A 64,580-nucleotide genomic window follows, 5' to 3' on the forward strand; every position below is an offset into this window, starting at 1 on the left:
ACCCCAACCCCAACCCCAACCCCAACCCCAACCCCAACCCCAACCCCAACCCCAACCCCAACCCCAACCCCAACCCCAACCCCAAACCCCAAACCCATACCTATATATATATTTAAATAAAAATATTTATATTTGTATTAATATTCTTTTAATATTTTAAAAATAGTAAAATATATTAGTTTACCAAAATAAAAATATTTTTATATATAAATATAAATATCTATACTCTTATATAAATAAATAATTTTGTTTCATATATAAATTAAAATTTTTTTTTATGTATAAATTATTACTTTTTATAAATATTTAAATATAAATAAAATTATTAAAGATTTTATAAATAATTTATTTTTATAATAAATACAAATATATATTTTTAAATAATTAATAATTTTATTTATTAAATAATAAATTTATTAATCAAATAATTATTAATTTATAAAATAAAATTAATAAGTTTATAAATATTTAATCAATTATTTATAAATTTTTAGAATTTTAGAATTATGAACTTCTTAAAATATAGTTTATGAAAATAAATATTCTTTTCTTCAATTATTATAAAAAATTATTAAATAAATAAATTATAATGTGTTTTTATATATAAATTTTTAAAGTTATATCAAAATTTATGAGTAATTAAGATATTAAAATATAAGACTAATAATTTTTATAAAAAATTGATTTAATGAAAAATAAATTAACAAATCTTGTTTAAATTAAATTTTTTATTAATTATGTAATAATATCAACTAAAAATTAGTGAAAGTAAAAGTTAAAAATTTAGAAAAATAAACAAAAAATCATAATGACTATATTAAAATACGATTAAAATTATAAAAAATATTCGTATTTTTATAAAGTTACTGTAGTTTTGCAAAATTATTTTATTTAGTTATTTCTATAATTTTTCTTTTCAAATTAATTTTGTTAGGAAAAAATTGAAAATGAAAAGAATTGCTTGATGAAATATGCAAATGTGTTTTTAGGATATCATGAATAAAAATTTTTTGTTCCTAATGCAAAGAAAATTATTTAATTATCAAATAAAAATAAAATTAACAAAATTAATAAGTATTAAATTAATAAATAAACATTAAAAATGTTTATATTATATTATTTTATTAATTTTATATTAATATATATTTTTTTAAAATTATAAAAATATATTATTTAGTTTTTATATTTATTTGTTTTTTTAATTTGTATTTATTAATATATATTTTAGATATTTTATTAAATAATTTTTTTAAAAAATTATGATTAATACTGTTATTTGGATATTTTTATATTTTACTATTATTTCTTGCTAAAATTTTAGATTATTAAAATTAGATATATTTGAATATTTGACTGAATAAAAATGTTATTGTTGTGGAATATAAATTAATTTTTAATTAGCTAAAAATATAAATTATACATTAAATAATGATAATTATGAAAAAAATAAAAACTTTACAAATTTTAATGTTTATAAAACGTAAATAATATATTTTAATATATCAGCTAAATAATATATACTATTTATTAAAATTTTCTAATCTTAAAAGGAATTAAGATAAATATTTAGTCGGAAAAAAATTAGGTCAAGGTAAATTTTCCGATGTATATTTAGGATACGATTAAACTAAAAGCAATTAAGCAGTTGTTATAAAAATTCTTAAGCCAACTACAGAAAATAAGCTTTTTAAGGAAATAAATATATTAAAACATATAAATTAAGTTAAGAATATTGCACATTTATTAGATGTTACAGAAGACCCTTAACTCAAAGTACCTTGCTTAGTACTTTTTTTATTTTTAATTTAATAAAAAGAAATTAATTTAAAAAGATATTTGAATATATAAAAGGAGTTAATTTAAATTAAGTATTAAACAAATTAAATTATGATTTAGTTAAATATTATTCATATTTGTTATTAGAAGTATCAATAATTAATAAATAAATAAATATACTTTTAAAATTTAATAAAGGCTGTTTCCGAATCTCATAATGTAGGTATTTTTCATAGGGACATAAAAGGATTAAATATAATTGTAAATATTAAATAAAGAAAATTTAATTTAATTGACTGGGGAGTTTCAGATTTTTATTATTCGTTTGAAAAGATCTTAAATAAAGTAATGTTTTTTATCAAAATATTTTGTAAAAAATTATTTTTAGGTTGGAACTATTCATACAAAGTCTCCTGAAATGGTATTAAGAGAATCTTTTAAATATTTTTTTACGCCTGCTATTGATGTATGGTCTGCAGGTGCAGTTATATACAGTATGGTATTGAAATAAATAATTAAAAAAAATATTTTTATATTATTTTAGTTATTTAATGTAAGATTAATTGTACCTAAATAAAAAGGAAAGTTATAAAATTTAGATGTATTATAATAAATGCTGGAATTTTTTGGATACAAATAAATATTTTAACTATCCAATTTAATGAATATAAATATTGATTCTTCAATATATAATTTCTTAAAAGAAAATAAAATTAAAAAATAAAATGACGGATTAAAAAAATAATTTAAATTATATAATTCAAATAATCCCAACAAAACTATAGAAATATCTGCTTTAAATCTTCTTAGATAACTTTTAAAAATAAATCCCGTAAAATTATAAATAATTATCTAAAAAAAAAATATTTATAAATTTTAAAAAATGAATAAGGCTGAAAGAATAAGTGCAAATGAAGCTCTTCAACATAATTTTTTTGATGATATAAGGAATCAAATAATTAAAAAAGATATATAAGAATGAATATAATTTAATAATAGATGATAAAATAAAAATATAAAATAATTATTTTATATTAATCACTTTTTATAGATATGTTTATTTATATATATATATATACTATAATTATATTAAAACAAACACAAAGAATTTTTATATATATTATTTATTTATAAAAAATAAAAAAAAATTATATCAGCTTTTTTTATTTTTTTTAATATATATTAAAAAACTATAACATCATCATTCAGTAGAGCATAATAAAGCAACACCTCTTAATTTCCAGTGTTAAGGATTATTTTATCCTTCACAAGGTAATCCGACTCTAAAGATTAAATACTTATCGGTTCTCTTCGGATATTTATATACAGGGCACATATAAGTATTAGAAATCCTATCTTATTCTGTAGGCTTTTTCTTATTAATAGCCGATACATGTAAAGTTGGTAAAGGAGCGAATATTTATTTAGGATCACTATCTTCTAATCCATTTCTGCTCCATTTACATCCTTCAAGATACAAACCATGTACATAAACACCTTCTGCAGGTTATTAGTCAGTATCTTTTTCTTTTACAGTTGTAGAGTAAACAACATCATCCAAAGACCATGCTTCTCCTCCTTTGCCATCTCCTTTCTTGTGATTTCTAGTTACTTCTTATTTCATTGCTGTAAGAAAACCTTAAGGATTAAAGAATCCTGTAAGCCAATAACTATTAGGTCTATCATTAATTAACCAGTCATTAAGTTATTTGTTTCTGTCAACTAAAGAAGCAGACCACGAACCCAAAGTGGGCAAAATCCAAGAAATTTCAGCTCCTGAAGGATCATAAAGCCATGTATTAGGTACTTTAGCATCAAAAATAGAATTAATAGCATCTAAAATATCAGGAGTCATAATAATAGTACCATCAATAGCAAATATAGTATCTTATAATGTCTTTCTTACAAGAGCTATGACCCTTTAAATACGTGCAAGTTCTTAATAAAGGAAAATATTTAAAGGAATAGTCATTCCTCTTTCTGCTGTATTTTTACGATTAGGACCTGCTAGTTTTCCTACTTTTTCTCTAACCTCACCATCAATATAGTCAGGTGGAAGTTTATTTAACATTTCTTTAGCTTTATCTTGTACTATTTCTTCACGTGTTTTTCCTCCACCACCCATGGAATCTTTGGGTTGAGTTTCCATTACTGTGGCAATCATTTCATTGCTTTCTTTTAATCTGAAAGTTAAATCAGCGTTTGGATGTAAACCAAAAACTTCAGGATTATCAACTGTGGGGACTTTTTAAATATAATCAGTATATTTTGAAAGCTCTGCAGATTAGTTTTAAGGAATTCTGTATTTGAATTTCTATCCAGCACCATCAACTAAAATATCATAAAAGAAATAGTCATTTCCGAATATTCCTTCTTTTAAATAGGCTTCTCCGTATGTATTAAAAAGCTCACGATCGAGATCGTCTGTAATTCTTCCTCCGTATTAAACTTCACAAATCATATATCTGATGACGTTCATGGAAATAGGAAGTGCGTAGTTGTTGTTAGTTTGAGGAGTACTCATGAGATTCGTTAAATATTTTTCAATATAAAGCAGAGATGCTTCTAAATCTGAATAATTATATTCATAAGGAATACACCATCCTAAAGGACCAAATTTCTTTCTTTCAATAACAATCGAATGTAAGAAGCAAACAGTAAATATTAAAGATCTCCAGTTATTATGATCTACTTTATCTATGAACTCTTAAGTTATTATTGTTGTGAATGTTTTATATAAACCAGCTTTTAGACCTTTAGGGGGTTCATTTGTTACTTTTAAGGTTTTTTAGAGCAAACCTAGAGGGAATTTAGGATGTTGCTCACAAGTAATCCATAAACGGAAATCGGGATGAATATTGTTTGAAGGAACAACTAAAGTTTCTATTTCTTCCATAAATTTTAAACCTAAATGACAGTTTTATAAAATAATCCATCCACCAGTTTCGAAACCTTTTTGCATAGAAATTCTTGCTACCTTTTCTTGTCCTTCTCCCATAGATACTTTTTCGCAAGGGAATTTCTTTTTCTTTTTGGCAAGTTCATCAATTGAACTTGTAGGATCAGCACCTGCTGATAATAAGAACAAAACAGGATCTAAATTAGAAGATTCTGCCCAAATAGTTTCTATAGGATAAGAAATAGGATCAGTAAATTCTTTGCCTAAAGTTGATCCAATAAATTATTAAGTTCCGACTAAAGTTCTATCATCTCTAAGAGATCTAACCAAACACAAAGTAATGAAAGGTCCAAGTTCCTTTTCTTAAGAAATACTTTCGGCAAAGTCAGGTATAGCGAAGTTTTCAGGATCATTTTTTTCAATCCATTATCTCCATTATTATTCACTTCTAGTTATCAAATCAGGAAGTTCTCTAAAGAAAGGAACTGTTTATCCCGAAAAAGTATGTTTAGAAAGAGCTAAAATATTCAACCATTATTTATCTTTTAAATAAGCAAGTGGTTTTTATCGTTCAGTTTTAATATCGAGTGCATCTCCTGATTTTAAGAAAAGAGAAACATCATTTCCGCTTATAGTTCCTGAAGTGGTCATTATTTTAAAGGTCATCATTAAAATAAATGTGATTTTGTCCTTTTCAAAAAGTCCTCTATTGATGTATTTATAGACATGGAAAGTTAAAAAAGTAATAATATTTTTAACTCTATTAGAAGGAAGTTATGCTTTTTCAGATAAATCGATAGATTCAATAAAAAGTTTAAGAAATTATTCAAGAGAAGAATTATACATCCAATTTACCAAAGATACTTCTATAATGGTGAAATAAATAGAAGAGCCTCTAATAGCTACAGGTCTATATTATTCTCTTTTTTCATTAATTTCTTTTGTTTTATTTCAGCATCTATTAGTTTTGCGGCAACTTCTTTAGCTTGGGTTTTTGTGTTATTCAACACATCCATCAATTCAGTATCATCTAATAAGTTACCTTGAGAATTGATAAGACGTTCGAGTAAATTTTTATCTAGTCTTTATAAATCCTTTTAGTTTTGGTTGACATCAGCGAGAAGTTAATTAAGGGAATCTTCAAGTGCTTTTTATTCTTTAGAAATAACTTTTCCTAATAATTGTTGTTCTAAACCAGAACGAGTGACTGTGAAGTCAATAATAGTGGTTTTGGCAGATAATTCGGGAGAGAAAGAAGGATTTGCAAGCCTGCAAGTCATGAAAAGTCTGAACTCTTTATGGAATTCAATTTCTGTTCCTCCTACATTGATAATTTATGTTTTCCCTTTTACAATTACTTGCTTTTCTAAAACAGGATCTAACATAGGATCAACTTCATTTTCGATATTTTCAATAATAAGAGTTTTACCATCTTCCATACAATATTTCAAGAACATATCTTTAAATTTAGGATGGTTAAGAGTTGTAATACATCTAGCAGGTTCAATAGATTTTGTAAATTTATTTTTTATCCAAAATTGACCTTATCCTTAAGGATCAATAAACAAAGGATACCTAGTAGAATTAGTAACCATAATACCGTTTTAAATAGATAAATCATCTTTTGGTAAACCTTACAAATTCCATTCTCCAATAGTTGCAGAGTCAATAAGGAAAGAAGTCAATTCTAAACCTTAAGTAACTGGGACTTCTTTTTTCTTCATATCCCCAACAAATTTAATTTAGGCTAATTTGTGTCGGAATTCGGCATTGAAAGGTCCACAATAGGAAATAAAGGCAGTAGCAAGAGATACATTTCCGACTAATTTGAATTTTTAGTCAGCGATTTCTTATTGTCCTTTGCTCCATCTTTCCTTTTCTCCTGAAAGAGATGTAATTAAAGTTCTAGCAGTGTTAATTTTTTTCTTTGTTTTGGAAGCTTTCATTTCTAATTCATTTTTTTCTTCCATTTATTTACCGAATTTTTCCTTCAAAGCTGTAATTTCAGCATTTATTTAAGCTACATCAGCTTAAGCTTTTTCCAATTCTTTAACAGCAATAGCTAGTCTTCCTTCTGCAATTTACACTTATTCTCTTTTTGGTTTTACGATTTTAGATTTTAAATGATATTCATTAATAGCCAAAGCCCATTTTAATATACCATTAGCGGCTTTAGAAGCTTTAGAAGCAGTTGCTTCATTAAACCAATCATCACAACAATTGGTATAGGGTTCTAAGAGTTCCATAGTTTCTTCGTTGATTTAATCTTTTTCAAATTCTTTTAATGATTTCATAAAATTCATATCATAAAGAGTTTATTTTCCAGATAATTCCCAAGATTCTTTTAAGAATGGAACAATTTTTCCTTCTTTTTTATTAAAGATTCTATCTTCAATAGTGATAGGAAGTAATTTGGCTTTGAAAAAGACTAAAACACTGTCCATAATATATTTAATAATTTCTAAAGGATTTTTATTCGATTTAATTTCTACAATATCAGAACTTGAAATACTATCGACAGCATCTTAAGCTCTTCTTAAAGCAGGCATAGCAGCTTCGAGTTCTTTTTCTGCTTCAGCTTTCTCGATTTGGATTTTTTCTTTTTGACCTTAACACTATTTAGACGTAGCTTCGACTTCTTCTTGCTTTTGATTAGCTTTCTTTTATTCTTTTTCTAAGTTTGCAATAAGTATATTTGTCTTTTCAGTAGATTCCATAAGTTAAACTTCTTCATCTTTCAAGGCGATTTCCATAATGTTAATAGAAGTAGTAGCTTCTTAGATTTTCTTAAGACCAATTTTGAAAGACTCTTCTTATTAATCTAATTCATCGTATTTTTGAATATATAAAGTTTTATAAGAATTCAAATAGGAAAGGAAAGACTTGGGTGTGACATACACTTATCTTCTCATTTTTTAATAATATTCATCGCAAATTTCATTAACCATTAAGTGCACATTACCCATATGTTTCATAAGTTAAAGCTTAGTTTCATCTTTAGTTTCGAGTTTTTTGAAATTTTTAATGAAAGTTTCAGCTACAGAAACAAGAGCCTCTTCAGGCCAAGGCAAAAACCAGTCGATAGTGCATTCATTGAAAAGAGCAGGGAATTTACGAGCTCTATCTCTGAATTTCTAACCTACAGGTGAGAAACACAACATAATATGGAAGTTATCTCTTACACGGTCTACGAAATAGTTCCATAAGTCACTTGCTGGAACATCTACGTTCCCAAGATTTTTTTCTTTTGTATATTCTTAAGTTATGTCTCCTAACCACACTTCTCTCTCGTCTTTTTGAAGTAAATTGGGAATTTCACCAGTACTTAAGACCATATTAATATATTCAAGGAATTCCTCTTTTTTTACTTCAGAATCAGTCATTAAGAAAGTAACTTATTTTCCTAAATGTCCTGCTTGATCAAAACCTAATTTAATGTCTTCTTTCAAATCTTTTTCAGCATAAGTTTTTGTCACAATAATTTATTGGATTAAGTTTTTGCCAATAAATGCTGCTAATCTTGTCAAAGACTACTTTCCGGAACCTCCTACACCTACAAGCAAACCGTTTGAACGAGGCTATCTTATAATACGAGAAACTCTTAGTAAATGTCTAAGTGCATCATCAAAAAGCACAAGTTACATTTTTTTAGAGGGATTTTTCTCATTATAGTAATCAAGTAAGAAATTACATCTTTTTTTCAATTCTGGTAAATTATCCTACGCTTCATAAATTTTAGGCGCTTCTTCTTCTACAATACCGTCTTCATTTATAATATCAGCACGTAAGAAATCACAGAAAAGAAATATTTTTTCCGAACTAAATTTGTCCTAAATTTCATTTTCCAATTAAGAGAAGTTTTCTAAAGAAACTTCTTGAATAAAGCCAAGTACAATGTCTTTATCTTTTTAATTTACTAATTTATCTGAAAGCACTCTTTCGGCTTCATGCCTCCATAAACCTACAACGAATAATTCAGGTTTCATTTTAATTTATTTTTAAGATTCATTAATTGTATCTTTTTTACATGTAAGAATTCCTTTGAAAATTCTGGATAGCTCTCTCATGTTGAATACATAATGAAATTTAGCTGGGGTAGGTAACATTGTTTATTTAACTTTATTCCATAAAGAAATGGTGGCCGCAGTTAAAGATTCAATAATTTTAAAAGTTTATTCAGTGAAATATTTTTGTTTGAACATATGCTTAATAATAGGTCCATAAATAGTTTCAATAGAAAGGGGCAAAATCATATTAAAAATAAAAAATTATCTTTTTAATCTATTAGGGATGTCATTTCTACCACCTCCAGGATGATTCATAGCACCAATATATTGTAAATTCTTAATATTCTTAAAGTTACCTCTTTGAGTTTTATCTAACATGTAGAAACCTCCCTATTCGACTAATTATCTAACAATTTCTAAGGTAATTTAATCACCCCATTTATTTACATAAGGCATACTCATGTCATCAATAAAAATAGTCATCATTTTGTTCATTGGAGGAGCAAAATCTTTACCAACTTTGAAGTCGCATTCTCCTTCGATAGTCGATTAAAACATAAACGGAGAAGTAGCAGATGAAAAGTTAGTTCTTTTGAAAAGCATTTTTTCCTTATTAAATTTCGCACAATATAATAAGACAGATGATGTTTTAGCTGTGCCAGAACCTCCAATAAGTAAACAAGAGTTACTACATAAAGAACTCTTGGGTTATTTCAAAACCAAGTCAAGTAAAAGTTCTGCTCTAAAAGAATCTAATGTAGGTAACAAAAGTTGAGAAAATTAAAGACCTCTCTCTGGAGGAACCCATTCTTCAGGTGTACATAATTTCCAATCGCAATAATCTTAATTAACGAAATAATCAAATACAGTTTCTTTATCTTTACCTTTTTAAGGAACAGGTGCATTCTTTTATAATAATAATTAATGGAAAAGAATTCTGTCTCCAGCTTCATAAATACCTCCTACAGCCCAAGCAATAGCGAAAACAAGGAATCTCTCATATTCAACTTCTGTAAGAGTTTTGGATTATTAAACGTAAGGTTATAGAGCACCAGTTATTAAATTCAAAATATTTCCAACTTAGATAACAGATGATAAAGGCATGGTTTACTCTTTACAAATTTTGGCTTAGTTTTCAATAAATCTTTATTAAATCAAATATTTTTTGAGCAAATTACCTAAAATATTAGACTCAGCTTCTCTGGTTTTGGATCTATTCTTTATCCATCCTTCAATAACAGCATCATAGCCTAAATCAGTAGGAGAAACATAAACCTAACCACACCTAGATACTGTAGCAGGTGAAGCATTATTTAAATTTTCGACTTCAAAAACTAATTTACAATTTTCAGTCATAGCAATACGTTCACCATTAGCTAAAGTTAAAATTTTGTTATCATCAAGTACTGTATTTAAATTTTCAATCCAAATAGCATCGACGGGACCATCACAAGTAAGCCATGTATGATGTTTTAAAGCTCTATTATTTGATTTAGACCATAAAGTAGAAAACACACCAGGAATCCAATCATCTGAAATTTCAGATTTAACACCATACATCTGTTCAGCAGTAATGGCTTTAGGATTCATCTTTACAATTCTATGTTGTGCAATAATTTATGACAGTACTTCTGTTAAAATATACATAATTGTTGTTTTACCTGATCCAGTAGGCCCTACAAGCATATAACCGTGTCTGACAACACATGTTTCGTAAAGTTGAATAATCTTAAGTTAGAAAGAAGGAGTATTTATTAAATCACTCCTTTAAGCAATTATTTCGGGAATCTTCTTTTCCACTTCAGGATATGTTTTTTTAGGTACTTCCTTTAATTTAGGGAAAATATCTGCCAAAAGTCCATTAAATAATGGAATATCATCAGCTACAAGTTTAGATAAATTCATATCTCTTAAAGATCTCATAAGAAGCATATCTTCTTCTGATTTGAGTTCTTCTCTTTTAGTATTACCAGCAGTTCTTAGTACTGATAGAATATTTCTTAAACCAAAATCATAATGTCTTTGTTTAGATAATTATTCTTCACATAATCTATACAAGACATTAAATTTCTTAGATAATGTATCAATTGTATTATAACCTACAGAAGCCAACTTAACCTTAATAATAATTTCTCTATCGGGAACCATCATAGATACACCTCTAAAAAGTACTTTCAAATTTTCAGGCAATTCTTGTCTTCCAGCATAACCAGGGTTCATAGTAATGAAATAAGAAACACTTTTAATAAGCAAAATAGGATGTTCTTCTTCTGGGAACATAAAATGATTCAAATGCTATTTTCTAGCAGTTGTAATTGACTCGACTTGCATTGCCACGACAGAAAGTACTTCCAAATCAATTCTATTAAACTCATCAAAACAACCCCAAAGGCCACTTTATACTAATCCTTTAAAAATCTTAGCCATGTCTCTGTATCTGTGTTAATCTGAACAGTTAGTAACAACGACATACACACCATAGTTCTTCCCAAATCTTTCACTGTTTCAGTTTTTCCTGTTCCTGCAGGTCCTGCGGGAGCACCTCCATAATACATAGACATAGCTTAGGCCAATGTAATGTAACATCTATCTGTTAGGGGAGTTACACAAAGTCTTTCTTTCGCTCCTAAAATTCATATGAGTATGAAGTATCCCAATTTGTTATGGAAATAACACAATCATCAACATCGTTTTTCCATGCAATTCTTGTTTACTTTTACCATTCAAAATCGTTTATGTCTTTACATTTTAGTTCTACGGCAATATCTTTTTAATGTACCTATATTGTTACAAGCGTTTCAATTTTCATTCTTTCAACACTTGATTTAATGTCTTCTAAACACATAGAAGATAACAAAGTCATGTGTTCTTTAATTTCATTTCTTTTAGCTTCCATTGCATTTCTTTCGTTCCTAGAAAGTCTTTCCAAACCTTCATTCACCTTAGAAGTCCATAAAATTTATAAACCAAGTAAAGAAATTTAAGAAGGCCATGCTTTTACATAATTCTTTAATTCAGTCTAGAATACTTATTAAGCTGAAGTTCTGGTAATGTCTCTTAATTATTATTACATACTAGATTCCAATTTAAGCAGCCAATCTTCAATATTTCCTTCACATTTAACCGCATAATTAGTTAAAGCAATTGTTTCCTCTGAAGATCCCATAACCTAAGTAATTGCAGTGATACATTTAAGAGATGCATTTTTCTTATCTTGTGATTTTTCAAAGGTGACCTTAGTAATCGCATCGAAAAGCTTTTCAAAATCCTCCTAAATGGAAGTAGGTTCAGAACCTTGGGAAAGGATTTTTAATAAAGTAGGGTTAGATACAAAATAAAATCTAGGGAATTTCTTTCTTTTTCCTTCAAGATAATCTTCTAACATTTTTTAATACTCTTCCAATTTTCTATTCAAGTCCGGAAGGAAATCTTTCAACATATCATTTTAACAGCAAGCTACTACTTTTTTAGTTTCGTAAGCCTTTTCCATAATCTTCATCCAGTTTTTATCTATACCTTAAAATTATTTAGCTTGTAAAGGCATTTATCTTGCAATATCACCACCAGTAAACACGGGTTCCAAAGAAGTCCACAATTTTTATACTTTAATCCACATATCTAAAGTATCATTAACATCCGAAAATTACCTAATATAATCTTCTACTTCTTTCTTGAAAGGAGTTACGTGTCTTTAAGCATTCAATGTAGCCAAAGTCATTTAATCTTCATCTAATCTTTCCAAAATATTACCTACAATAATTCCATTTAATATACATGGTTATTCTCTTTTTGCCCAATGTCCGAATTCGAAGACTGCATCGTTCCAAAAAATTTATATTTCATCTAAATTGGATCTAATTTTCATTTGTTTATCAGCAGATTCTGTGATATCTTGGACATCTTCTTAATGTTACAATAAATTAGCATTCAAGATATCATCAATATAGAATTATTCAGGATTTTCATAATTTAACTTAGTACGGGTTATTTCACATACTTTTTCCCAATGTCTAGCCATAATAGAAGGTTTTTTCAAATCAATAATTAAGGGCAATTATTCTTTTAAATTATCAATATATGTCTTTAAGTCTTTATACGCTTACCATTCTCTCAAATCTTTGGGTAAACGAATACATGAATCGGCATATTTAACACTATTTTCCTCCATTGCAACTAGTTCTTCCTTAGTGATTTCTAACCAAGTTTTTTCTTTAAAAGTTTAAATGTTTTTAATAACAGTATCATATAAGCTATAGAGTTTATTTAAATTTTTAATTTCGGCATCAGTCTTTTCCAATTCAGGATATTTTTAGTTTTACAAACCGAATAAGTTTTCACCTCTAGCATTAATTTTAAAAATTTCGTTCTTTACACTGTATTCTTCCTAAAATCTTCTTAATCTTTCCATAGCTTCTGCAGGAGTAATTCCTTCAACCATAGGTCCATTTTTCTCATAATCCTTTCTGAACTAAACTACTTATTAGATGAATTCTTTAATAGATTATTTCAAATCTTTTAAATAAATAGCTTATTTTTATTAATATTCCTTTCCTTTAATTTCAGCTTAACTTATCAATAAATCCCAATTGGATCTTAACATTGAACGAGCATCCATTTCATCTTTATCAGTAATACCACCTGGTAAATAATTATCAAGTAAAGAGTACATTTCTTAAACCGGATTAAATTTCATTTCTATTTCAGCTTATTCTTTTCTTATTTATTCTAAGGTTTCCATTACGTAACCTAAAGAATCAATATCTTTTACCTATTTAGATAATTTAGTTTAAAGCATTTTTGTTTGTTCAGTTAATTAATCGAGCTATGTACGAGCTTTTTTATGTAAGTCTTAAGAATATTATAATTTCCATTCTTTGGCTTATGTATTTAGTGAAGTTTTAATATTGTTTGTTTTCAATTCCATGGCTCCTATTTTATAAGTCGGAACTATTTTTTCTATATCTTCTTCTATTTAAGAAAACTTTTTTAATTAATCTTCATAATTTTGAAGGGTAGGCCCATTTTTAGAGAATTTTTTAATTGATTCTTGAATATTTTCCTTACACAACCATTCAAATTTTGTGAATTCTGACAAAAATTCATTTACTTTGTTTTTAGTTCCCTAAATAGAACCAGTAAGTAGCAAGATAACTTTCACAATTTCTTTATCTTAAGCAATCATATCATAAAAAGTTTACTTATCGTTTTATTCCTTACTTTATTAGTCCCAATTATATAGTTATTTGGAACATTTAAGCACTGCAGTGGCTGCTTTATTAATACTTTTTTAAATTTCAGAAAGAGAAGGATTCAAAGTAACTTTTTCTCCTTACAATTAGACATCGACTTCAAAGAAAGGTTTCAAGTTTTGTAAAGTATTAGCACCTGGGATTTTCTTTCCACATACTCTATATTTCATAGCATTAAGAGAGTTTTAAGTAGAATTCAAAAGTGCCTAATAGAAATACCAAAAGTAATATCTTTTAATTTTTTTAGTTTCTTCTGGTAAAACAGGATCTACATGAGGATCTAAAGGATATAACATTATAGTCTAAAGGAGATCATCTACAGCTCTTTCTACTTCTACGTTTTTCGAAATCAAAAAATTAGTTTATTCATTAATATATTCTTCTTACATTGTGACGAAATAATCTAAGGAAAGGGGTTTTGTGTCTTAAGGAAGTTTCACTAAAACTACTTTGGAAACAGTTTTGAGGTTATTTTCAATTCTATTTTCGATAATATCATTTACATTAATAATTAATTATTCCAATTTATTCAAACCTTAGTGTACATGATATAAATAACTCTCAATGTTCATTGAAGTCCAAGTAAGTGTAACCATACCGGGTCTTAATTTCAAATCCAAATCCTCAATATGAGGAAGTAATAAATTTTTGCAAATAGGTTTTATTTTTGAGTTGATTCTTTCGTATTCTTTTAAAGCATAAAATAATTCATTGTAATAAGTTTTGAATTTTTCTTCTTATAAAAGAATGATTCTCGCACTTTCAGGAATTTCTATTCCTTATCTGTCCAAGCATTTCGCTTCTCTAATCAATTGCATGATTTCTAAATCAAAATTTACATATAACTTTTTGTTTTCGTCATGCCTTACAATTAAAGTTGCTTATAAAGCGGCTTTTGAAGATTCGATTTTGTTAACCCAATCTTGGTAAAACCACATTTCATAGATAGTTAATTATTTTCCCAAAGTATTATATGAACCATAATATTTTTTTATTTCAGGAGATGACATAACAGTATCAGGAAAAATATTAATAGGACCTGTTATTTTCTAGAATAAGTGTCTTACCCAAATAATCTTACCAGCCTCAGGAGGCATATTTCTTACCAAAGGAGGATTAGTTTTTTAATCTTAGAAAATTCTTTAAATTTCGTCTAATTCAGTAGCATAAGTATGCAAAATAGCATTGTAACGGGTCTACAAATTATGTTTAAGGGAATCTCTTTTAATAGTAGTTTAGAATTTATGCAAAAGTCTTAAAGAATATTCTATTTTCTTAATTCTATTGAAATTACTATCAATAAAATTCTATAATTTAGTATCTAAATGAGAAATATCAACATTGAATTCTACCCAATCCCTATCGAATTTATTACTATTAGTATCTAACAAATCATGTCTATTTTTTTGAAATTTTCTATTATTTAATTAAACTCGTTTGTAAGTTCATCCATTCCTTCCAAATTGTGTTTCGCAAGAGCTTAGAATTATTAAATATTTGAAAAAATGTCAATTAATTTTTATAATCTTCTCACAAAAGCATCAAATTTCCCAAAAATCTAAGTTTCTGAAAAATCAAAGGCCTTTCCTTTAGGCATATCAGCAATTTTATCTTTAGTTTCAATATAGCAAGTCTTATATTCTCTATAAAGTTTAATACATGATCCCAAAACTTCTATTAATTCAGCAGGGTCTTAATCCCAAATCTTCTAAGGATTAAATCTTCCACCTTCGCCTGGGTTATTGACCTTAAGGATTCTATCTTTACAATTTTTGATCATTTAGTTGGTAATTTTGATGAATAATCCAGTCATTTTATCAGAAGTGTTATAAAAACGAGCAATAGTATGTATCATTTTAATCGCATTCATAAGAGCAGGGAGAGTATCAATAATCTATTAAGGAGTTCCTTTATATAGAGGTTCAATAAATTTTTCCAAAGTCGTCAAATACTTGACATTATCTTTAGCTTCATTTAACTTGTCAGTTAAAAGTAAATCCAATCTGTTGTAATCCATCATCAATTTAGAGATAGTCTCATCGCCTCTTGGTCTTTAACTATCATGCTATTTAAGTCTTTATAAATTAACTTTGACAATTTGGAAATCTTTACTTTTTAGTTATTCTGACCAATTAGTTATTTTTTACATTCTATTCCTCCAATATTCTAATTCAGTTGAAGGGCCAGCATCTGGGCTTTCATTTCTGACAACTTAGTCGTCATTTAGTAGAGAATTAATGTGAGAAATCCATGAAGTGAACTTTTGTTCATAATATTACATTTTTTCTGCTTCGGAAGACGATGAGTTGAAATTAGCCATTTCTTCAGGGTCCAATTTAAATAATTCAGTACCTGGGCTCATTAATTTTATAGATTCACGGACTTCATTTCCGAATTTATTAGAGTGATTGCAGAATTCTGAGATAGCTTCTTCTTCAGAAACACCCCAAAATTATGTTTTTTCGCTTCTTAGGAATTCTACTTGGGGATTGTATACTCCTTCCATTAATGCATTTAACATAGGAATAGTATTGGGAGTTATTTCTCCGAATATTATATCGTTGTCATTAGATACTTCATTATTTTGCGTTTTCTTTTTGTCATCAGCAGGAGAAAATACACGCAAAAACCAGACTGCTTTTTCAAGGATTTTCTCTTAGTCTCCTGTTGTTAAGAATAATACAGGATCTTGCTGACCATTATCTTTTATATCGTCGTTTTGGGTTTATTCTTGAATTTAATAGTATGCAAATATCTTATCTGAACCTTCTCCGGTTAAAAACCCTTCTAATAAAAGTCTATTTCTATCATGAGATAAACAATCCTATTTTTTAAAAAAAAATATTTAATTTTTATTTTATTTTATATTGGTTAAAATAAATTTATATTTATTTATGTTTACTTCGATTATCACATCCTTTATTTGAAGACAGTCACATATTACTTATTTCATCCATCCTATTCTTTTTGAGAATTTTGAAGAAATCATTTTTTTTAGTCTTTCTTCTTTTTTTTTATTTTAATATATAATTTATTTTATTTATTATTTAAGTTTTTTTTTCTTCTTTTATTTATATAACAATAAAATATAACAAAATTTAAAATTATATTTCTTTTGTTAATACTATAAAATTTCTTTTAAAAAAATATAACTTTTTTTATTTTTTGAAAAGATAACAATAATTTAATAAATAAAATAAAATTGCAAATAAATAAAAATATTGAAATTTAATTATCTTTGCTATAAAAAAAATCATATTTCTAAATAAATAATTTAAATGAGAAATATTTTATATTAATTAATAAAAAAATATAATAATTTGATGTGTTAAATATAATAATATATTATTCTAATTTCAAAAAAAAAATTGTAATAATAAATAAAATATTGATTATATATATTTAATATATTATTTGTAAATATAATAATTTATAAATGATTTTTAGATTTTTAGATTTTGATAATTATTATAAAATGTATATTAACTTTTGGAAAATTATAATATAAAATTTTTTTTAATATAAATATTTTTTATTATTAGATTTATTTTTTCATTTTTTTTATATTAATTTTTTTCTCATTTATATACTCTTATATAATTTTATAGATTAATTAAACCATATATATATGTTTTTAAAAAAATTGATATTACTTTTTATTTAAAAAAAAATATATTTTAATTAATAATAGTATTTAGAAATATTAAAAATATTTAATTTAATTTAAAATAAATAAAAAAATAATTAATATAAAAGAAATTATAATACATGTAATTTTATAATTTATAAATTTTATATTAATTTTTTATTATGCGATAAAATATTTTTTATTTTTAGTTATTTAAATAAGATAATTATTCTAGATATTAATATATTATAAATGATTTTCGAATAAATCAATTTTATAAACTTAATAAAATCAATTAAAGAATAATATATAAATTTATAAAAAAAAAATGAAATATTTAAATAATTTTTATATTTTAATAAAAAATTTTATATAAATAAAATTTTTAAAAATAAAAATAATTCATTTATAACTATCACATTATCATTTTTTAGCGGCAGCAGCAGCTCCTTCGATTAAGTCTTTTCTACCAGCGTGCCAGTTAGGACTCTTTCTTTTCTTGGGATCAACTGCTAAAATGTGTGGAGCATATCTTCTTGAATATATAATTCTTTTTTAAGCTCTTCCTTTTGGAATTTTTTTGGCTCTTTACTTTTTATCAACTTTTGGAGTTTATTTTCTAACCTTTATTCAATTTACAAAAAATATTTTTTTATGTATTCAATTAAATTGCTTTTTTTTTTCATATATAATTTCATACTTTACCAGCCTTAGCTAAAGTACCGTGCATACGACCTTTTTTTGTAAAATATAATTTTATAGATGTATGAAAACATATATTATTATAAAAAATTTACCCATTATATATAGAATTTTTTTTATATTTAATTTATCTTTTTTTTTTTATAAAAAAGTATTAATAATTAAAATATTTTTTTATATAATTAATTTTAACTTAATATTTTTTCGGCTTTTATAAATAAAAAATAATTATAATGAATAAAACTATATGATTTATATAATTTTTTAATTATAAATATAAATAATATAAAACATATATTTTCAGATAATGTTAGTTATTTAGTTCTAACTTTCTAATTCTATAATTTTATTTTAAATTTAAAATTATAGTAATCTAAATTCTTATTAATCACTATCAAAATTATTTTCTGAATTTTCTTTTAGCAAAACATACAAATCCTTTTTAAAATAAAATAATTTTTTAATTTTAAATCAATTTAATTTTTTTTACTTAAATCTAAATTTTAATCTAAGCAATTCCTTTATAATGTATATAAGAATCAACTTAAATAGCATCGTTTAAAAAATGTAAATCATTCAAAATAAATTATCTTATTTTTTATAAAGATTATAAGCATTAAACTTTCATAGGAATAAAATGATCAAAACAGGATTTTTAATGAATTTAGAAGTTCAAGCTATGCACATATTTAAACTGAAGACTATTTTTTTTAACTAAATCTCCTATAGATTCAGAAACGAAATATTAAATAAGTTTTGTAGGAAAACTTATCCAATAAATATTCTAAAAATAATAATAATATATATTTATTAATTAAAAAATGATTACTATATTATAATTTGTTTCTATATTCCATTCTTTTTAAAACTAAATTATGAAAAAATCTAAAGGATTAATAGTATCTTCATTAGCAAAGCATTCTGAAGAAATTAATATTTCCTAAAAAATATTTTATTCTTTTTAATTATCTTTTTAAGTTTCAACTTTATTTTCTTATATTTATTATTACTGAATTAAACCAAGCTAAGGATTATATTTTATTTATACTTGATTTTCATTATAATATTTATTTTTCTTTAAAGTTTCAATTAATTTACTACTAAACATTTCTATAAATTTTTCGAAATTCTATTTTATTTTTTCACTAGTACCTTAAATATGTTTTTAGTTATAATCTTAAGCGGTTATTGAAATCATTATATTTTTTGGATTTTCTTTTCTAATCTAATCAATTGTTATATTTTCCTAAACTCCCATTAATAAATCATAACTTTTAAGTTTTTCTTATATGCTTTCTATATAAAGAAACTTTGTTTTTCTTATAGCTACACCAAACCTATCATCTAAGACTAAATATTTGTACATAATCTTTTTAATTTTAATAAAAAAACTATTTATTTTAAAGTATATATTTTAATGATTTACAGCTGGTATATCGTAATTATTTTCATTTACTTTTTAAGATAAATCAATTTTTTTATTGCCCTTTGGTTATTTTTGATGATCAATAACGCTTATGTTTAATGAATCGCTTAATAATTATATTGTTTGATAGAACTTTCCTCTTATTAATGTATACACATTTTATTTATTTTTAATTTCATCTTTTTCTTTACCATCTTTGTAATCACTTTAAGATTTTTACTAACTTAAAACAATTTGGAAATTCTTTTTTATTTTATTAAATAATTTTTTTTTTATATATAAATACATTAGCAAGTCTAAAGCCAATTAAAGATTCTAAAAAATGTAAAGGTAGTCTATGATATTTTGTTTAAGGTGTTTATTTAATATAATTATTAAGAGAAAGTGAAGTATATATAGGAGGTAACAAGGGAATTACTAAACTTTTCCAAAAAAATTCACTGTAAAAAAGGAATCTATTTAAAATAAATATATATATATATTTTTTAAAAACTAAAAATTATACTAATTTTTGTTATTAATATTATTTTTGCTTTAGTACAAATAATTATGCGAAAAGATTTTTTACTATTAAGAAAAATCAAAAGCATCTACTTTAGGGAAAAATTGTTCGAATTCTTTTTTCATTTTTTCATCAAAAAGGTTTGAATAAAAATGTATTTTATTTTATAAATAAACTAATTCTAACCTACATTTATAATTAGATTTATTTTAGTCTTTTTTTAAATCGCAATTTTCTGATATTCCCTCATTTTCAAGCCTTCTATAATTAGGAGAAGCCTAATTAATATCAGGAGACCTTTATAAAATTTTATTATTTCCTGTATAGACTATTTCACTATTTTTTTTTTTTAAAGAAAACTCTTCTGATTAGCTTTATGAATCTTCTCTTTTATAATGAGCCAACTAAAATATATTTGGTTTAGATTTCTCAATACTAAGTAAATTAGTTTATTATTATTACAAATTATTGAGTTTAAAAATAAAGTTTTATTATTTTGAACTCTAAAATATTAAGCTTTCCAATTTTTGTGGTTCATAAATAATTGATTGGCAGCAAAAAGTGGTATTTTATTTTGATCTATTAGTTAAGATTTATTTTTGTCCTTTTAAATTTGTTTGATTATCATTTGATTCTTTTTAACGTTAGAGCATCATTTAATCAAATTATTCAAATCTAAAAGCTTATAAATTATCCAAACTAAAAAAATTATCTAAGTTGCATTAGTTTGTACTAATTTAAGGTAAATTAATTTTGTTTTATAATACTACATAGTTTGTACTCTAATTAATTTCTTTTAGTTTATTTGAGTATTTAAAAAATTTAGATTATAAATTAAACAATATATCATTGTTCATTTATGAATATAATTCTTCATGCGCTTTTTTTATTAAAAAAATACATAAATAAGTTTAGATAATAATTAAATATAAATTACAATTCATATAATCATCATTTATAAAGTAAGATTTAATCCAATATGGCACTTTATTTATTATTTTTCTTTAGTTTTTAGTATTATTACAAGAATCTTCAAAATTATCCATATTTAAATGGCTTGTATGGTCACATTTTATTAAAAATTTTTCAAAATTATTATTAATATCTTTAGTATAAGCTTGACCTTAATAAATTTTGATTTTTTTATCAGATAATTATGGTTTCTCCATATCTTCATTGTATAATTAATAATTTTAATTTATTTACTTCTCTAAACAATTATAAAATAAATTTTCTAACTGTTCTTAACTATAAATAGCTTCGCAAATAAAATCGTTTTACTTAAAACTACTTTTTGAACATTAGAAATACGAAAAAAATTAAACTAAGGTGTTTTAAAATAAGGACTTTATCTTAAACTAACTAAAGTGCATCCTATATCATTAAGAATAATTTATTCTTTAACCGTTTTATATAGGTATTAATCGCCTCTATACCTTGCTTCTCCACATGTTAAAATTATTATATTATGCCCTGTTTCGATTAAAGATCTTCCTATATAATGTTTACTGAAATCTTAAGATACTAAGTTTAACGCTTCTAAAATATTTGAATAATAACTTGATGATAGTTCACTTTCAATGCAAAGTTTTTCTACATTTCGTATACACTATGCACTTTTTTTCATATCTGTTTTTAATTATTACCTATTAGTTGGTTTTTAATTAATATTTTCTGGCATATTTAAATTTTAATCTTTTTACTTACTCACAGCTAAATTCTTGAGATATTATTAATATTTATCAATAATATGGAAATATATAGGATTTTAGTTTTTTTAGCAATTCATAAATAATATTAAAGAATTGAAAGAATGCCAAATTTAATTTAAAACCTTTTCAAAATTTTTACAATAAGTTTTTAATAATATTTTATCATAAACATCTTAATATATTTAATTTTAATCATCAATTTAAAAACAACATTAACTTTCGTTAAATAATTTTTGATTATATTTTAATATTTAAATCTTTTATTTAATTTATAAAAATATATATGTATATTTATAAAATTTTACTATTTCTGCATATGCTTATTCTAAAGTATTAAATTAAGGATAATATAATCTTCCGTAAAGAATTATTTCTACATTATGTGAAGTACTAAAATGTTGGCACCTTGAAAAATAAATCCTTAAAAATTTAACTAATTTTTCCCAGTACAATTCTCCATATCCATCAAATTCAAATATTTCTTTAGAAATCTCTATCTAATTATATATAAAAAATAACTTAATTTTTATTAACTATGTATTTTTCTTATAACTAAAATTGATTATCTTATGCTTTAGCTTCTATAAATTATTTTGGTATCTTTTGTTATTATTCCAGAATGAACAATTTAATTATTAGATGCATTTTCTTAACATTTTTTAATAAGGACTTAAGAAACAAGTTTCACACCTTTATAAAATATATTTTTATTTGTATAAACTGTCATGTTTTCTAGATAATAGTCAATATTTTTAAAATCCCTTCTTGAAATAAACGAATCTCTAAAAACTATCTCAACAAATTCAAGTTCATATTATTTTAATTCATTTTAATTTAATAATTTTATTGTTTCCTTTTTTTAATATAATTTTATAAATAAAATTAAATTAAAAAAAAACTATAATTCACTTCGAATTTTTGTCCAACTCCATAATCAAATGTGAAAAGGTTGCAAATTTTTTTTTATATTGATATTCCGCCTTAGTTTTACAAACTTTACTTTGATGCTTTTAAAATGAATGAATTTTCATTATTGCTTTTTCCAATTAAAAAATAAATTGTATCTTTATAGTTAAATTATTCTTTAAATTCTGGATATTAATCTTCATTTATTTTTATGTCAATCTTTATATATTATTTATTGTAATTTTTTTTATATGTTTAAAACTATAAATTTTTATTAACTTTTTCATCTTCATCATGTGTATTAATGATGAACCTTTTTTCAATATTTTTGCTTTGTTCTTTAGGCTCAACTTTTTGCTTTTTTAATTATGCTTCAAATCTTTTTTCGAATAAAACTATTAAATTGCATTGTTTTTTGAAAATTTACTATATGAATAAAAATATATAAATTAATACTTTTTTTTCCCTTCATGAATTTTTTTTAAAAAAAAATATATACTAATTTGAAAAAAGTTTTTAATATAAAAATATATTGAATAAAAAAATTATATATTCTTTTTAAAATAAAGAATGCATATATATATAAAATTTATAAAAATAAATAAATGAAAATAATATGGTTTTTCATTAAAAAAAAAAAAAAAAAAATAAATTATATAATATAAAAAAAATAAAAAATAAATTGATATTTTAAAATTTTTATCAATAATATAACCTTTTTTGTAGATCATACTAAGACGAACACACAGAATCCCATTCGAGATTACGGGTATAAATAGCTCTCTCTCACTCTATATATAAATATATAATATATATATATATATATATATATATATATATATATATATAATATGTATATATATATTAATATATGTTTTAATACTATCTTTTTATTTTTTATTTTATAAATATTTAAAAAATTATATAAATAATTAAAAACAATATATATAGGGCTGTCGACATTCGGACTTCCCAAGCGGTCCCCCACCTTAGTACTAACCGAGCCTTAAGGCGCTTAACTTCGGAGTTCGAATGGGATCCGGTGTGTTCACCTTAGTATGGTCGACAACAAAGGTTATGTTTTTATTTATATTTTATATTTGGATATAAAATATAAATTATTAAAAATAATAATTAAATAAATTTTAATAAAATTAATTTTATATTAAAAATAATATTTTTTTTATTATTAATATAATAATTTTTTCAAATAAATTATTATTTCTCTAATTAATAATATAAATATTGTATATTAAAATTATTATAATTTATATAATAATCTAATATTATAATATAAATAAAAATATTATAATTTATTACATTTTCTATTAATCATCTATTTCTAAATTATTCTTATATATTATTTATTATTTAATATATTAATATTTTTATTTAATATTTGAATAATATGAATATTTTATTAACTAAACTATTTAAAAATAAAATAAACTAATAGTCTGTGAAATTTAATATTTATATGTAAATAATATTTCTATTTTAATATTTTTAAGTCATTTTAATTGATGTCGTGATTTATAAAAATTTATGTTTTATAAATTTTTAAAAAGTTTTTACAAAATAAAATTATTCTTAATGTTATTGAATCTTGTATAAAATCAACTATAAAATAATTTGTTTAAAAAATGTATTACATCTAAATTATTTATAAACTGATTTCGAATAATCACTAGTAATAAGTTGCATCTCGTGCGTGTGTGTGAGAGCAAATTGCTTTTGAAAAATTAAAGGAAAAAAATAAAAAGAAACTAAATTTAACATAATTTCTGATTGTTTGTAGAAACAATAAAAAGAAGATAATAAGGGATATTTATTAATTAAGAGGATTCATCATAGTAGATTATTAAGGATAAACACTGTTTAAATATATTGATAAAAGTGCGGAAATCATATTGGTGATAAAAATATTAAAATACTATATATTTAATTTGAAATAAATGATAATATTTTTTTTATTAATAATATACTAAATTATATAATATATATTTATTTTAAATTTTAAATTTATTTTAATAATGAACAAAAGAAAAATTTTAAAAATTTGATATTCTGATTATAAATTGTATTATTTAGTTATTAAAAATAGAAATAATAAAATGATATAATATTATATTTTGATTTTTATAAATATTTTTTTATTATTAATTTTAATATATTTCATTAAATTAGTTAACTTAATTTATTATTTTTATTTAATTAAAAATTTGATTCAATAAATATTAATTAATAAAACTTTTAATTTTATGTTTTTAATTTAAAATATTATTATATTCAGGTTTTTATAATAATTAAACTGAAATCTAAACAATATAAACAACAGCAAAATTCTAAATTATTGCTATAAATTTGACTGTTATTTTAGAAATATAGCAGCTAGTTTTTTTATTTCATTAGCAAAAAATGGTTTTCTGCATTTATATTTATGTTCATAATGTATTTCTCCTTATCAATTTACTAAAATGTGTATTTTCTTAATCTCCTTTTATTAATTATTTCCAAGCTGACTATCATACTCCTAAAAACTTATTATTTCTTGGCTCTCTAGGTTATTTTTCTCCTAAATCTAAAATTAATTTATAGCTAACATTTATAAATAATACTAAATTTATCATAGCATAATCCAGAAGTATCAGTATATAAAAAATAAGAAGGTAAAAAAGTATATTTAATAAATTATCTTATCACTAAAGGTTTACTTGGTCATATAACATTTAGAATTATGTATCTCTTATTAAATACATCTTCAAAGTTTAAAGAATCTAATCACGGCATATAAATCAATTAAAATAATGTGTATTGGAATTATTTTATTATTATTTTTTTTTGAAATAAATTTATAGAGTGATTAATTATAAAATTTTTTGAAATTTGAAAGTTGTAAAAAAAAAAAATTGTATTATCTATAAAATATTTCATAAAAAGATATATTAAATGTTCAATTATACAAAGTATTTTTTTACATATAAATTATAATTTTATATTATATTATTTGCTTTGCTTATTATATATAAATTTTAATAATATATTTAATTTTATTTTAATATAAGCCTTCATTATATAAATTTTTGAATTTTTTAGCTATATTTAAAAATAAAAAAAATCATTACTTTATTAATTTTTTTTTTTTTATATTCAATACTTTAAAACATGTAAATTATTAGTTATTAAATTTATCTTTGTATATTTTTTTAATTATTATAATCAATATAATTAATAAAAATGTAAAAAAAGTTAATTAGAAAAACAAATTTTATGAATTATTGTTTTATTTACACAAATTATTTTTTATATTAACATGAAAAATTTAAAATAATTTTATTTAATTTTTTTTCTCTTTATTCATTTCAATAATAGTTTATAAACATTATCTTTATATTCATTTAAATATTATTTTAAATTATCATCAACCCCATTTAAACACATTTTTTATAATTCTTGTCTTGCTTTAGAATCCTCATTCTATAAAACTTGAAGGCATTCATAAATCCTTCTTTATTCAAATTCAACTTTCAATTAGAAAAAAGAAAATTAATCATAAAAGCTCTTTAAACATGAATTATACCCTTCAAAATTATCTTAATTCTTTAAAAAACATGCTCTTTAAAGATTAGCTTCTTGTTCACTTTTAAATTATTTTACTTTAGGTAAAATTTCATTTAAATTTTTTTGCCATTAAGCCTAAATAAAGCTCATTTATTTGAAAAAAAAATATATAAAATATAAATATAAAAATATTTTATTTTATTAAAATAAAAATATTTTTAGTTCATAATTTTTATTTTAATATCGGAATAAAATTTTATATATATTCTCTTTCTATTTCAGATATATTTATAGATGAATTTTAAATAGCTTAAATAATTTCATTTATTTCATATTTTATTTTATTTTGTTTAAAATAATCATTTAAAATATTTTAAGTAGTAAACAATAAATAATTTTCAAATTCAAATTCTGCATTTTCAACATATCCTATAGTTTTTAAATTATTAATATATTTTAATAAAATTTTTTTTTACCATTCTATTATTCTAATTTAATATTAATTCTTTCATTATTTTAATCTGAAATTAAATTAATATTATTTATAAATTAAGGTGTTTTCCCATAATTCCAATCCCAACTTTAAAATTCACTAATTTCTTTTTAAATAAAAGTATTCATTTTATGTTCACATTCTTTGATTTTAAAACTTCGAAATTTTAAACTTAATAAAAATTAATAAAAGCATCACTTATAGCTTCAAAAACCTTTTCATCAGATAAATCTTAAAAAAAATCTCTTAAATTACAAACTTAAGATATTACACTTTCTTATCCTTTACAATTTATATTTTTAGTTTCTGTGTTTATATATTTCCATAATTTTTTAATATCAGCATTTAACAAAAGTGTTCCATGGTGTAAACACTTTTTATTATCACCTTATTTATTTCCCATGTTTGCTTAATAAGCTGAGCCTGATATCTATTTTTATTTGGTAAAAAAGTGTTTGCTTGTAATTTTTTTTTTCATACTTTTTTTTCTTTAAATGTTAAATCTTTTCTTTTCGTTAAACCAGTACTTATCCCTAAAATATTCATTGCTGATTGCAATATTTATACATTATCTTATCTCGGGTCTAATGAATATATATCTTTATCAAATATGGGCGTAATAAAGGTAAAACAAATATTTCCTATTTTAATTATTAATATATTTTTACTTTTTTTACCTAAATCATGATATACAGTACCTCCGCCTGTTTTTCTTCTAATAAAGGGAACATTTTCATTTATGAGATTAAACATGTTACATTCTTTCCATTAATTTTGGTACTTACCAATTATTATACTTTAATCGTTTTTCCATAACATCAAACGTGGGTAAACTAAATTATTTTCATATAAACTTTGCTCAAGTGCTAAATTAAAATATATGTTATGAGAATCTGTATAGTATATTTCTACTTTTTAATGTTTGTGTTTATTTAATTTAGAAAAATTAAAAGATGTTTTAAATACTTTCATAGTTTCTTTTATGTATATAGTTAATTTTGTATTTATTATAATTTTTTTATTTTTATTATCTTTAATTTTTTTAATAAAAATCAAACTAGCTATTTTTTTTTTTATTTTTATTGCTCATTAGTTTTATTAAAATTAGTTAAAAAATAATCGTTTTAACATATTCTAATATCCAATTAAAAGAGTAAACCTATAAAAATTAAATAATTATTTTTTATTTATCTTAATAATTATATTTATGACATTAAAAAATTTAAATGCAATTAATAAGCTAGCTAATAGAATAATTTTATAAATTAATTAATTTTTATAATGCAATATATTAACTTAAATAATAAAATTTGTATATATATTTAAATTTATATTGCTTATATAATAATATTATAAATAAAAAACAAATATAAATAAATATTACGTAATTTTTAAAATGAACAAATTAATTGCTATATAACATAAACTTTATAAAAAATATAATAATTAATTTTTAATTTATATATTTAAAAATTATTAGAATTTTTTATAAAAATAATTTCTTCTTTTTAACTATATACCCTAAATTTTAAATTACCATCATCATTAATTACTAATTTTTATATTTGAATTTTCAAATTTCTACATTAATTTACTTAAAGATTAAAATTTTCGCTAAATATTTTCTATTAAAAGAAAAAATAACATGCCCTAAAAAAATTAATTTATATTTTAATATCAATTTTTTATTTTTATTTTTAAATTAAGAATCAGGATTTTTAAACGAACTTTTAAAAAATTAAAGAATTTAAACAAATTTCAAAAATTAATTTGGATTTTTCTTTTTCTTTTTAGTAAAATAATTATTTTTATATTTAAATTAAATTTATAATACTTTTAAATAATAAATTATTAAGAAGATTATCAAATTTTTCCCAATATTGATTTAAAAAAATCATTAAAAAAGTCAATAATTTCATTAAATGTTTGAAAAAACATTGTAAATCACTTTACTAAAGTTAATAGGTAAAACTAAAAAATAATATAATTTAGAAAATGTTCTTCTATTTAATACTTTAATAATTAATTTATAATATTTTTTTTTAATTTAATAGTAATTTTATAATTCAATAAAAAATTTAATAATTAAAATCCAAATAAATTAATATTTAATAAATATATATAAAAAAATATTTATTATTTACTTATTAAAAATAATTTATTTGATAAAAAAAATTATGAAAATTTTTATAAATAAAAATAAAAATTAATATTTTATTTCAATCAATCCATTCATATTTTTAAGGAGCAAAAGGATTTTACCCTGCAATCTTCTAAATATTGTTTTTAATAAAATTACAATTATTTAACAGATTAGCTCCGAAATTTCTGACCATTGCAAATCCCGCAACATCAACTTCATATAATTTTTTAAGAACTTCCATTGAAATTCCATTAAAATAATTAAAAACCTTCGCTTCACTTTCATATTCCTATAAACTCATCAAGTCCCCAATAAAATGTCCAGCCCTAAAATTCCTAATAACACAATTGGAAAGGGAAATCGCATCATTAAATCCATTATTCAGACCTTATCCTCCATGTGGATGTATCGAATGTGCCGCATCCCCTATAAGTGCAATATTTCTGGCTATATATCTTCCAGATTATAGCTAAGCCAAAGGAAAAGCAAGTCTTTTATTAATAATTTAAGTTACGAAAGGAGGCGGAACAAAGCTCTAATCATTAAAATTGAACGTCGGAGTCTACAAATTTGATTATTTAGATAAAGCGAAATTTAAAGTATTCAAAAAGTCATTATCGGACTATTTAATTAATTCTTCATATTAATATAAAGGCACAGAATATACTATAGAACTATATCCATCCCACAAAGGCAGAATTGCAAGAGAACTACCATTAATAAAATATCTTTAATAAGCCGTATTTTTTTCACTTTTGCTTGTCTTAATAGTGCATACGATACCCATTTAATTATACATCCAACCGTATGTACCAATTTTTTTTTATTCTTTTACTACCGAATTCCTTCCGTCACTTCCTACAACTAATTTAGAAAACATTTTTCTTCCAGATTTTAATTTTACGATTTATAAATTTGAGTTCTCGTCGTCTTCTAAACATTCGATTTGGTCCGGAATGGAAAATTCTATAGTATTTAATTCTCTTATCCTTTTTAATAAGCTTAATATTATATTGTTATTTTCAATTAAAGTTCCTAATTTATTATCATCGTCGTTCGGACTTCCTTAATGTTTAAATTTGATGTAACTTTAACCTTTTTCTTCCCATACTTGCATTTATTTAGTGTGCCCCAGTCTTTTTTTATCTAAATGGTCCCAAGCACCAATTGATTATAAAAAATTCTGGCTTGAATAATTTATACTGTATACTCTTTAGTGAGGAATATCAGTTAGGTTTTCTTCTAATTTTTATGAATCTAACATTAAGATTTTTGCTTTTTAATTTTTGAAATACATGCTGTTTGATAATGCACAGGCAAAACTTAAACCTACTGGTCCACATCCTATTATTTTTTATTTTTATTTTATTTATATTTTTATTTTTTACCTGATATTATTATATCATATGTTTCTGTTTGACCTTGTTATAAAGTGCTAAATAGTTTGAATGTTTTTTTAATCATTTATATTGATTTGATATATATAATAATGTATTAATATTTTTTTAAATCTATATTGTTAATTTAGATATTAATTATTATTTTATAAAGTATATTAAAAATTTTCTTACCAATTATAATTTATTTATTTATTTATAAAATTCTAAAAAAATCAAATGTATAGTAAAATATTTAATAAACTAAAATTTTAATAAAATGATATAAATTAATAATATGAAAATAAGTATACTCTATTAAAAAAACTTCTCAAATTTATATTATGAAAATCGAATAATTTATAATCAATTTAATATATGATTTTATATTAAATAAATATTAGTATTGCAAATATTTTTAAGTTACATTGGAAAAAGTATTTTTTAATTAATTTTTTGTTCAATTTTTTATGTTTTTAAAAATCATTATTTATTTTTATTAATACATAGTTTAAATACTTTTTGTTTTATAATTATTTGATAAATTAATTTTTCATATTTAAATTTTATTAAAATATAAAAACTTTTAATAGTTAATAAATAAATATATTTAAAAAAATATAATTATTAATAAACGTTAAAAATATTAAATATTTATGCTTTAGAAAAGTTAAATATGAAGTAAAAAAAATTGAGAATAAAATATAAAATGTTAAAGTCTAATAAATTAAAAACTAAATATTAAAAATAAATTATAAAAATTAATAAAAATTTATTATATGTAATTTATTAAATAAAAGTTAAAGATAAACAAGATAATAATAAAAATATTAATTATAAAAATTATCAAAATTTATATTAATTTATAATAAAGAATAAAAAAAATAAACAATTAAAATCTTATAAAATATTAAAAAATAATAATAAAAAAATACATGTAGCTATAAAATAAATATTCTAATTAAATAGTTTTATAAATAAATATTCTTCTAATGATAAATATAATAGGATTAATATTAAATTTAAATATATATAAAATAATAGAAATAGAAAAAAAAAGTTATACATGATATATATTGTTAATATAATTTATACATATAGTAAAAGAATTAAACAATAAGAATAGAAACAATAAATTTAATATTAAAAAATATAAACAAATAAAAAAAAAAAAAAAAATAAGAATAAGAATAGTCAATTAATTATACAATACAAGTTGTAAAAAATGTTAAAATATATAAAAAAATTATGTAAATATATAAAAAGATTAAAATATAAATATATTTATATTTTTATATATTTATATATTTATATATTTATAAATATATACATATTATTATAAATATATATAAAAAATTTTAAATATATTTATAAATTATTATATTATACTATTTTATTATATTGTAAATATTATTTTTTTAAAATAATTTATTATTTATAAAATAATATATTTTTTAAAAATTTTATATAATAGAATTTATAATTTTTTAAAAAATTTAAAGTATATATATATAAAATAAAAAAATTATAATAATCTATTTAATATTATAAAAAAATATTAAATGTAATTAAAATATTATATATTTAATATTATTAAAAGATATTATATTAATAAATGCATATTTAAAATTGACTTTTTATTTTTAAAAAAATATAAAATTAAAAAATTGAAAATTATAAAATTAATATAATTTAATTTAATTTATTTTATTTAAATTAATTTAATTTATTCAAAAATATATATAATATTTATTTTAAATCTATATATTTTAATATATTTAAATTTAATATAATTTTTATAAATTTCTTTATATTTATATTATTGTTAATAATTTTATTTATTTATTTAATATATATTAAATAATCATTTTTTTATAATTATTAATTAAAATTTTTTTAATTTAAATTGAATTAATTCCAATAAATTAAAATTACTTTAAATTAATTTAATTTAAATTTAATTAATTATATTTAATTCAATTTAGTTTAAATATTTTTAAAAAATGTTCAAACACTTTAAATAATCTTCTAATAGCGAATCTAAAAATAATAAGTATTACTTAACATAATAATTACCGTATTTATCTAACCATAAATCTGTTTAAAACTCAAACAATCATCGCGATTTTTTATCTTAAATATAAAGAAAATAAAATTATGATATTAATTTATAAAGATAAATTAATAAATAAGTATACTAAACGTATTTTATTCATAAATCTTTTGATTAAACTCCAGAATTAAATAAAATTATTAAAAATACTTTAATAGAAAAAACAAATGAATCTTAGTAAATAAATATTGAAAAAGAGCTAAATAATTCTTAAAGATGGCATAAAATAAATCAGGTTCGTTCCTTTTAGGATTTAGGAAAAATTATGTTTCATGAAAAAAAATAAAAAAATACAGAAAATATAAATATAAATACAATTAAAAATAGATAATTTATTTATGATGAAAAGAATAAAAAAAATAAAAAAATTAATTACTAACTTAATATTTGGATAAAAAGGATAAATAAAAGCCATCAAAAAAAATATAATTTATATAAAGTTTAAGTTATTTAGAAGATATCTAAAAAAATACAAATTAAAATATAAAACCATTTACCACTCGTGTATAATATAAGAGTTATTATAATCTATTAAATGAATATGTGTCATAAAACAAATTAAAAACCGAAAACAATAAAAATTCCTCTTAAAATATAGTTTCATTAAATTACATTTAACCATTAAAAAATAAGACATCTCCAAAATTAAGTTTTGGAAGATTTATTAAATTTCAGAATATAAATGAATGTTTAGATATTATAATTTATAAAATCACAAAAGATATACAAGAGGATAAATAATTAAATTCTTATATAGAAGATCAAACATTATTAACTACTTAATAATTCACTGACAACTTTATTTCTTATATAAAATTTATAATATTATACACTGAAATGAATAAAAATATCGAAAATAATAATTCTTTTTTAGAAAATAATATAACTTAATTTACTAAAATCCGAAAAAATATTTTCAATGTTCTTTTTCAAATTCTTAAATTAAAAATGAACGAACTGAGTGTAGAATCGAAAGATTTTGAAATAAATTTTCTAAAACTAAGTACTAAATATATTATAGTTTATAATTTATATGAAGATTTGGGAGGTATTGATGGGTTAAATTTTTTATTAGATAATCTAATTTTAATAATATAGAATAAAATGGACTTTAATTTATAAATTTATTAAGAAAAAAAACAACTAATATTTACTTTAGTTTAGAAAATACTTTTAGATGAATATGATTATATACAAGAATTTTATGAAAAAAATCCTGTATATTTTACTTCTATAGAATATTTTTTAATTAAAAGTAATGTTTTTACACTTTTAACTAAACTAGAAAAACAAAATTCAGAAGAAATAAAAATTAATAAAGTCCTAAAATTCGAAATTTTAAAGAAAATAGAAAATACACGAAATATTTTTATTCCCCAAAAATATTTTTTTGATTATAAAATATAAAAATAAATTGCAAATTTACTTTACTTAAATCGAAATTTCAATCATTATGTTAAAGTACATAACATAAACTATATTCTTTAAATTATTAAATAATTTTTAAAAGCCTTATATTAAGTTTAATATAGAGATTCTTTCATAAAAACAATCTAAAAAAAGCTAATATATCCTTTCGATTAAATTTTTTTGGATTCCGTTTATGAATGTTTTATATAAACTGTGAATGAAAATGAAGTCGATAATTTTTAATGTTTTAAAATAGATCTTTAATTGAAATTTTAGGATTTATTTATATAAGGTTTGCCCTAATTTTTTATGAGCATTTAATATGAAACACTAATTAAGTTACTTTTTTAATAATTAGAAGATTTTTATATCACACATGCCTAAATTGAAGAACTTGGCATCGTAAAAGTTTTTGATAAATAGTTTATGAATTATTTTATTTCAACAGCATTTTGTTAGGGAATATTTTCTATTTATGATATTTATTCTGCTATACTTTATTTTGGTATTAGTAGTTAACTGATGCGTTTGTGGATAGATAACTTAGAAAAAGTTTTATTAAAAAAATTACTTTGGAATAAAAATTAAGTATTAATTTTTATAAACTATTTAAAAAAAATTTCTTTAATATACTGATTTTTAATTTGTTAATTTATATATTTTAAATTTTTATTTAAATAAAATAAGTTTATTTAATATGATTTATAATTATATAATTAATAAAAAAACTAAAAATAAAAAAACAAAAATTATACAAAAGTAAATAGATAAAAAATATGAGCTTAATAGATAAAACAAAATCATTAATATAATCTGCTGAAATACACTTTAGATAAGAAAGCTCTTAGAAAAAATTTTAAATTAAAACTAATAAAATATTAGCATAAAATAGAAATACAAAATCATTAAAAAATAGCCTAACAAATAAGACATAAAGTATATGTAGAAATTAAATTTTAAGTAAATAATTTAAAATATCTAATGATTCTCTTATAGTAAATAATTCAAATAAATCACATGTACATAAAAAATTAAAATAAAAACACGTATAATTTATAAAATATATTTCTTATATTTCTAATTTTTCTACTTTTTAAAAAATAAATAAAAGGAAGATACACTTTTATTATAAAATAATATAACACTACCATCTATTTGTAAAATATAATAAAACATATTTTTTAATTTATAATAAACTATAAAAAAGATTAAGCTGACAACATTGGATTATTCAAATATAGACAATTAAAAGACTTAAATTTAAGTGCCAAAAGCATATGTGTATACGACTCTGTTAACGATAAAATATTACTCTCACATAAATCTAAAAAGTAACGAGAAATAGCATCACTAACAAAAATAATGACATGTCATATTGTTTGTTAATTAATATAAGAAAAAGTAATTAACAAAATTGATATTGTACAAATATCCAAACCTGCAGCCTAAATGATAGGAACTTCAGCAAATTTGAAATATGGAGATCAAATTACTATTTGGGATCTTTTACATAGTTTAATGCTGCCTTCTGGAAATGATTCTGCTTTTGCATTAGCTGTATTTTTTTTAATTATATTAAATTTTATTGTTTTGTTTTTAAAACAAAAACAAAAAAAGGAACATATTGGAAGGATATTATTATATAAAAAATTATTTAAAGAATAATAAATATAAAAAAATATTTAAATTTAGAATATAAAATCAAAAGAAGCAATAAAAAAATTTGTATAAGAAATGAACAAATATGCCCGAGAATTAAACTTATTACAAACATAATATAGTAACCCACATGGATTAATAAATAAATCTAATAAATCAAATGCAATTGATTAATGTAAATTATCAGCTTACTCAATGTTTTAAAGTGGATTATTTAGATAGGTTGTTAAATGTAAGTTATATACTTGTTAGGTTAAAAATAAAAATGGATAACTAAGAATATTAACATGGGAAAATACAAATAAATGTTTGTAGAAATTTTAAAATATTTGTGCTGGTTTAAAAACAGGAACTACTTGCTCGGCAGGACCTTGCTTAGCTACTTCCTGGAAAATAAATGACAGAAATTTTATTATTGTTTTATTGAAATGTTAAAATTCGGAATAAAGGTTTGTGGAATCTCATAAAATTTTTGTTTGGATTTGCGATTAACTTAAAATTGAATTAAAATAAGAAGATAGAATTTTTTCGATAATTTGAATATTTTTTTTTGTATAAAGTTATTTATTATATGTTTTATTTTTATTATTTTTTTTTGATTATAATTATTTTGTTTTTTATCTATTATTTATTTAAATAATTAATATATGTATATTGATTTTTTTGTAGTTTATATTTTTTTAATTTTATTATTTTCGAAAAAATGCTATTAATTGTTGTTGCATTATTATTAATAAAATATAAATTAAATTTAACAATATATAAATAAAAAATAAAGACTTAAATAAAAAATCTAATAGAAATAAACATTAATTTATATAGTTAAATTATATGACTAAATAATCAAAAACTGAAATGAGTCTATTAAGACTTAGTAATCCTTCTATATAATTTAGTTATGTTCCTCAAAAGTATTTACCAGGCATGATTACATTATATAATGATAATGATTTTCATGTTGCATATAAAGTATTAATATTTTTTTTTTTTTAAATATTAAATTTATATAAACCTAAAAACTATAAGTTTAAATCAAAACACCCAAAAAAATATTTAGTTAAACCAAATTCTTAAATTATTCCTCCTCATAAAAATATTCATATAAATTTAACAATGCATCCTTCTGTAAAAAATAAATTACAAAAATAAAAAAACATAAAATAAATAATTAGGTATTAAATGAAAATATTAACTAATTTAAAGACAGTTTTTAATTATTAGCAATAAAAGTAGAGAATAATGTATTTAAAAATATAATTTTATTTTAATCAAAAACATCTAATAAAATTATTAAAAAATAAAATAAAAAAATAGAACGAATCAACACTTGAATAAATATTTAAAGACAACAAAAGTTTTAATTAAATCTAATATGCAAAATTAAAAATATATATACAATCATAAGATGATGGATCTATTTTGAATGATAACTTAACTTCCACTAATGTCCAATCATAAGTAAAATTAAAAAATAATTATTATATAAAAATATTGTAAATTTAGCTCGAATAAAATAGCAAAAAATATTAATCGTGCAAATTAGAAAAATTAGAATGTAAAAATGTCAAAGAAAATCAAATTACTTCTTCAAAAAGTAAAATATAACACTATTATATTATTTTAAATTAGTCAAATTATATTTTTTATTTAAATAATATAGAAAAATCATCTAAATTCATTAAATAATTTTAAATTTTATTCATCTTTATAATTATGTATTATATATATAATTATTATTTTGATTAAGAAATCTAGAGATTATAATTTAATCATTTAAATTTATGAAAAAATATTTAAATTTTTATATTTTATTAATTAGTTATATAACATAATAAAATGTATTATTTTTGTAATTTTTTAAAAAATCATATTTTTTATTAATTTTATTTCTTAAAAACAAAATATTATTAATATTAATTATTTAATTTTTAAAAATAAATCTATTATCAAAATCTTTATTTGATTTATATTAAAATAAATATATAAAAAATTATGGAAGTTGAAGAAAATAATTAAAAATTAAATACAAAAATATTCATTGAAAACAATTAATAATAAAACACTGAAGATAAAGCCTATTTATTTTTTGATAAAATTCGTTTAAACCAAAATTAAAATCTTGCTTAATTTCAAAATTTGATAAACCAAAGTCAATAAATAGCTTCAAACTATCAATTAATACAATAATTTTTTTATTTTTTCAATTTTAAACTCGAACCAATAAAATAACAACAAAATACATAATTTATTACCTTCAAATTTACAGAAAACCAAAAAGAATATGATTTTCAAATAGAAATACAAATCGAACCCAAAAGAGATTTTCTTTCTCTAAAATTAATTACAATCAATATTATAAATATACAATCTATACAAGATTAATTATTTTACGTGATGCAATAATTGTAGTTTAAATTTCCTTCTATATGCATACAAGTGGAATAAAAAAAAGGTATAATTTTTAGTACTTCTATATTGGGAAATTTAGACGAAAATATTGTTATGTGGCTTTTGATTAATATTGATAGACTTATTATCGTTAATATAAATTTATAAGATTTGCTAAATTAAATGTTTATGAAAAAATCTAAATAAACAGAAATTATTATATAATTTATGATTGATAAAATATGCTAAGATTTCAAAATATATAAATCAAATATTGATAATTTTGATTTTGAAAACAAATGAATTTTTAATTAATAAATAAAAGTTTTATTAAATTTTTCAATTTATTTTATAATAGTAAATATTTATAAATAATAATTATTCTTAAATAATATTTATTTTTTATACAATAAAAATTAATTATACAAAAAAACTATAAATAAATAAAAACGAAATAAATACAAAATAAAAATATAACTGAATAAAAATTATATTGTTATTTTGTTAATAATTAATTGCCTATAATTTATTATTAAATATAGAAATATAATCTACAATTATTAATTAAGTAAATAAAATTTATTAAAATATTTATATATATTTTTATTAATTAAAAGATATCGAAAAATGTCCTAAAGTATCTAAAGTAGTGTACTTCGTGATTTCGGATTAGAATTAGGAATTTTCTGCATTTTTTCTCTTTTAGTCTCCACTCTAATTTTAATAAAAATAAAAGGTGATTTTTATTAATTAGAGACATATTTTGCCACAAAAAACTGGCTTTTTATAAAAAAATCATCCCGTGTAGAAATATACGCTAAAATATTCAAATACATAATCATTTTTATGGTTTTATGGCCCTTACTAACTTTAATTGCATGGGGAACTTCTGTACTGTAATTAGCCTCATAGAAATCTTAAACTCAACTTTAAAATTAGATTCCAGGAATAGCCATATTACTGATTGGAATCTGCCTTATATTATGGATGCTATCTATCCTTTAAATTAAATGGAATAATTTCTAAATGGGCAGATTTACTGCGATTCTACTTTCTATAGGAACATTGTGTTTTTGGGCTTTTTAATTGATTTGTCTACTTTTAACTGATGATAAAATTTCGTATTTAAGTTTATAAATGCATTTTTTTTTATATTTTACATTTTTAGTTATTTTGGATTGTCAGCTGTTTTTTTAATGATTAATGCTTTTTTTGTTCTATTGATTGTTTTTATGTATTTTTCTAAAGACTCTGCCACTATTAAGGATATTATAGACACTAACGTAGTTGAAGGAGATAATTTAAGTTAAGACAATGCTACTTCAATAGAAGCTCTTATAAATAAAGAAACTTAAGATCCTAAATATCATCCTACAAAATCAGAAATACTAACTGTTTGTACAATTTTTAATGACATAAATAATATCTAGTCTACATCTTTAAGCGGAGGACTATAATAAATATATTCTAAAAAAGTAAATATTTATATGAAAAATATTTTTTTTTATTTTTTTTTATAGACAACTTCTTAAAAAATAATAATTTTACTTGCTCTATATACTATATCTTTAGGAGTATTAGCTGCTTATTCTATAATAGTTTATAAATATACAAACGAAAATATATTAGGTCCAATAACTTCAGTAGCAGTTGTAGTTACAGATTTTTTATTACTTTTTATGATGCATATTAAATTAACAAACGGACCTGTAGAATTAACGTTACTTGTAATTGTAGTTAGAGCATGTTTGTTTGGTTTTGGAGGTGATAAATGGTTTATAGGATATTGTTTATTATATTTGATTTTAGGAATAGTTTTGAGTTTTCATATAGTGTAAATAATAAATATATAAAACATTTAAACTAAAAAAATATAGAGATAACTAGTTACCAAAAAAAAAATTAAAAGGAATAAATTAAGCAGATGTGAAAACTTTTAAATAAAAAGTTTTTGGATTCGCATAAACTCCTGAATTTGTATAGGGATTTAATACTATAATATTTTCAATAATTATAATAAAACTATCTACAGGGAATAAACATAAAGACATTCCTATAGAAGGTTTTAATGTTTATGGCAAAAATTATGATTTATGGATGTATGGATTGGCTTCTGTTTTATTTTTTTTCGTAGTACTCTTTTATATGTGTACTGTTAGAATTTATTAAAGGGAATTAAATGGAATTAGATCTAATTATAATAATGCTATGGTAGGTTAAAAATTGCCACTTTATTATTTATTTTTAAGTTTAAGTTATGGATTTCTTATATATTTTGGGGTTGTTTGGTATAATATAGAAGACGAGCCTTTAGTTATTTATACTTTCTTGTTTTTTCCTTTAATTTATGAATGTTTTTTAATTCTTTTTTTAAATTGGAAATTAAATGATTATAAAATTATTGCTAATATTACTGTAATATAAGTCAATTTTATTTTTATTATTATTATTTTTTTGTTAAAAGGAATTTAATTTAAAAATCGATAAACTAAAAGAAAAATAATTCCTATAATAAAAAAAAAAATACGTTGCAAAATAAGTGGCTGAAAAATATATAAAATAACAAAAACAAAATGAAAACAGTATTTTTTTTTTGTTAAACAAAAAAATAAAAAAAATTAAGATGATGGAATGGATAAATCAGTAGAAAATGCATTAAAAGAATTAGAATAACAACTCAGATAAAACACTCCTAATGCCAAATTTAAAAATGAATAACTAATATTAAAAATCCAAGGCCAGAATAACACAGGCGAATAACGAGAACTCATGGTTGAATGTTTTGAATCTAAATAAGATTAAATAATCGATTCTTATTAAAAATAAGAAGATTGGAGAAAATATGGATTGTCCTTTTTCTAAGCTTTTGTATAAAGGAAATTACTTTTTTCTGATTATAGAATAATATTTTCATGTATTTTTAATATATATTCTTATTTATTTATAAAATAAAATAGTTATTACAATGATTTTACTTATGTTAGCTTATTCTTTTTGTGTATTTTTTACTTCAGATAGGTTTAATTTGGTAGGATTTACAATAAATATATGTTTTCTTTCTTTTATTTTCATTTTTATGCCCATAAAGTAATATTTCGAAACTCTAGCAAAACCAAACTTTTAATAAATTTTATTGTTTCTTCTGGGTTTTACATTAAATTATGCATGGGGGTACTTCTATTATAATAATAAAATTAAAGATACAAACATTTAATAAAATCCAGCTGTATATTATTGCTTATATTTTGCATTTTTAGTCCCTTGGTTACTTTCAGTAGTATTTGCAGTTTTTAAATATAAGTAAAAAAATATACAATAAGTTTATTAAAAAATATATTTAAAAATAATAAAAATAGGGAATTATAAGGAAAATTTAACACAATTACAAATATATTATTAATAATAAGTGCCTTAATTGTTTTTGGTAAATCTGGTTATTTAATATACGCAAGAGGGCTAGCAGTAGGTTTGTGTGTGATGGCATTTTGGTTTTTTTTTAACTATTTAATCCTAATATTTTACTTTTACAAAAGAAACAATAATTAATTATCTTAAAGATGGAAAATAGCTACTATATCTCTTATAATTTCTTTTTGTTCTATAAGTTTAATTGTGGCCCTTGTTTTTGATGATTTTAATGATTTTTTGGGATTTTCTATTAGCTATTTAATTTTAAACTCGATTTTGTTTGTTTATTCATTCTTTTTGATTTAAAAAGATTTACTCTAAAAATCTGAATAACCTCTATTTTCCTCACCTTGGGTTTTTCCTTTATTTAAATATGATATTAAATCTTAAACTATCAAAAATCATAGCAATCCATTTACTTTGTTCTTGCTTTCTTGTCTTTTTTTCCTTTTATGGTGTATTGCTTTTACTATATGGGTTTAACCTGTAATTTATTTATTTTTTAATATAAAAAGAATATTTAAAAAATAAAGGTAATCTTAGGCATTGCCGCATCCTGTTTAGTAGAAATATTCCTTTTTGGAATTATAATGTATATATCAACATGGGCTACATAATAATTAGGAAATTCAAGAATTAATATAAATCAAGAAGTAATAAAGAAAGCTTGGCTTTAATCAAAAAAAACTTTTTTGGAAGGTAAAATTTCCGTAGATGTTAAAATGCTCAAAATTATTAATTTTTTAAGAAAGAAAAATATAGAAGATATGAAATATTAATGAATTTATAAAAACATCAACAGTAAAAAACAGTTATTATTATTTAGAACTTGCAGAGTTTTTCTAAGATTCTATCAAAGTGAAAAAAGCTGTACTGCTGCCTTTGTAGATGAAGTAAAAGTTATGATTCATTTCTAATTAAGTTTAATAGTAGGTTCCTTAGAAATAAAAGTAAATAAAATCAATATGATGCTTTTTTTATTTATATTTTTAGAGAAAGAAATAAAAGAATTTCTTAATTTTATTAATTATATGAAAAGTCATTTAATTCTAATAGGTATAGATTTTGTTACTAAACCTGGATAAATAAGTATTGAAGATTAATATGATGACATTATGGATTAGTTTAACAACTTACCAACCACTTAATAATCTGAAATAAGAAAACTTTAAGATAAATATTATTAGATTTTATAAGATAAAAAACGAGAAGATGAAGAACGTGCTAAAAAAGAAGAAGAAGCAAAAAAAAAAAGAGAAGAAGAACTTATTAATAAGATGAAATACATAGTATTTCCTTAAAAAATTGTAACAAATAAAAAAGAAATAATTAAAAAAATAAAAAAATATATAGGAAGTAAATGATATAATAAATAAACCTTTAAATGAAATATAAGATTCTCCTGCCAAGTATAAAATAATATTAGACCAATACATAAAATAGAATTAAAAATATACCGATTAAAATTTCAAAGCTGATAATAAATTACTAAGTAAAGACATGGCTTCTGAAACTTCCAAATGGCAACGTCCACCCACCGGTTGTGTTTTGTTTAAAGATGGAATATAACCAATGGATATAAGATAAGGATATATAGGAGATTGTTATTTTATGAGTGCAATTTCAGTTGTTGGAGAATCAAGAATTCAAGATATTTTTATGTGGAAAAATCCCGAATTCAACAAGTAAGCAATGGAAAACTGCGGAGCATATATAGTTAAATTTTATATAAATCAACAAATAGTGTATATTATTGTTGATGATATTTTACCTTATGGAAGAAATGGAAAACTTTTACTCGGACAATCAGAAGACGAAAAAGAATTGTGGCCTGCTATTTTGGAAAAAGCGTATGCTAAATTATATGGAAATTACGAAAAAATAGAAGGAGGAAAAGTAAGTTATGTACTCTAAGAATTAACTGGAGGGCTTCCTGATGAAATTGTACTTGAGTAATTCTAAGATAATATAGAAACTTTTTGGTAAAGTCTAGTCGATTATAAAAAATTAGTAATTAAAAAAAAAATCAAACAATAAATTACATATATAATAGGGATATATAATGGGATGTGGTAGTCCTGCACATGAATAAGGTGATAAAGCCTAAAGCTACGAAGGAATAGTATTCGGTCATGCTTATTGTATAATTGATGTTCGTGATTTAGATGGCAACAAGCTTTTATGTATCAGAAATCCACATGGAAACGGCGGTGCTGAATGGACAGGTGATTGGGGCGATAATTCTTAAAAATGGAATTCTCGTTTAAAAAAACTTGTCAATGATTAATTTAAAGAAGACGGTAAATTTTGGATGAGCGTAAATGATTTTGTATATGAATTTCGTGCACTTTATTTATGTAGAATTTTCCAAGATTCAATATGGAAGCAAATATTTAATATAAAAGCTGAATGGAAAGAGGAAAAAGCTGCTGGATTGCCAACTAAAAAAACGCCGAAAGCTTAAATGTAAAAAAATCCTCATTACGGAATTAAGGTGAATAAATAATGCGAAGTTTTTATTTCCTTGACTATTGAAAAATGTTAAGATAGGCTTACTGGACTTTATCCGATTTATTTTATAGTTCAAAAAAATGGAGGAAAAAGAGTTTCAAGAATTTCTTCAGAATTGCTAGTAGGAGGATGCAAAGGACCGACTTAATTAAAAAATGCAACAGCTTCGGTCTTCTTAAAAGAATTTTCATATCCATATACTTTTAGTTTAATGTGCGCTACAATGGAAGTTGGAGGGGAGTCAGGATTTTCACTTTAAATTTATTGTACAGATAAAACTGCGGTAGTTATTGATGATTCGGAATTCGATGTGAAATGAATATTTTAAAATAGTTATTTATTTAATATTAATTATATTAGGATTTTTTTGTATTTAGATATAAATAGAAATTATTTATTTATTATATTATTTTATTTAAAACTAGTAAATATTTATTTAAATTTATATTTTTTAATTTTTAAATAATTAATAATTTTAATTCATTATTTTTATACAAAAACCATTTTCATGTCTAAATTTTTTTATTAACAAAAAGCTATGTGTCTTTTCCCAGCTTATTCGTTAAATTTTCTATCACAAAAAGGACATTTTATATAGTCGTTATATTCGTCTTTATAATTGGATTTTTGTTAGTTATTTCCTACTGCTGCTCTTAATTATTCACTTTATATTTTCCATTTAGATATTTTGTTTTTCTTATCGTCATTTTTTTCTTCTTTTTATTTTTTTTAAAGGAATTTTTTATGTTCATTATCTATAATTCTATGTTGTTAGGAGTTAAAAGTTTTTCTTTTTTCTTAAAATATTTTTTTGCAAACTTTTTCATGTACTTATACTGATCCTTCAAAAAACTTCCTTCCGCAACCTTAAGAACATTCTACTAATAATTAAATTTTATCATTTTAATCAATACTATTATTTTTTTACTATACGTTATTGTAATTAATTTAATTATTATTTTTATTAATATTATTATCATTATTATTTTCAATAATACTATTATTAACAATGCATTAATTAATAATACTTTAATCATTATTAGTTTAATTATTTTTAATATTATCACCGATAGTTTCTTAATTATAAATACTATTATTATTTTTAATATTATTATGACTATTATTATTACTTTTAATAACATTTTTATTATTATTAATTAAGCTATTATTATTATTAATTATGCTATTATTATAATTGTTAATACTATTACTATAATTACAGCTATTATTATTTTTAAAACTATTATTATCATAATTATCAAAACTATCATTATTATATTTAATGTAACTACTGTTATTTTCCAAATAACCTTTTCTTATACAACTTTGACCAATTTCTTACTTATTTTTAACTGTTGTATTTGAATTGTTTACTAAAATAGTATTTTAATTTATTTTTTAAACAGTAATATCACCTTCATTATTAACATTTTCTTAATCTCTTTTTTATAAATTTAATAAATGTTTTTCATTTATTTTCTAAAAAGTAAATAATATTATATCTTTGTTTCCCAAAGTATCTTCTTCTTACTCTTTTTCATTTTCATAAAAAGTATATTCTTGATTTTTTTCTTTTTTTAAATCATTTTTGATTTATTCATTAATCTTTAATTAATCTTTTTTTATTAAATTAGTTTCTAGCATATATTTTTTTTAAAAATTATTTTCAATTTCTTAATTATCATACTAAGCACCAGCACTATTAAACCTACCTGTACAAACCGCATCTTCTATATCTTATTTTTCAACAATTTCCATTCCATTTATTTATATTTCATTATTTTAATCTTCTATGTCATTAATTTCTTTATTATTTTCGGTTTCCAAAAGTGCGATATTGATTTTTTGATTTTTTTAAGTTTACATGTCATTTTTAATTCTATGATTTAAATTTTATAGAACTTCTTTTGGGTTATTTTTATTTTCTAAATTTTTTACTTTCTATTAATTTTTTTCTTAAGAAATATTACTTCCTTATTTAATTTTTGATTCTTAAATTCTAATTTTATTCTAAGAAGAAATAGAACCGGAAATTTTTTATTTCTATTCAGATTAACATTACATATCATTTATTTGATTTTTATTCTCTATTTTTTTCATTGATAATTATTATATATTACTTCTTTTATTCTTACCATCTAAGCTTTATCTTTATACAAATTTAAAATGTATTTATTATTATTGAAATTTATTATCTAATTTTTTAATATTATCGATTGATTTCAATCTAAACGACGTGATTTCTTCATTTGAATCATTAGTTTTTTTATTAAATAATCTATCATTATGTAAAGAAGGAGATTTCCTATCAATATGGCCTTATTAAAAAATAATTCTTTTAACAATAGGAGGTTTTTGGTATGTTTTGGCACAGAAATTTTATTATTATTATTATTAATTTTTTTGTATTTAAAATTATTATTAATTTTTATTCAATATTAATGTTTTTTCTAAATTTAATTTTTATTCAGTATTTTATAATTATTCTTTTTATCTTCTTTCACTTTATTAGCTATAATCTGTATTTTTCGAAGAAGATCTCACTTTTCTTTACAAGAAGCATTATTACTATCCAATTTTATTTATTTAATTAATTTAATTTCTATCTTTTACCTATGTATCAAATACTTTTGGTTTAGTAGTAAATAATTTCGTATGTACTTTCGTATTTTTATTCTATCCCTTTAAATTTAAGTCCGATTCCTATTTATCTACGTTATTATCTAATACTTTTTCTGTACTTATATTGTTTCTATTTAAAGGTGATTTTACCCTACTTTTTTAATTTGGAGTATATTATTAATTAATTAGATTTATTGGAGATAAACTAATTTTTTCAATTTAAGTCCTTGGTAATTTATATATTTATTATTAAACGGAATTAATATCTTTAATTTAGTGAATGTTTATTTCTTGTTACTTTTTTGGAAGAGATTTGTTTTGCTAGCTATTAGTATATTTAGTAGTTATAAACTCATTATCTTAAATTTCTTTGCCTTTTTGCTCGTTGTTTTTTAATTAATATTTTTATTATAGTTATTATAATTAGGTTTAAGCTCTATTTAATAATTGTTGATTTAAATTTTGCATTTTTTATCTTTTTATTTTTTTAATTTTTTTTTTAATCTAAATTTATTCCCCACAAAAAACAATAATAGTAAATTAATATATTTTAATTAAAAAAAAAATATTATAATTAAAAACAAAAATGAGTTTCTATTAATCCTTAATTATATTATTAATAAAAATTATTCTTTAGATAAAAATTTCTAACTTAAAAATAAATAAATAATAATAGATAAATTTATTAGGAAAAAAAAAAAAAAGACAAAATATCTTACATAAATATTGTTTTAAATAATTATTTATAAAAACTAAAATAGTTGCATATAAGTATTTTTTATTTTAATAATTTTTTTAAAAAATACAATTTGATAGTTAGTATATTTATGTAAAGAAACAATATAATTATTGATATATTTTAATTAAAATAATTCTGTTTAATATAATTTATACATATATAGTTACAACAAAAAATTCGAAACTTTATTAATATATTTACCTTTTTATATTTTTTATATTTAATTCATATTCTTTATCAATTAAAAATATAACCTAATTTAAAAAAAAAATATATAGAAAAAGTTAATATAATATAATATAATTTTACAATTATCTTCATAATATTTATTTTTATTAATTTAATTCTACAATAATTATTAATTATTAAAAAACTTTAATTAAACTTATTTTAAACTTTCATCTATTCGTTTTATTTCTCCGATTTAAACGTTTTCATCTAAACTTTCGATAGTTTCAATCCTAATAACCAAATAATAAAACTAATTAGCACATTATAAAATGCTATCTATAATTTAATAAATATTTTATGTTTTTTTGGTCAAATAACACTCCTATGCAATTTACTTTAAATATTCAATATGTAAATCAATAATTTTCTAAAAGTTTAATTATTTATTTATTTAGGATAGAAATTTATTTGTATTTTATTAAATGATTAAAATAAAAGTTTAAAATTAAAGTTTATTTAAAAAATCTAACATCTTATATTAAAGAATACACATTTATTATTTCAACTCATTTTAATCTTAAATTAATTAATTTTCATTTAAAACTTTCCTTGAAGTTTTTTTTATATAATGACTATTATATTTTTATATAAATGATATAAATAAAAAAATAATAAATTACTTTTTATATGTTAATGAAAAATACGCTTTTTTTAACAAAAGTAAATATTTAAATATATGATTATAAAAAAATAAAGATTCTTAATTAAATATTATATTTAATGGATATTCTATCTTTATTTTTTTAAAATTTACATATTATATATTATTGGAAATATTAATAATTTTACATTAAAATTTATTTATATTAATGATTTCTTTTCTTCAATTTATAAGGAAAATATTTCTTATAAATTCCTAATATTGGCTTTTTTAGTTTTTAAAAATTATAAACTTTCTTAGAAATGGCTATTTATGTCATATTTTTCTATATTTTTAAAAAAGTTTTCTAAAAATTAAATAGAGAAAAAAGAATTTTCCATAAAATAAATTTCTCTAAAAACTTAAAAATAAGATAATAATCCATATTTATCAAAAAAAAATTCTCCTAGTACTTAATTTACATTATTTTCGAATTTTTCAATGATATTTTTTAATTATAAATCAAAAATTTTCTTAAACTAATAATTATATTCGTATTATTAAATTTAACTTTTATAATTATTTTATTCTAATTCAGATTATATTTTTTAAGTTTTTTCAGTAATTTAATCATTTTAAAGGTAAAAAATATTATTTTAATCATATTTTTTATCCAAAACTTAATCAATGTTATCTTCTTATTAAATGCTTATTTTATTATTTTGCAATTATTCAAAATTTTCTTAAAATATACTTGAGATTTTCATATTTTTTAATATTTTTTTATTTTATTAAGTAACTTAATTTTATTAATTCTCTTTTTTTTATTTATATATTTAACAATATTCTTATATTTTGTACATTTCTTCTTTAACTAAAATCTCAAATTGTTCTTTAAAATTATCAATATCAAGCTTTTTTTTAGTATATATATAAAAGTTATTTTTTCAAAAATAAACAAAAATAATAATAGTATATATTTTTCATAAAATATTAATTACATTTTAACTCATATTACTACTAAAATGATATTGATTTAATATATATCTAATTACTCTTACATTTTTTCCAATTTAAAGAATAGTTTATTAATGGTTTTTCAAAAAAACTGGGCATATATATTATTCCTATATTTATAAAAAATAAAATAAAAATTATTTAAAAAAAAATACATCAATCATTCTAATAGTAAATTCACTAATCCATTCAATTTTATGATCAGTGAGTTATTTTTTATTGTTTTTAATAAAAAGTTCATTAAATTAGTCTTTAAAAAAGCTCCCATTAAGCCAATTATTGACAATATTTAAATAAGGACTCACACAAGTAATAAAGAGTTCGCATTTTTCTTAATATTAGTTTTCATTATCTATTAAAAAATAAATAAAATCTAGTAATTTTGTAGAAATAAATGCATTTTTTTCCTCTTATAGTATTTTTTTATTCGAAATTTATAAAATTTCATCAAGTGAATTTTCAGCTTCTTTTAATTTCATTTAATATTTTTTTAAATTTTTATAAATTTCAATAAGTGTTATTGTTTTGTTAATTAAATATTTAAAATTCTCATTTAAAGATTATAAAATCTCACTATAACTTATTACTCCAGATTAAAATAAAAATACCAAATAAATATTATCCACAAACTTTTAAAAATCATCAAAAAAAGTTTCCAATTTTGATAAAAAGGACATGAGAACAAGCGATATATTTTCATTTTTAAACATTTTTTTTACAAATTTCATCTTGACAGACTAATTGGCGAACTATAGACAGTAAAAAATCATTTTTTCTAATGCAAAAGGGCTTAAATGTGCTACTTGTACCTTTTTTATTAATTAAAAAGTCATTTTTTATTCATCAAAAGAGAATGTTTGGTTCGCAAAACCTTGTAAAGTTAGTAATATGTCCTATATTATTTACCTTTCGCTTTTGATCGTATAAATATTATGATGTAAACATAAATCTTATTTTAAGTGTTATTCAAAAATTTATGATATAGAATTTGGTTCTTTGAAATATTCGGAATTTTAGTATATTTTTTAAGGAATACTATTAAATTAATTTTAGTTATTATTTTATTCATAGTTTAGTAAAAATTAATCAAAAGAACGCTTTTGTAAAGCTGATTTATTCAAAAGAGTTAAATTTATAATAGTTCGATTTTAAAATAAAGTTTAATTATAAGAATTATTATTTTTGTTTTCTGAAATATAGTTTTAAGATAATTATTATTATTATTATTATTATTATTATTATTAATTTTCTTAAGATTTTTTATCTCTTTAAATTATTTCTTCTTTTTATATCTTAACTTATTTATCATTTTTATTTATTTTATCTTGATGTTCATGTTCATCTTCATATTCATCTTAATTTTCTTCATCATCTTCATATTCTTCCTCTTCTGTTGAAGTTTCGAAATGCCAATCTTCATCATATTATTTTTATTATTATTAATTTATATTTTAATATTTTTAGTTTATTTATTATATTTATTATTGTTAATTAATATCTTAATAACTGCTATATAATCCTTATATAGGATTGTTTGACATTAAAAGTAAAAATTATAAAATTGAATAGTTTACTTCAGGGTTTTCTTATTTTAATTTTATTTTTTAAAATTTATCTATTAAATTTCCTAATTTTTATGCTTTTAATTCTTATGAATGAATTATTAATTTTTCTTTTAATCTTATATTAATAAACATATGGTTTTTTTATTTTATTTATATTTACCCTTCTATTTCTCTTAATACTTTAAATTTATTTGTTGATAAATATTTATGATTTTTTAAATTTGAATAAATAAATTAATATTTTATATCAAAATTATCTTAACTTTCCTATTTTTTTATTTTTGGATTTACATATATTTTTAATTACATTAAATGAAGATAATAAAGTGATTAATTTTTTTATTAAAAATTATATTTGGATTTCGTTTCTTTATTTATATTATGATTCTGCTTTCGAATTCATGTTTTTTTTTGTTTTTAATTATTTAAATTTAAAAAATATTCTTGAATAAATTATATAGCATAAATATAATATAAATAATTTACAATACACATTTTTAATATAAAAAATGAAATATATTTAAACATTTTAAATAATCTAAATCGAATTTATGAAAAAATAATATAGTTTAGATTAAATTAATCATAAAAAATATAATAATCATAAAATATTATACTATTTATATATAAATAATAGTCAATTTTCTTATTTTTTTATTAAAATAATTTTATTTAATTAATAAATAATTTTTTTATGTTTAAAAAAATATATTTTTTAAATAAAAAATATATATAAATATCCTTAATATTTTGATTTTGTTTTTGTTTTTTGAATTAATATTGAATAAAAAAAATTCGTTATTTAGAAATATATTATTAAAAGAAATATTTTATATTTAAAATGATTAAAAAACAACTAATTAAATCTTAAGAGAAGCAATATGATTTCGAATGCTTTTTAATAAGGCAAAATAAAAATAAAATCTAATAAATTAGACCCCAAATAAAATTTTCGTAGCCAATAAGTTAACAAAATGAAGAATAATACGAATAAATTTATCATATTAATAGTTACAGTATTGATTATTATAATAATGAAAATAAAAGCAAAAGAAAATTATTCGAAAATAAATAATTTAAAAGTAGAAGTTAATTATTAGAAGAATTATCATTATAAAAATCCAAATAATACAATAGCTTAAATTTAAGTTATTTAAGTTAAAATGAAAGTAATTAAAAAATTTTAAATAAATAAATGAGAAAATAATCATCTTGAAAAGGAAAAAACTAATTATATAATTGTAAAATTGTAAAAAAAAATTAAATAAAAAATGTTTTTTTTCAAAAATAAAACATTTTTTTTTTTAAAAAAAAACAAGTAAATATGTTAAATGATTCAAATAAATATAATTAAAATTTAAACTAATAATTAATATTTTAAGAAATAAAAATTAAAGAAAGCATGATTTACAAAAATACATATAAACTAATTCAAAAATTAGATTAATCTAATAAAAATAACTTAAAAGTAATAATTTAAGCTAAATAATAGGAATAAGAAGCACTATTAAAAGACATGAAGAAATTATTATATTAACTTCATAAATATAAATCTTTGTATTATTAAACTTTAAATTAGGTTAATGATATTATTTATAATCAATAATAAAATTCAAAACAATAAGTAGCTGAAAGTGAATTAATTAATTCATAATATAATTCAGTTAGTATAAATAATTCAAGTCAATATTATTAAACCAATAATGAAAAATAAAAAAATTATCTTTAAAAAAGCATGTAAATTTATTATTATAATTTTTAAACAAAAAATATATTTAATAATTAAAAAGTGATAATTGTTCTTAAAAAGTATAAAAAAATATAAATCAAGAATAGATATAAATTTAAATACTAAAAAATAATTAAAAATAAACATAAAAATCTCAAATATAAATAAAAAAATCTAACTTGGTACTTTTAAAAAATGTATAATAATTAATAAATAATCAACTAAAAAATTGAAATAAAAAAATTATTATTTATTCAAAATAATAATAATAAAATTAAATGAATAAAAAAAAAATAATAACAATATAAAAATTATATATAAAAAAAAATATTTATATATGTACAAACTAAATATTTATTTATAACCTATAAATATTTATTAATAAAAAAAATTCAATTATCAAAATATTTTTATTAACCGTTAGCATAAAACATAATCCCGTTTCCTTTTATTTCTCCATCAATAAAATCCCCTTAATATCTATCGCCATTATTATAATATAAAATACCTTTCCCAGTTCTTTTACTTTGAAAATGATCTCCTACATATTTATCTCCGTTTGCAAAATAAGTAGTCCCGAATTTTTCCCTTTTATTATTTTTATATTCTCCTTCATATCTATCACCATTAATAAAATGAAAAACACCTCTCCCATCTCTTTATCCATCCTTAATTTCCCCTTCATACCAATTCCCATTTTTAAAAAAAATCTTCCCTAACCCATTTCTTTTATCATTTACATATTGTCCTTCGTACCTATCACCATTCTTAAAAAAATAAATACCGAACCCATTTCTTTTATCATCTCTAAATTCTCCCTCATAAATATCTCCACTTTTAAATATTAACTTTCCTTTACCTTCCCTTTTATCATTTTTAAACTATCCTTCATATTTATCACCATTGGGAAATTCTATAAGCCCTATTCCATTTTTATTACCTTAATCATCTAAACTACCTTTATATGTAATACCATCTTTATATATTATTAATTATGTTTTATTATTTTAATCGTTTTTTAAAATAGATTTTTAATCAAAATCGTTTGTTTCATTTAAATGTGGTTATTTTTTTTTTTTTATTTTATTAAATAACATTTAGCCATTCCTGAACCCATTAATTTTAATATTATTATTTTATATATATTTTATAAAATAACTAAAATTTAAAAAATATAAAGTTGTTATTACATATTTTAATGTTGAGTTTATTATAATTTTTAAAGAAAAATAAATTTATTGAATTTATTAGAAAAAAAAAATATAAATAAAATGAAAATTATTTAATTAATATATATTATTATAGATATTTTTTTTTTTCATGTTTTAAAAAGATAATAATGATTTTTAAAGGCAGATAAATATTTCTTATTTTTAAAATATCATTTATATAATTAATTAATGAAAAAATATATTTTTTGCATTACTAAAATTTTATTAAATTATTTAAAAATCATTTCAATAAAATCCAACAAATATAAAAATTATTATTAAAAAGTGTTATTTATTTATATAATCATTCAATTCTAAATAATATTTTGTAATTAATTATTAAATTTCAATAAATTTATAAACAAAATTTTATTTATTTTTATTATAGTTACTTTCATTTTTTTTATTCTAATATTATTACTTAAAAAATATTAATTCTATTTATTTATTTCCAAACATAATATAGTTAATTAGCATTTAGGTTATTTTTTTAAGTTGTTTATATTAAACACCGTTTAATAATTTTAATTTTCTTAGTTTTTAATTTTTTAATATTTATTTTTAATTTATTTGAAGTTTCTTAAGTTTTCTTTAAATAATTAATTTATAATGTAAATTTTGACTTGAATACAAACAAACATTATATTTTTGGAAATTATTTTAATTATTATAATTAAATAAAATTATTAAATATAAAATCATATATATTAAATTACTTTATATATATTAGTAATAATATTAAAATAATGATTGTTAGTATTTGTATGTAAATTTAATATCTAATATATATATTTAATCAATTTTCGTAAATGGAAAATATATATACATATATATATATATATATATATATATTATTATTTAAATTAAATTTATAATATATACAAGATTATTTTTTTTTTTTTTTTTTTATTATAAATTAATGTTATTTTTTTTATTGTATAACAATGATTAAAATATTATAAATTAAAATGTATTATTTTTCTTAAAAAATATATATTTCTAAATATATTGTTGGCAGAGGAACAAATTATTAAAATGAACAAAATAAAAATAATTATTTACATAATTTTATTTTAATTAAGAATAAAATAAATAAAAAAATAATTTTTTATAATATAGAAATATTGAAAATTTTTAATTTTAAGCTTTAAAAGTTTTTTTAATTTCAAAAATTTTCATTATGTTAATTTAATATTTAATAATATTCTAATTTATTATTTAAAACTAATAAATAAGTATAAACCAAAATAAAATTATTAAAAAAAAAAATAGTAAAAATATTTTAAATATATAATTTTATAAGAAAAAAATGAATAAAAAAATTATTGTCTTAAAGTATAATATATGAAATTAATAAAAAAGACTTATAATTAAAATTAATAATATTTAATTATTAAATTATTAAAAATATTTATTAATAAAAATATTTTTATAGTTAATTTCTTTAATTATTATTATAAAAATACTTATCAATTCTTTTTAAAAAAAAATACAGAATTTTTTTTTGATAAATGTTATTTATATTAATTAAAATAATATATGTAATTAATTATATTTATATTTTTTTTAAATACTCTTTATTTAATTATAAGATTATAAATTTTTAACTTACTGTTTAATTTTTAATAAAAATATTAAATTAAGTTATAAAATTATGTATTTTTAAAAAACTTATTATTTATTAATATCAATATTCAATTTATAAATTTATATTTGTAAAAAATAAATAAAAAAATATAACAAATAAAAAAATAAATGAAATTTATTAAATACTAAATAAAAAAATATTTAAAAATAATTAATTATAAAATAAAGTTACATTTACTTTATTTCAAAATCATCACAATAAAAATCCAAACATAAAATAACTAATAAAAAATACAAAGACGCCTTAATAATTATTTTATTATTAAACATCGCCTTAAATTTAAAATAATTTTCTAGTGGAATCGATTTTAATACATTATTATGATTTTTCATTATATTTATGTTCAGAAAAACAAGTAGTGCATTTTGTTTCCGTACATGCTATACATTTACCGTATTTTTAAATACATGTAATACATTTTTTTGTTTTATTTTCCATAATAAAACCTTAATTACATTATAAGCATTCTTTAGATTAATTACATTATTTACACCCTGTCGGGCATTTTATTATATTAATTCCATTAATTACAGTATTTCCACTTCCTAAATTTCCATCTTAAGCAGAAATTTGCATTTTTTTTTTTAAATATCATTACATTATAAACAGATGGGATCATCACAATTTTGACAATTAATTTATTTAGAAAGACATTAAGTACAAGCTTTAGTTTTTGAATCTATATAGAAACCATTTTAACATTTTTTGCAACCATTATCATTACAATTTTAACAATTTTTAGGACATTATTAGCATTTTCCAATACTCTCAGAATAAAAACTATCACCAGGGCATTAATTTACACAACTACTATTATGAGTTTTAAATTTAAGTCCTTCGCAAACAAGACACTCAGATGGATTCTTAGGATTACATTATGAACAATTTTCCTTGCAAATTGTAAATTATTTATCTGAACCTAATCTATATCCTTTAACAGTATCACATGTAATACAAGTATTAGAATCTTTTTATTAAAGACATCCAACTAAAGGTTTTACACATTATTAAGAATCTTAAGTTAACTTAGATCCCATAGCACATGTATTTTAGCACGAATTATCAGCTTATTTTAAATATCCTTATTTGCAAGTGATACATAAAGGAGAATTTTTTTTTCACAAGTTTTGCAATTTCCTTAACATATTGTGGATATCTAAGACTCGCATATACCCTAAGCTTAATTAAGTTTATATCCTTGTTTCTCATTACATTTATCTACACATTAATTATCTTGCAATAATGTCAAAAATTAACACTTACTACACTGATTAGGTAATGGTCCTGTACATCTAGAGCAACTGCTATGGCATGGTTCGCAATTACCATTCTTTCCATATAGGCCTTAAGGACAATCTGATTTGCAAGTATTATCTGGGTTCTTGAATTTACCTGAAGGACAAAAGCCTTATTATATACACTTTCCATCATTGACTACTCCGGAGCATTTTGTAATACAATTTTCCCCTCCATATCCAGATTAGCATATACATTATCCGTTTACACAGACTCCTTTTTAGGAACAGAAATTCGGACATATACGGGAATTATTACAGAATCTATTATAATCTTAAGGACATGTGATTTAACCTTTGGCTTTTTTACCACTTTTATCAATATCCTTTTATTTACCTTATTCTCCTATTCCACATAATACTTATAATTAAATATCGGGGAAAATAACAGATATTTCAGATGCATCAGAGGAACATTTAAATTTATGACATCTTACAGAAATATCATATTCATACTTAGATGAGGCTTAAACAGCTGTAGATTAGAAGCATTTACTTTGAGTTGAATAATCAGATAATTTATCCTCTTCCATTTCTAAATCTTCTTCATCATCTATAGCATTAGGATTTGTACATAGATCTTCTATTTCAGGTTATTCCATTCTACAATTGTCTGCGTATTTGTTAGTTTCGGAATAAGCGAATCCTTCGTATTCAAATGAACATTAAAAATCATCCACTTTTTAAGGAAATTCAGGGTATTCAGTTTTACTTTAACAAACGTTTTCTAAGAATTCACAACCTTTTCCTTTTCCCCAAAATATCTAACCAGCCATATTTCCATTTACTTCAGCATAAAAACCTGTGTCTTTTAAAAGAGCAATTGTAAATATAGAAATAGAAGATTTAACTAATATTGAAGATTCAGTCATTAATTCATTATAAATAAGAGTTCTTTTCCAATGCGAACCTATTTTTCCTATAACACCCTAATTTATTTAGAAAAATAAATATAAATATATTTAAATACATATTTATATATATTTACATTTACATATATATAAATTACTTAATTTTCTAGATACATTCCTTCAGCTTTTGGACAATTATAATATTTTCTAGTAACTTCAATTACATTTTTGGAAGTTAAAATAAAAGATTGTTTTCCTTAGTAAGTTTTTTCTTTTAATAATTTTTATTAAAAGCTTTCTTTATATGGTTTATTAGTTTCAGGATCTATCCAATATTACATTATATGTGTTGAAAAGCCAATTATATGCATAATTTCATGAATAGTAGTTTCCAAATCATTTTGAAAAGTTTTCATATCTCCCTCAATGATATCCATTTTTTATATGTTAAAATTAACACGTCCAAATGTAGGTCTAGTTATTCCTTGATCAGCAACTGCACAAAAAACAGCATCTGCAAGTTCTCCATTTTTTTCTTTATAATAAACTATGTATAAGTGTAAATCAGAATTAGCAATACCATCTTTTTAATCTTTATCAGGAATATCAACTTCATAACATTTTTTTAAAAAATTTTTAGGAAAAATGTTATTTTTTTTTAATTGGATATACTTTTAAAAGTCTTGTGAAAAAAAGCTTAGATGCTTCCATAATTTCTTTTAAGTATTCTTTTTATTATCGGGTTATACCCAATTTTATTTAATCTAACATAGAATAATCTATAGTTATTCTTATAGGCTTTGCCTCTTCTGCTTTTTAAAGAATACGTTAGCCATGATATGAATTTTCCATTTTTTGGTAATTTTCTAACAATTTGTCATAGTGATCTTGTAATTATTTACTTTCGTGGCCGCAATTGCGGTGAGTACTGGTTAATGTAACTATAATTATGAAACTAATTAAAATTAATTATTGAAGCATATTTTTATTATTATTATTTTTAATTCTGATTTTATAATTTGTATTAAATTTTATATATAATATTACATAAACATTCATTTATATAATTAGATAATAATTTTAAATTGTAATATTTAATATATATTTTTATATGGTATTATTATTAAATATTTTTTAATTTATATATTTAAAGAAAAAAAAATGATTTAAAAATATATATATAAATTAAATTAATGATAATAAATTAAAAACTTTCTTGATTACACAAATGATAAACGCTTTTAAAAAAAATATGATAATCAAAATATAATATTTAGTTTATTAAGTATTTAATTATTATATTACTAAAATTATGGAATTTTTAGAATACAATGAAATATAAAAATTATTATAATAAATAATTGATATTAAATCACAAATTTAAAAATAAATTTATAAAATTAAATGATTTTCTATAAATAAAATATAAAAAAAATAAATTAAATTAACAATATTTAAAAATATATATAATTTATTTTATATAATATATTTTAAATATTAATATAAAAACAAACAAACAAAATAATAATTAATAATTATAATTTGAAAAATCATATTTTATTATTAATTAACAATTAAATATATATTTTTTATAATTAAATAATCTAATTATAAATAAAAAGAGTTTATTATACTTTTATTAAAATTCAAAAATATAAATTTAATTATTATTAAAAATATAATAATAAAAAAAAGATTTTTTATTAATATAATTAAATTATATAATGAAAAGGATAAATTAAAAAATTATATTTTATTATTATAAAATACTATTATTATTAATATTTTATTATATTATAAAATTAAAAATTAATTTAAGATTAGATAACTTTTTAATCAATAAATAAAATAAAATTACAAATAATAATAAATTAAATAATATATGAAATATTTAAAAAATATAATACTTTTAATAAAAATATATAATGTAAATATATATAAAAATATGTATAGTTATTATTTATTTATTATATAATTTTAATAAATATAAAATTTAATATAATAAATATATATAATTTAAAATTATATAAAATATATTTCAAAATAAATAAAAATTTTTAAAATCTTATGATAAAATTACAAATAATTAAAATATTCATATTTATTTTCATTTATTTTTTTAGAAATTATAATTTTAGAATAATTTTACATAAATGAAGAAAAAGATATGAAAGTATTTTTTAATGAAAAAAATTAATAAATAATACAAAATAAATATTTTTACTTCAAATATTATAATAATAATAAAATATTTAAGTATAAAATTTAAGTTTATAAATTATTATTATTGAAATTAAACATATAAAAAGATTTCTAAAATAAAAATTTTTAATTAATACAAAGAAATTTTTAAAAATCTAATATTTTTTAATTTTAATCAAAGCAATTTTTCTTTTCTTTTAGATAATGTTTTTTTTTATAAATTATCAATAAAAAATTAAAGATTACAGATTTTATATTTTTAAAATTATACAATATAAAATTAATTTTTCACAAAATAATTTTAACTCTCTAAAATTTTTTAATAAAGAATAATAATTTTAATTATACAATAATTAAATTTCAATAATTAATTTTAAATTTGTAAAAAATAAAAATGTATAATAAAACATATTAAACAAATAAAAAAAATATTTTATAATAATTAATTACAAATAAATTTTCGTTTACTTTATTTCAAAATTATCACAATAATAATCCAAATATAATATAACCAATAAAAAAGTAAACACTGCTTAACAATTATTCTATTATTAATTATCACCTTAATCCTAAATTAAAAATCAAGAAAACTGGATTTTAGTGTATTATTTTGATTTATCATTATATTTATATCCAAAAAAACAACTTAGTGTATTTATTTTCATTACATATAATACAATAACTGTATTTTAAATACATCAAAAGCATATTTTAGTTTTATAATCTTTAATTAAACCTTAATTACATTATGTGTATTGTCGCGATTAATTACAATATTTAAATTCTGTCGCACTATTGCTGTAATAATAATATTTCTTTTATTATCAACTGTAGCAGAAATTGTTAGCATTTTTTTTGAAAGGTTATTACATTATAAACAGATGGTTCTTTATTTAAAAACAAACATAGGCGAATAAAATAACATGATTACTAAATATATTGACACTTTAGAACATAAAATGGTTTTCAAGTATTTAAAAACGTTATATTGGATAATAATGAAAATGATTAATCAGAATTCGAAAATATTATAGAATTATATTTGGGTGACTAAGAAATACTAATATCATCTTGTTTATATATCAAAAATATATAAAATATTTGTTAAAAATAAATATATATTTATTATAAAAACTTTAAATTTAAATAATATAAAAGTAAAAAAATAAAATATAATTTTATATTTTCTATTATTATTCTTAATTTATAAATTATTATAATAAGAAAATATTATTATTTTTTTAAAAAATATATATATTTTTATTTAATAAAAAAATTATATTATCAATTATTATTTTGATAAATTAAATAATTTTAATAAAAAATCAATAATTTTATAATAAATAAATTAAATAGAATAAAAAAATAAATTAATATAAGAGATTATAATATAAATAATTTTATTCTTTACTATAAAATATATATTTAATTAAAAAAAACAATAGTTTATTTTATTAACTATTTAAATAATGTATATATATTATTTTTTTTTATGTTAATTAATTTCAAAAAAATATAATTTATGTGTTTAAATTTACTAATTTTTGTTATAGCAATAAAAATAAATTAAATATATACTATAAGAAATTTTATTTTTGAAAAATATTTTAATTAAATATAATTTTAAAATTAGATATATATTTTATATCCAAAAAACATATATTTTTATTAAACATAAAAATAAAAAAATTATAATAAACTATTATATTTTTATTTTTATTTATTTTCGTCAATTTAAATATAAAAAATAAAAATTTCACGTTTCTAATTTTATATAAAAAAAATATATACTAATACCATAAAAAATAAATATTTAATTTAAAAATTAAGGATGAAATAAATATATATAAAAAAAAATTATTCAAAATAAAATGTATTTAAAAATTATTATAATCCTTAAATAAAATAAAAATTAAAAATAAATGCTTAAAAAATTATATAAATTTATTTTAAATATAGTTAAATTAACCAGTTATCACCTGTATTGCGGCAAGGAAAGTAAATAATTACAAAATCACTATAATAAACTGTTATAAAATTACGAAAAAATGGAAAATTCATATAATGACTAACGTATTCTTTAAAAAGTAGAAGAGGCATAGACTATAAGAATAACTATAAATTATCTATGTTATATTGAATAAAATTGGATATAATCATGATAATAAAAAGAATACTTAAAGAAATTATTGAAGCATCTATGCTTTTAATCACTAGACTTTTAAAGAAGATCCAATTAAAAAAAATAACAATTTTACGTGAGATTGGTCAAAAAATGTTTAGAAGTTGTAATAGTTAAAATTCTAAATTAAATTGTTTATAATTATATAAAAAATATAGTTATTAAAATGAATAAATTTATTGTAATAATTCTAAAAAAGGAATAATAAGACAAAAATTTAGAAGAGTTAATTTAAAATAAAATAATATAATATAAAAATGAATACAAGATATAAAAAATTGCAAATAAATTTTGATAAAATTATTAATTGAAAATATTCATATAATTTAGTTATAAACAATATATAATTAAATATATTAGATAAATACTAAAAAAAAATATTATAAAGTAAATTAAAAAAAAAACTTATAAAAAAAAAAAAAATATACAAAAGAATAAATAATATAATATCTAAAATTATATAAATATAATTATATAATAATATATATATATTTTTATATATATATAAATTTATATTAAAGTTTATATTTTTTTTATTTTTTTTAAAACATAATCAAAAAATTTAAAAGTCTTATATTTGAATTTATTTTTTTTTATTTTTTTAATTTTGTTATTTTTAACATTAAATGTTGATAAATATGTAATAAATATTTTCTTATAATATTGATATATATATTATTATTTTATATTACTTTTATTATTCAAATATTATTTTTTTATTTTTTTTGTGTATTAATTATAAGTTTATTTTTCATTTTTATCTAATTAAATTAAGCAAATTATATTTATTTTTAAATAAAATTATATTATAAATATAATAATATAAATATTTATATTTTAAATATAATCATACTGATATTATTTATTAATTTCTTTATTTCAATCATTTATATAATTTTTATAATATTTAAATTTTTTAATTATTTATAAATGATACATGAAATAATATTATTTAAAAAATATTTATCTTAATTTTCATTATTTTTTTCAAATTACACTGTTTTTTATATTTAAATAATTAATTAAAGAATTTTATATTTCTTCATTAATTAATTAATTTTATTAAAGAATTTTACTTTATATTTACTTTTGTAAATAAATATTTTTTTATTAATTTCCTTATTCATTAATATATACATCTAAAATTTTTTAATTATTTTCAAAAACTTTTACAATTTTTTGTAATTTTATGCCTTAAAAATACTAATATGCTAAGTTCATTTATTCTTCAAAAAAAATCTTCCTAATCTAATTAACTCTCAGCATTTAAATATTAAAAATTATTATTTTTTATAATATTATTACTATTGAGAATATCTTGTTTTTTTTAAAGTAAAGCAAGTAATATGAATTAGTTGCATTGACAAAGTCAAAATAATTATACAAAATTTTTTAAAGTTTTTAAATAATTATTTGTAAATAAAAAAATATCTTCTTTATAAATATGTAAAAAAAAAATTGTGAAAATAATTTTTATTTACTAAAAAAAATAAAGATATACAAGAAAATCACATAATATAAAATTACATTTATTATTATATTATTGGAATATTATGTTAATCAATTTTATTTTTTAAATAAAGATTTTTCTTTTTATTGAATATATTATTATTTACATATGAGTCTTATATTATTTATTATTTTTAATAACTACTAATTTCGTAAGAGTAGATTTAATTATTTTGAGATTTAATTACTTTGCTTTAATGAATAAAGAAAATTATTTAAAATAGTTAATTCTTCTAGTCCATCTTTTTGAGTAATATGAAAAACTATTTATAGTATTTATATTTATCTTTTATTAATAATTATTATTTTTCTGTAAATTAGAAAATATAATGCTATAAATATAATCTGAAAAGTAGAAAAGCAAATAATATGTGCACTAATAATTTAATTAAATTTGTAAATAATCGTATAATTTAACATAATATAATTAAACAAATAGCATAAATCTTTCACTTTAACAATAATTAATCTCTTTTAATATTTTAAACTCAATTTTTCAATACTAAAAGACAAAATTAAAATTTACTAATAATCTTTTATTTTCAAAATTATTTAATTGTTTTTAAACTAAATTTTAATAAAATTAATTACAAAACATGTATATAAAAATTAATAAATAATTAAACTCCAAAAATGAAAGCAAATTTAGTAATACAATAATTATTACTAAACTTGTTTATTATTTGATAATTACTTATTTATTGCAACAGATAATCTGTAATTTTATAATTATATTTATTTAAAATTCTAGGCATTATGTTCAGAAAAAATAAATACAAAAACATATACAAATATAAAAAAATATTATAAATACATTTATTTTTATTTTTGTAAATTCCTGTATGAAATAATAATAAAAACAACTTCGCCGTTAATTTACTTATAAAAAGTTAATTCTTTTGTTGGTTTTTACTTTATTTTAATAAAAACTTATTTTTTAAAAAAAATATATATAAAAACTTATTCTTCTAACAGTAAAATATTTATTTAATTTTGAGAATTCTATGATTTTGTATAATCATTACATAAAATACTTCTTAAAATAACCAAAAACTTTAAATGAAATACACTTTTTTATGATTTTTATTTAGTTAATTATTTAATTTTCTAATTAATACAATTTCTTGAAAAATGTTATTAAATAATTTTAGTATTCCTAAAATTTTATTATATCCTTAAATAAGACTTTTTAATAATACAAATATTAATTTTTATTAAATTTTTAAAATTTTCTATTCATATTGCTCAATGAATATAAAGTTTTCTTTTAAATTTTCATTACTTTTTTTTTTTTCAAATAATACTTTATTATTTTTACTATATTGCTTTG

The 64,580-nt window shown here is 19.4% G+C and overlaps 11 protein-coding genes and 1 non-coding gene across 12 annotated transcripts, besides 82 other annotated features; 4 read left to right on the forward strand and 8 right to left on the reverse strand. All coding sequences in view use genetic code 6, as the record gives it.

Moving 5' to 3' along the window:
• Positions 1–97: a microsatellite.
• A 132-nt stretch (positions 98–229) lies between these two features.
• Positions 230–289: a microsatellite.
• Positions 290–371: 82 nt separating this feature from the next.
• Positions 372–438: a microsatellite.
• Positions 386–451: a microsatellite.
• Positions 452–1,164: 713 nt separating this feature from the next.
• Positions 1,165–1,198: a microsatellite.
• A 269-nt stretch (positions 1,199–1,467) lies between these two features.
• Positions 1,468–2,758, forward strand: IMG5_196960 (hypothetical protein; the record flags this gene model as incomplete). The annotated part of the gene is made up of 5 exons (XM_004024196.1): positions 1,468–1,785; positions 1,833–1,925; positions 1,975–2,121; positions 2,165–2,275; positions 2,669–2,758. The coding sequence occupies 5 exons, from the start codon at positions 1,468–1,470 to the stop codon at positions 2,756–2,758; spliced, it is 759 nt and encodes a 252-aa protein (XP_004024245.1).
• A 219-nt stretch (positions 2,759–2,977) lies between these two features.
• IMG5_196970 (hypothetical protein) lies at positions 2,978–11,109 on the reverse strand (the record flags this gene model as incomplete). The annotated part of the gene is made up of 2 exons (XM_004024197.1): positions 2,978–5,381; positions 5,435–11,109. 2 exons carry the CDS (start codon positions 11,107–11,109, stop codon positions 2,978–2,980), a joined length of 8,079 nt encoding a protein of 2,692 aa, XP_004024246.1.
• Positions 11,110–11,179: 70 nt separating this feature from the next.
• Positions 11,180–16,920, reverse strand: IMG5_196980 (hypothetical protein; the record flags this gene model as incomplete). The annotated part of the gene is made up of 3 exons (XM_004024198.1): positions 11,180–15,127; positions 15,466–16,755; positions 16,834–16,920. 3 exons carry the CDS (start codon positions 16,918–16,920, stop codon positions 11,180–11,182), a joined length of 5,325 nt encoding a protein of 1,774 aa, XP_004024247.1.
• A 19-nt stretch (positions 16,921–16,939) lies between these two features.
• Positions 16,940–16,991: a microsatellite.
• Positions 16,941–16,990: a microsatellite.
• A 440-nt stretch (positions 16,992–17,431) lies between the features above and the next one.
• Positions 17,432–17,465: a microsatellite.
• Positions 17,460–17,515: a microsatellite.
• Positions 17,516–17,823: 308 nt separating this feature from the next.
• IMG5_196990 (hypothetical protein) lies at positions 17,824–18,295 on the reverse strand. Its single transcript, XM_004024199.1, has 2 exons — positions 18,260–18,295; positions 17,824–18,183 (listed from the first exon to the last, which is right to left on the reverse strand). Exons 1-2 carry the CDS (start codon positions 18,287–18,289, stop codon positions 17,983–17,985), a joined length of 231 nt encoding a protein of 76 aa, XP_004024248.1. The 5' UTR covers positions 18,290–18,295; the 3' UTR covers positions 17,824–17,982.
• Positions 17,913–17,956: a microsatellite.
• Positions 17,921–17,958: a microsatellite.
• Positions 18,296–19,931: 1,636 nt separating the features above from the next.
• Positions 19,932–19,972: a microsatellite.
• A 1,255-nt stretch (positions 19,973–21,227) lies between these two features.
• IMG5_197000 (hypothetical protein) lies at positions 21,228–21,763 on the forward strand. Its single transcript, XM_004024200.1, has one exon. The coding sequence runs from the start codon at positions 21,346–21,348 to the stop codon at positions 21,739–21,741; it is 396 nt and encodes a 131-aa protein (XP_004024249.1). The 5' UTR covers positions 21,228–21,345; the 3' UTR covers positions 21,742–21,763.
• Positions 21,764–23,599: 1,836 nt separating this feature from the next.
• Positions 23,600–23,680: a microsatellite.
• A 30-nt stretch (positions 23,681–23,710) lies between these two features.
• Positions 23,711–23,755: a microsatellite.
• A 6-nt stretch (positions 23,756–23,761) lies between these two features.
• On the reverse strand, positions 23,762–23,877 carry IMG5_197001. Its single transcript has one exon. It is a non-coding gene; the product is annotated as a 5S ribosomal RNA (ribosomal RNA).
• Positions 23,878–23,938: 61 nt separating this feature from the next.
• Positions 23,939–23,977: a microsatellite.
• Positions 23,966–24,014: a microsatellite.
• A 46-nt stretch (positions 24,015–24,060) lies between these two features.
• Positions 24,061–24,124: a microsatellite.
• A 38-nt stretch (positions 24,125–24,162) lies between these two features.
• Positions 24,163–24,206: a microsatellite.
• Positions 24,168–24,226: a microsatellite.
• Positions 24,227–26,985: 2,759 nt separating this feature from the next.
• On the reverse strand, positions 26,986–27,833 carry IMG5_197010 (lipoate-protein ligase a, putative; the record flags this gene model as incomplete). Its single annotated transcript, XM_004024201.1, has 3 exons — positions 26,986–27,291; positions 27,342–27,502; positions 27,539–27,833. 3 exons carry the CDS (start codon positions 27,831–27,833, stop codon positions 26,986–26,988), a joined length of 762 nt encoding a protein of 253 aa, XP_004024250.1.
• A 23-nt stretch (positions 27,834–27,856) lies between these two features.
• Positions 27,857–27,906: a microsatellite.
• A 1,174-nt stretch (positions 27,907–29,080) lies between these two features.
• IMG5_197020 (ubiquinone biosynthesis coq6 family protein, putative) lies at positions 29,081–30,468 on the reverse strand (the record flags this gene model as incomplete). The annotated part of the gene is made up of 2 exons (XM_004024202.1): positions 29,081–30,348; positions 30,393–30,468. The coding sequence occupies 2 exons, from the start codon at positions 30,466–30,468 to the stop codon at positions 29,081–29,083; spliced, it is 1,344 nt and encodes a 447-aa protein (XP_004024251.1).
• Positions 30,356–30,389: a microsatellite.
• A 160-nt stretch (positions 30,469–30,628) lies between the features above and the next one.
• Positions 30,629–30,660: a microsatellite.
• A 585-nt stretch (positions 30,661–31,245) lies between these two features.
• Positions 31,246–31,304: a microsatellite.
• Positions 31,305–31,648: 344 nt separating this feature from the next.
• Positions 31,649–31,721: a microsatellite.
• Positions 31,653–31,733: a microsatellite.
• Positions 31,654–31,753: a microsatellite.
• Positions 31,659–31,701: a microsatellite.
• Positions 31,659–31,731: a microsatellite.
• A 16-nt stretch (positions 31,754–31,769) lies between the features above and the next one.
• Positions 31,770–31,878: a microsatellite.
• Positions 31,791–31,840: a microsatellite.
• A 57-nt stretch (positions 31,879–31,935) lies between the features above and the next one.
• Positions 31,936–31,998: a microsatellite.
• Positions 31,999–32,026: 28 nt separating this feature from the next.
• Positions 32,027–32,064: a microsatellite.
• Positions 32,063–32,109: a microsatellite.
• Positions 32,071–32,111: a microsatellite.
• Positions 32,112–32,114: 3 nt separating this feature from the next.
• Positions 32,115–32,181: a microsatellite.
• Positions 32,156–32,234: a microsatellite.
• Positions 32,235–32,260: 26 nt separating this feature from the next.
• Positions 32,261–32,347: a microsatellite.
• Positions 32,273–32,380: a microsatellite.
• Positions 32,304–32,380: a microsatellite.
• Positions 32,316–32,370: a microsatellite.
• A 2,241-nt stretch (positions 32,381–34,621) lies between the features above and the next one.
• Positions 34,622–34,653: a microsatellite.
• A 267-nt stretch (positions 34,654–34,920) lies between these two features.
• IMG5_197030 (hypothetical protein) lies at positions 34,921–36,102 on the forward strand (the record flags this gene model as incomplete). Its single annotated transcript, XM_004024203.1, has 2 exons — positions 34,921–35,490; positions 35,596–36,102. The coding sequence occupies 2 exons, from the start codon at positions 34,921–34,923 to the stop codon at positions 36,100–36,102; spliced, it is 1,077 nt and encodes a 358-aa protein (XP_004024252.1).
• Positions 36,103–38,298: 2,196 nt separating this feature from the next.
• Positions 38,299–38,351: a microsatellite.
• Positions 38,352–42,858: 4,507 nt separating this feature from the next.
• On the forward strand, positions 42,859–44,188 carry IMG5_197040 (hypothetical protein; the record flags this gene model as incomplete). Its single annotated transcript, XM_004024204.1, has 2 exons — positions 42,859–43,368; positions 43,412–44,188. 2 exons carry the CDS (start codon positions 42,859–42,861, stop codon positions 44,186–44,188), a joined length of 1,287 nt encoding a protein of 428 aa, XP_004024253.1.
• A 615-nt stretch (positions 44,189–44,803) lies between these two features.
• Positions 44,804–44,846: a microsatellite.
• Positions 44,821–44,873: a microsatellite.
• Positions 44,874–44,960: 87 nt separating this feature from the next.
• Positions 44,961–45,062: a microsatellite.
• Positions 44,989–45,072: a microsatellite.
• Positions 45,014–45,127: a microsatellite.
• Positions 45,128–45,784: 657 nt separating this feature from the next.
• Positions 45,785–45,823: a microsatellite.
• Positions 45,824–46,288: 465 nt separating this feature from the next.
• Positions 46,289–46,344: a microsatellite.
• Positions 46,291–46,345: a microsatellite.
• Positions 46,346–47,036: 691 nt separating this feature from the next.
• Positions 47,037–47,079: a microsatellite.
• Positions 47,080–49,590: 2,511 nt separating this feature from the next.
• Positions 49,591–49,631: a microsatellite.
• A 637-nt stretch (positions 49,632–50,268) lies between these two features.
• Positions 50,269–50,302: a microsatellite.
• A 106-nt stretch (positions 50,303–50,408) lies between these two features.
• Positions 50,409–50,443: a microsatellite.
• Positions 50,444–50,482: 39 nt separating this feature from the next.
• Positions 50,483–50,542: a microsatellite.
• Positions 50,543–51,885: 1,343 nt separating this feature from the next.
• Positions 51,886–51,938: a microsatellite.
• Positions 51,939–52,608: 670 nt separating this feature from the next.
• Positions 52,609–52,682: a microsatellite.
• Positions 52,610–52,680: a microsatellite.
• Positions 52,683–52,744: 62 nt separating the features above from the next.
• IMG5_197050 (phosphatidylinositol-4-phosphate 5-kinase, putative) lies at positions 52,745–53,469 on the reverse strand (the record flags this gene model as incomplete). Its single annotated transcript, XM_004024205.1, has 2 exons — positions 52,745–53,328; positions 53,448–53,469. The coding sequence occupies 2 exons, from the start codon at positions 53,467–53,469 to the stop codon at positions 52,745–52,747; spliced, it is 606 nt and encodes a 201-aa protein (XP_004024254.1).
• A 910-nt stretch (positions 53,470–54,379) lies between these two features.
• Positions 54,380–54,415: a microsatellite.
• Positions 54,416–54,938: 523 nt separating this feature from the next.
• Positions 54,939–54,985: a microsatellite.
• Positions 54,939–54,991: a microsatellite.
• Positions 54,961–54,996: a microsatellite.
• A 215-nt stretch (positions 54,997–55,211) lies between these two features.
• Positions 55,212–55,248: a microsatellite.
• Positions 55,249–55,283: 35 nt separating this feature from the next.
• Positions 55,284–55,325: a microsatellite.
• A 29-nt stretch (positions 55,326–55,354) lies between these two features.
• IMG5_197060 (leishmanolysin family protein, putative) lies at positions 55,355–58,193 on the reverse strand (the record flags this gene model as incomplete). The annotated part of the gene is made up of 2 exons (XM_004024206.1): positions 55,355–57,435; positions 57,516–58,193. 2 exons carry the CDS (start codon positions 58,191–58,193, stop codon positions 55,555–55,557), a joined length of 2,559 nt encoding a protein of 852 aa, XP_004024255.1. The 3' UTR covers positions 55,355–55,554.
• Positions 58,194–58,430: 237 nt separating this feature from the next.
• Positions 58,431–58,508: a microsatellite.
• A 15-nt stretch (positions 58,509–58,523) lies between these two features.
• Positions 58,524–58,568: a microsatellite.
• A 252-nt stretch (positions 58,569–58,820) lies between these two features.
• Positions 58,821–58,850: a microsatellite.
• An 83-nt stretch (positions 58,851–58,933) lies between these two features.
• Positions 58,934–59,074: a microsatellite.
• Positions 59,075–59,094: 20 nt separating this feature from the next.
• Positions 59,095–59,138: a microsatellite.
• Positions 59,139–59,197: 59 nt separating this feature from the next.
• Positions 59,198–59,238: a microsatellite.
• Positions 59,239–59,335: 97 nt separating this feature from the next.
• Positions 59,336–59,394: a microsatellite.
• Positions 59,358–59,410: a microsatellite.
• Positions 59,411–60,559: 1,149 nt separating this feature from the next.
• Positions 60,560–60,597: a microsatellite.
• Positions 60,598–60,783: 186 nt separating this feature from the next.
• Positions 60,784–60,822: a microsatellite.
• A 346-nt stretch (positions 60,823–61,168) lies between these two features.
• Positions 61,169–61,204: a microsatellite.
• Positions 61,205–62,135: 931 nt separating this feature from the next.
• Positions 62,136–62,187: a microsatellite.
• Positions 62,136–62,188: a microsatellite.
• A 33-nt stretch (positions 62,189–62,221) lies between these two features.
• Positions 62,222–62,257: a microsatellite.
• Positions 62,258–62,634: 377 nt separating this feature from the next.
• Positions 62,635–62,668: a microsatellite.
• Positions 62,669–63,410: 742 nt separating this feature from the next.
• Positions 63,411–63,442: a microsatellite.
• Positions 63,443–64,019: 577 nt separating this feature from the next.
• Positions 64,020–64,065: a microsatellite.
• A 328-nt stretch (positions 64,066–64,393) lies between these two features.
• Positions 64,394–64,431: a microsatellite.
• Positions 64,432–64,580: the final 149 nt, after the last annotated feature.

The sequence above is a fragment of the Ichthyophthirius multifiliis genome (genome assembly GCF_000220395.1).
Source record: "Ichthyophthirius multifiliis unplaced genomic scaffold scaff_1120509251402, whole genome shotgun sequence".
Lineage (NCBI taxonomy): Eukaryota > Ciliophora > Oligohymenophorea > Hymenostomatida > Ichthyophthirius > Ichthyophthirius multifiliis.